Raw genomic sequence first — 72,089 nt, forward strand, 5'->3', positions numbered from 1 at the left:
CATGACAAAGTTATTAAGGCTCTATGCAGAAATAAAGGATTCTTCTAGTGCCCCTATGTCTGAGGGTCTTAAGGAGTTTTATTTTAGGTACTTGAGGAAGACACTATATTTTGGGGTCTCCATTTCTAATTTTAATTTGACACCTTTCATTGGAAGGTGGCTAAACATTTAGCTGAACTCTGGTAGGGTTTGGTCACAGATACGTAGACAATGCTTTTCATGAGGGTACTTCTTTATCCTCATGGATGGTCTACTGACTAGGCTCTGACCTATGGCCAGGTGTCCTCACAGGATAATTGAGTATTCCAGCAGGTGACCTGGGGACTCTTGTGTCACCTGCATCTAGTCTGTTCCTACTAAGACAGCTGCTATCTAGGACAATCCTGGCTAGGAAAAGAGTTGGATTTGTTAGTGCTTGCCAGAGAAGATGAAGGGGTTAAGGCTGTGAAACTGGTGGAGGACAAAGAAAGAAGGATGCTAACTTCAGGCAGGGGGCTTGGCTCAGTCAGCAGGTGGGATGTAAGAAAGGACCTGTCTCAGTTAGGGTTCCATCGTTGTGATGAACACCATGACTAAAAGCAACTTGGAGAGGTGAGGGCTGATTTCAGCTTACAACTCTCAGGCCACATTCTGTTGCTAGGAAAGTCAGGGCAGGAACCTGGAATCAGGAACTGACTCAGAGGCCACTGGAGGAGGTGCTGCTGACTATCTTGCTCTTTGTGACTTGCTCAACCTGCTTCTGTATAGCACCTAGGACTACCTGACCCTTCCACATCAATTGTCAATCAAGAAAATGCACCACAAAGCTTTCCTACAGGGCAATTGGCAGGGTATATTCTCCACTGATGTTCCCTCTTCCAAAATGACTCTAGCTTGTGTTAAGTTAACATAAAACCAGCCAGCACAGATTTATTTTTAATTATGTGTGCGCGCGCGTGTGTGTGTGTGTGTGTGTGTGTGTGTGTGTGTGTGTGTGTGCATGTGCACACTCACGTGGGGTGGGGAGTGGTGATGGGGTGTTACATGCATGTGAGTGCAGGTGCCAAAGAGACCAGAAGAGAGCATCAGATGCTCTGGGAGTTGTGAGCCTGATGTGGGTGTTGGGAACCAAACTTGGGTCTTCTGGAAGAGCAGTAAGCACATGCTCTTAATCACTGAGCCATCTCTCCAGTTCCTCCAAGCAGTTTTCTATTTGTTGGGGTTAAAGTTGGTGAGAACACATCCTGGGGTTGGGGCCACACTGTGACTGAAGAGTGCTCACATACCATATCATATGTCCACCATCTCTGTAAGGGTTGAAGTCAGCAGGATGAGTTTAGGAGGTTGTATCTACATGTTCCCTAGAGAAGCAGGTCCAGGAAGTCGTATAGAGTAGATTCTAGACTGACCACATGGAGGAAGAGGCAGTTAAGGGGAAACTATGTCAGACATGGCCTAACCTGGCTTCTTGGAAAAACCACTTAACCATATCCTCAAAAACAGAAGCAATATGAAATTACAAGTGCCCAGGGACATAAGCTTATTACACACAATATCACAAATATTCCTAATGGTGCATCATTGTATAGCAGATCTCTAGAACTTTCTCAGGTTGCTTGGGTGACTTTCTATACTCACTAATAACTCTCCGTTTTCACTTCTTCCCTGCCCCCGGAAGCCACCATTCCGGTCTCAGACTCTGATTTAACCGTCCACTACTTCATATAATCAGAGTCACACAGTGATGTCCTCCAATGACTGCCGTATTTCATTTAGCCTCAAATACTCAGGATCTATTCACACTCTAGTGTGTTTCAGACTTTATTCCTTTTTAAGGCCGAATTATATTTGATTATATGTCTACCCTGTACTTTTTCAAGGAAGTATGGGTTTATTGTGGGTCACAGTTTGAGAGTGTCCTGCCCATCATGGCAGAGAGGGCATGGTGGCAGAAATATGGGGTGAGGAGAGTCACCTTTCTTCCACATGAGAAACAGAAAGAGGATGCTGTACTCTGTTCTGCTTATTTTAGTTTCTTTTCTTTTTCCCTTTTATTCAGTTCAGATCCAGCCCATAGGAAGGTGCTGCTGGGCCTCCCTCCTCAGCTAAACCCTCCAGGAAGAGCCCTCACAGACATGCACAGAGGTGTGGCTTCTAGGTGATTCTCTCTCTCTCTCTCTCTCTCTCTCTCTCTCTCTCTCTCTCTCTCTCTCTCTCTCTCTCTCACACACACACACACACACACACACACACACAGAGCCAGGTGAATTTGAAGAGAGGTTTGAGAATCCAATTCCCTTTAGCTTCTGTGAATTTAAGAAACTTTCTAGAGCTAGATGTGTTTATACCGCATTTTGATGTTCATTGATCCGTAGGTGCACACCTGGGTGCTTCTGCCTCTCAGCTCATAGGAATAGTGCTGCTGTGGAGATTGGTACGTAAGTGTCTATTTTAATCCTTGATTGGATTCTGCCTCTTTGGCGATTATGCCTAGAAGTGGAATTGCTGGCTTATATGATTATTCTGCTTTTAATTTTTGAGGAGCCTACATGCTGTTTCCCATCGTGAGCACATTTTACATCCTCACTAAAACTGTGCAAGGGTTCTAACGTCTGGATACGCCCACTAAGTCCTGCTGTTTTCAGTTTTCTTTTGTGGCCATCTGTTGTGGCCATCTTAGCATATATTATATATTATACCGATTGTAGCCTCATCTTGCATTTCTCTGGTGATTAGTAATGCTGGGCATATTTCACTGACCTGTCAGCTACTTGTTCATCATCTATGGAGAAATGTCCAACCAAGTCCTCAGCCACTTTAATTGCACTTTTGTTTTTATTGCTATTGAATTATAAGAGTTCTTTGTACATTTTGGATAGGTGGTGTATAAATAAATGCTTTCTTTACTGGACAAGCAAGGTGGCTTAGCAGGTAAAAGGGGCTTGCCACCGAATTTGACTCCCTGTATTTGATCCTGGGGCCACACAATGGAAGGAAGGACCAGAACCAATTCTCACAAGTTGTTCTCTGACCTATGTATGTGTACAGTGACACGCACCCCCCCCCATGCAAACAAAGAATAAATAAAATGCAAATATTTTCTTAAACTCCACAGATGCTTTAAAACTCTGGTGATTGTTTCTTCTGCTGCATGAAAGCTTTTTATGTGATATGTTCTCACTTAATCTATTTTTCCTTCTGTTGTCTGTGATTTGGGGAAGGTTGGTTAGAAGTTGCTGTAAAGACTGATATTATTCTGATTTGCCTCTTTATTTTCTTTTAGGAATTTAATACTTGAGGACTTACATCTAAATCTTTAATTCAGTTTGAGTTAATTTGCATATGATGCAAGTGGGAGCTAGGATTCACTAGCTATCTGGGGTGTGGCCATTCAGTTCCCAGTGCTATTTATGTATTAAAGCGACTGTATCGGCATCTTTCTGAAATTTAGGTGGATATGCTTAGGCTTATTCTTTGTTTCCCCATTCTGTCCCATTGGTCTCTGTCTGTCCTTATAAAATCACCATACTGCTTTGATTGCTTTAGCTTTATAATATGCTTTGAAGTCAGTATACGTGATACCCTAGCCTAGCTCTTCTTCTCTAAGATTGTTTTAGCTAACCTTTTATGATTTCATATAAATTTTTGGACTTTAAATTTTTTCTGCAAACAAAAACAAAACAAAACAAAAGTGACTGAGAATTGAGTAGAGAGTTCATCAAATGTGTAGATCAGGTAATGTGGCTATTTTAACAATATGAAATCTTCCAATCAGTGAACATATGGTCTTCTAATTTACTTGTGTTATCTCGATTTTGTGCAATTCCATTCTTCTACTAGCTTGGTCTTAGTTTATTCTTAGTTTTTCTGATTTCTTGAGGGATCTAGTCAGATTCTTTATTTAAGACATGTGTTCACTTTGCCTGTAAGTCTGTACCCCTGTAGCCTTCCTTCTTAGTATTGATTTTGCTACATGTCATCAGTTTGGGGACATTTGTTTTTGTTTTACTTTGCCAAGATGTCTTTGAATTTTTTTTTTATTTCTTCCTTGACTTGGTTACTCAGGAATATGTTGTTCAATTTCTACATATTGTGATTTTTCTAAATTTTTCTTACACTATTGATTTCTGGTATCATCCATTCAGGTCAGAAAAAAATGTGTGGTGTAATGTCAATTTTTTTTTAACATATTTTGTGTGAACCAACACAGATGTCCATTCTGGATAAAGCTCTGTGGTATGTGCTTGAGAAGAATATGTGTTCTCTTGCTTCTCAGTGGAATGTTGTGGATATGTCTGTTAGGTTCATTGAGTCTATATTGTTGTTCATGTCCTCTGTTCTGATATTGGGTTATCGATCTGGAAGTTTTATCCCCTGTTGAGATCACATCATAGAAATTTTTTGTTCAATCTCCCCTTCCGGTGTTTACTTCACACAATGGATTCTCTGATGCTGGGTGCACACAGAGTTATGTCTTCCCATTGAGTTGATCTATTCATCATTTAATACTGCCTTTACTTCTTGTGAAGGGTTTCACACTACAGTCTATTCTGTCTGGTGTAAGTGTGGCCATCCCTACTGTCTTTGATTACTGTTGGCATGAAATACGTTCAGTCCTTTTCTTAGTCTGTGTGTCCTCAAGTCTGCAGCAAGTGTTTGTACATAGCATATAGTAGACCTTTGCTGTCTCCAAATCCACTCAGCCACTCTGTGCTTTTGTCTTGATGAGATTAATCTTTTACATGCAGAGTAATTACTGATAGGAACAAATTTACTACTGCCATTTGTTAGTAGTTTCTGTCTGTCTCCCAGGTTTTCTGTCTCTCTTTCCCTCTCTTATTATGTTTCTCTCTATTTTACTGAAGTTTTGTTGCAGTATGCTTTGACATCCTTCTCATTTTCTTCCTTCTTTTCTTTTTTCCTTCCTTCCTTTCTTTTTTTTGATACAGGGTCACACTACATAGCCATGGCTATTCACTAGAATTCACTATGTAGATAGACCAGGATAGCTTCAGATTCACAGAGCTCTGTCTGCCTCTCCCTCTTGAGTGTTGGCAGTAAAGACATACACACCATGCCTGGCCCTTGTGTATCCTTTATAGGTCTCTTCCTTGTGGTTATTGAAGGACTTGCATAAAACAACATACAATTCTGACAATCTGTTTTAAGACAGTGACAACTTCACTTGTATACAGAAACTCTCTTCTGTAACTACTTGCTGCACCACATTTTACCTACCGATGTCTCCAGTGGCATCTTTTACTATTGTACCTCCAGCAATGTGTTTTATAGTTACAGTGATTTTAATGCTTTTTTTATTTTTGTTACAAACCAGACTTAAAAACTCTTTCATTTCACCATTGCAGTTTTACATTGTTCTATGCTTGTGAGTATATTCACAGTTGCTATGGAACTTCACATTTTTATGTTGCTGTCTGGGTTTCTTTTGTCTCCACTTGAATGATTCCCTTTAGTGTTTCTTGTAGGGAAGATCTAGTGGTGATGGATTTTTCCCAGCTTGTGTTTTTCCAGGAAAGTCTTTATTTCTCCAGTTTTGAAGGGTCCCTCTGCTGTCTTCCTTAGTATTGCATATCTTTGTACACAATGAATCAGAGCTACTGTAGAAATTCTTTGTCTTCACTTTGGAGCAGTTTGTGTCTTTGCTGTGAGCATCATTAAATAGCCTAGTTGGAGTCCTTTGGGCCTCTGGAGTCTGAGTATGATTTATTTGGCCCAACTTGGGAATTTTCATTATTGATTGACTCATTGTGAGAGAGGGTCCCATGATGTACTATCGAGAGTGAGACTGACTTCAAACTCATGGTCCTCCTACTGCAGCGTTCTGAGCCCTGGGGTTGCATGCTTGCTGCCCTGTTTGGTTCATCATCTTTTTACAGAAGATGTCAGCTTCTTTCTCTTTGTCGTGCACATTTTGGCCCTCTTGATGAGATCCCATACGTTCCTCCCTCATTTCTCATTCTCTTTTGTTGCTCGCTTCTCTGACTCTACAGTTCCAAATGACTTACTTGCCTTTGAGTTGCTTCCTCTTTCCTTTGCCTCACACAGATTGCTGTTGAGCCTCTCAAGTGAAACTTTCAACATGTCACACTCCTCAGCTCCAGTGCTCGTGTGACTCTTTTTCATATTTTCTCTGTTGTTCCTCGCTTTATTTTGTTTTTGCAGTGTCTTCCTGTGCTCAGTGTGTACCTTTGAGGTGGTTATTCTGAATTCTCAGCCATCTTTTCAGGTGATTCAGTCTTCTGTTTCTTTACAGTGGGGCTCTGGCTACTTGGCCGTGTCCCCCTGTTTCTTCATGTCCCCTACAATGGCCCCATCTTCTTGAACTGACTTCAGCAGGCCTTTACGAGCAGGCTGGCTGGCTGTGGTGGTTTGAATAAAAATGGCCCTCATTGCCCCATAGGGAGTGGCACTATTAGGAGGTGTGGCCTTGTTGGAGTAGGTGTGGCGTTGTTGAAGGAAGTGTGTCACTGAAGTTGGGGCTTTGCAGTTTCAGGAGCTCATGCCAGGCCCAGTGTCACTCTCTCTTCTTGCTAGCTGCCTATCCAGCTGTAGAACTCCCAGATCTTCTCCAGCACCAGGTCTGCTTGTACATTGCCATACTTCCACCATGAAGATAATTAATTAAACCTCTGAACTGTAAGCCAGCCCCAATTAAATGCCTTCATTTATAAGACTTGCTGTGTCAGGGTGTCTCTTCACAGCAATAAAAACCCAAACTAAGACACTGGAGATTCTAGGATTTCTCAACCCCTGTGGCTAGATTTTTTTTCTCTGGCTCTGTGCATGTAAATTTCCAGTTACAGGGGTTTCCTGGTTTCTATTTTGTGAGGAGCATTATCTCTTGTTCCCAGTTTGGCTGTAGCCCTGTAGGTTCTCTGGATCTGAGTCAAGCATTCAAACTCTGTTCAACAGACTCCAGCTTTCTAAAACATGCCCAATCCTATTAAAGCTTCTGGTTAGAAAAGACAAGAACTCAGCCCCTTAAGAAGATGTCAGGATGCACACTCTCAATGTGAATTAGAGATTTTCTCTTGATTAGTCCCTGCTGAGGTTGGGGAGCGACCATGCCAACTGAATGTGTGCTAGTTGAAATTTCATCTTTCTTCTCCATGGCCTCCTAGCTCCCTCTTCTATGAAGAACACACACACACACACACACACACACACATACACACACACATCCTTGGAGCCAAGTCTTCATGTTAAAATATATGTTTCAGTCTCTCTTTTACTCCTCAGAGTGAAGACAAAGGTTATGGTGTTTCTCCCAGTCACACACACAGAACTGGGGGAAGGGACTGTATTGGGTGGCTGTCAAGAATCTTGATGCTGGTTTTGATGTGGATACCTGTGTCCTTTCCTAGGACTCACTCATCTTTTAACTGTTTTCTGGGTTTCTCCGCAGAAGGAATAGCTCTGTCCAGTGGTAAATCAGCATCTCTGTCAGATGAAGGGCATGCTGGGATTCCTTATCTGACATAGTGTTTGTCATAACTGCATCTTCAACATTTCTTATGAAATAAAAAAAAATGAAGCTGTAAATATATTCTAGCAGCCATGTGTACTGGGAAGGAATAATTGCACTGTTGTACTAATTTTTAAAAGATAATCTATTAATTTGATATATTCTCTTTTTTGTTGTTTTGTTTTGTTTTGTTTTGTTTTTTGAGACTGGGTTTCTCTGTGTAACAGCCCTGGCTATCCTGGAACTCATGCTGTAGACCAGGCTGGCCTCAAACTCAGAGATCTGCCTACTTCTGCCTCCTAAGTGCTGGAATTAAAAAGTGCCTGCCCAGCTTAATTTGATATATTCTTAATATTACTCCTTCAGTGTATAGTCATTGTGAAATTATTAACATTCTACAGTAATTATTTTATACTAAGGTTTTGAAACTCTAGGTCTCTTTTACACTTTATGGTACGTTGCAATTTGATCTCATCAACGTTCGGCTACCCAATAATCACTTTGACTTATAGCTACTGTAGTTGAGGGAGAGAGCTATGGAAAAGATATCTATAATATAGTTTGATCCCAAATGAATAAATCAAAATAATCAGAGTATTGGGGGGCAAGATAGAAAGGGGGAAATTAACAGGGCATGGGAAGAGAAGCGAGTCCCTCATCCCAGAGTGTATTAATATTGAAATCTCTGTCCAGCTGGGAGTCAAGAATTTGCTGTAGAGACTGGCTACATAGAGATAACATTCCTTTTTTGTCTGAAGATATTTCAAATGAGAATGTTAAAACTGCAATGAATCATGCCTAGGCATATGTGACCTTCCAACCTAGAACTTTCTGAGAATGTCACAAACAAGATCACGAAGTTTGTTTACAGCCAAAACATATGTCTTCCCTTCCTGGAACCTCTTGTAGGAAGAATTCCTGTGATGCTTTTGGCCCATGTTTTTATCTTATCAGCCTGTATGCCTGCCCAGTACCCCTTAAAATCAGCTTATGGTCTCATTTACAGAGGGTAAATAAATAAATGAAGGAAGGAAGGAAGGAAGGAAGGAAGGAAGGAAGGAAGGAAGGAAGGAAGGAAGGGCCGGGTGGTGGTGGCACACGCCTTTAATCCCAGAACTCAGAAGGCAGAGCCAGGTGGATCTCTGTGAGTTTGAGGACAGCCTGCACTACAGAGTAAGCTCCAGAACAGGCTCCAAAGCTACACAGAGAAACCCTGTCTCAAAAAACCAAAAAAAAAAAAAAAAAAAAAAAAAAAAAAGGAGAAAGGAAGAAGAGAAAAAAAGGAAAGAAAAAATTCCTTAGAAACCCTTTGAACAAGGCCCAAAGTAGCCAAAGTAAATAGTGATTGTTAAGGTACTCTGGCAAGACTCTTTCTTGAGTCTGCTCCCATGTCTTGGGTGTGTACTGTTTTTTCTGGAGTGCCATTCTCTCTTTCCTAACACAGGCTTTCATCTATGCTTCCTAATACACTCCAGCTTTGCTTTACCCTGGCTTACCCTGCAACTCTTTCCTGCAGAGAGGTTAAGAGGCCCCTGTTCACTGGAGCAGAGCTCCCTGAGAAACCCCCAGCCTGCTGTAGGCAGCATAGCAGAGCTCCAGCTGCCCTCCTCTCTGGCTGCTGTTGACCGCGTAACTTGGGGCCATTAACGGGGGAGAAATATAAATAAGGAAAATCAAAGGAAGTTTTTTTTCTTAAAGATAAACCCAAATTAGAAGAATGAGAACCACCCACCCTCTACTGTATAATCCTGGAGTTTAAGGGAAAGGAAAGCAAAGCTTCTACATGATTCTTCCATGGCTGCTTTTTCCCAGACAGGAGTATATGCTTTACTTTCCGAGGATAATGAGCTATTGGCACTCACGTCTTTGCTGGTAGGTAATGGTGAGATGGCCACATTGGCTTGCTTCTTGCTTTTGGAAATGAGTCTTACACTCGTTCTTCAAACTTTTTTTTTTTTCCAGAGTTTAGTTTGAAAACAAAAAATGGCTTCAGTTTCTTCATAGGATGTGTTATTTTTAGCCAAGGTTTTCATGACACTCAGACGTCCTGTTTACATTTCTGAGCAGTTTGAACTGTTGTGTTCTTCTGACGGCTGCCTTTGAATTTCTCCTGAAACCAAATTTTCTTTTCCACGGATCTTTCAATGACAGTGATTAATCTATAAGCGACTTCCTGCTGGATTCCGTTTCGAGAGGAATTCGTTTTTTGTTAAGGAGAACCGGTAAATGCTATTGAGCCTGTTTGCACGTTTGGAGTTTCTACAGAGCTAGTGTTTGGGGGAGAAAGGTTCATGTCTAATGAGGAAACTCTCAGGCCCCCAGCTCTAAGATCTGTCCATATATCTACCTGCGGTTAGTCTTAGTCAATCAGAGTCATTGATGACAACAAGAAGTCTTTTCTGTGGTGGAATAAAAGGACTAGCTGCTCTTAAAATAAAGACAGAAAAGAGAAAGGCAATGCTTTATTCCCTACCAGGTATTGCCATTTGAGAGGAGACCACAGCACAATGGCTCAGTTAAAGAATGGAAGTCATTGAAATGAGAAATCTGGGCCAACCCAGCCCAGGGCACAAGGAATTGTGGGGCTTCAACCATACTGAATCTCACTTTAAAGGGCTTTGCCAGGTGCACATACCTTAAAATGATGTTTCTAATTGTTCTTCCTTTTCTTCTTTGCTTTCATAAAGCACAAAGAAAAAGGGTGGGAGATTGAGCGCCACCAGGAGAGCTGGCTGCTGAGCTGGTTCTGAAAAGAATGAGCATGGCTATAATGTTCCTTCTCCATCATCATCTAATGCTCCATCAACATGTGGGTGAACAGGGAGTGGGTCATCGGGAGACAGACTGTCCGGTGTGGCCGTATTATGTAAATATCGCCACAAACAAGGGTAAGACACAAAAACAAATGACCTGATTTCCCTTTTCTGTCAGACAGTAGCTCACCAGCACACCAAGGAGAGCCAACAGGCTCTGCTCTCTTTGCCTGGAGACAATTCCAGTCAGCTTCCAGAACATGAGCAAATGAAAGAGAAGTTGAAATATGGGTTGTAGATACTTCTGGGAAAGAAAGCAGGCTTGAGCTCCACTTTCATCAACACCCAGAGCAAAAAGCCTTTGCATCAGTTAAGGCTTCTCTCAGTTTCCACAATCCTTCCCGCACCTACACCTGCCAACCTGCATCCTCCCCACAGATGCCCTGGGACACTACCGAGGACTCTTCCAAGCTCATGGATTCTGACCTGCCTCTTGTGGAACACAATTGCTGAGTTGAGGGAGAATGAGAACATGAGAATTTTTTTATTTCAAGGAGAGGTAGAGACTGTTTTTTGTGACCCATCAGTCTTCCCAGGTTGACTGAACTTTCAGCTGTGGTTTCCAGACAGAACCAATCAGGCCGTGTGCCTGACTTAACTAGGTCATATCAGTGCTGATTATTTTTGTCTGAAAATGATACCAGAAGGGCTGGCATCTCCTTTCTCATGCTCCAGACCTGTTACATGTGCTACCACTGTATTACACATCAGAAAATCATGTCATCTGCAAGGGGTTAAAAGTTACCGTGCTGGGGCTATCTCAGGAAATTTGAGTCCAGGTTTGCCCATGCGTCGTAATGCTTTAGTCTTGAGGCTCCTTTTTACCAATCAAATTTTCTGGCCCACGGAAGGGAGAAGGTATAGCTAGCCTCCACTTCTTTAGATCACCTACCCCTGGTCTTACCTTGTGTATGAGTCAGTCCTGATGGGATGGGATAAGTTCATTGCCTGAAGAGACAGACGACTCATCAGTGGGGTATAGGATTTGAACTTGTGAAGGTGCTGCCTGGCTAGGCTCTCTTGTGCATACCCGTTGAGTGGAAGACTTCATGTGTTTCCTGAGATATTACCTATTCTGTCATGGGAATCTTTTAGACTTGTTAAAAGTGCAGCTCCTTGGATCTGAATTTGTGGAGGTCTGAATGGAAATGGCACCCACAGACTCATAGGGAGTGGCATTATTGGAGGTGTGGCCTTGTTGGAGGAAGCGTGTGTGGGGGGGAGGGGCTTTGAGGTTTTAGAAGCTCAAGCCAGGCTCAGTGTTACTCTCTCTCTTCCTGCTGCCTGAGGATCCGGGTGTAGAACTCCCAGCTACTTCTCCAGCACCGAGTCTGTCTGCGTGCCACTGTGCTCTCCACCATGATGTTAATGAACAAAATAAACCTCTGAAGTGTAAGTTGGACCCAGTTAAATGTTTTCCTTTATAAGAGTTACTGTGGTCATGATGTCTCTTCACAGCGATAGAAATCTTACCTAAGACATACTCCAAACATTAAGTAAGGGCAGCCCTGGAAATCTTTACACTAGCAACAGAGGAATAGGCTGTAAGGAGGACTACAAAGCAATGATCAAGAACTGTAGAAGTAACCTTCTTATTAAATAAGAAACACAGAGCCAGTGTAAAGATGAAAGCCCAAGAGGTCAGAGCTAAGAGCCTTACCCTTCCTGCTTCAGCTATCCTCTCCAGCCAAGAGACCTACTTCCTGTGTTTTTGTCTTTATATAGACTTTCTGTTCTGCCTTCTTATTGGTTGTAAACCCAACCACATGACCGCCTCGTCACTGCCTGTCTGTACAGACCTCCAGGTCTTCTATGGTTGGTATTGAGATTAAAGGTGTGTGTCTCCAATGCTGGCTGTATACTTGAACACACAGAGATCTACTTAGCTCTGCCTACCAAGTGCTGGGATTAAAGGCATGCACCACCACCGCCTGGCTTCTGCTATGGCTCTAATAGCTCTGACCCCCGGGCAACTTTATTAACATACAAATAAAATCACATTTCAGTACAAATAAAATATCACCATAAAGAACAGCCAAGATTATCCCATCCCTCCCTTAATATTTGCATAATCTTGCTAAAATGAACTCATGTTCCTCTGTTTCATCTGTCATTTGGCGATAAAAACCTTAATGCCTGATGAATAGAGAGCATTGTGAGTAAACCCGCTTAAAATGGCTAGACTAGTGCAGGGTATTCAGTCAGATTAGTAGATACCAGTTGCTATCCTACACGTGTCAGAACACGCCCTCTGTGAAACTGACTACCTTACTTTCTCTGGACTGGTCCAGCACTGAATTCCTGGTGTCCCTCAGTCCTAGGTAAATCACAGCAGGAAAGACACTGAGCTCTGTCCTCCTGGATTGGATCTTTGGTAGAAGGAAGTAGAAATGCTAATTTTGTAGCCTATTAACTTATAAAAATACAATGGCTTTCCCTGCCAAGGAAGAGGTCATTGGACTCAGCTGAATAGACACAACTTCCTGAGAATAAAGTAAGCTGGGGCAGAGTGGCCTTCTGCCCAGGAAAAGACCAATTAAAAGGCCCTGCACCTAAATCTGTGTGTCTTTTGGCCTTTGCTTTATGGTTGTTGTTTGGTAAATTGTAAGACTACCACAGATACAGTGAAGAGAAACCAGTTTTTTTTCCCTTCTTGGTTTGCCCAAACTGTAAATAAACCCATTTTCCTTTACTGATTTCTGCTTCTTTGTTTCTTTTTTGGCCTACAGGGCACCTAAGATAGCAAGTTATGAATTTGAGTTTCTAGTTGACTCTCTGACTCGAGGCAGTGAGAAGCCTGAGGTCTGAGCTTAGCTGTATAAACTTTCGGGCCTGCAGGGTCCCTTGAGCCTATTGGTTTAAGAAAGCGTTAACAGCTGCTTGCAAGCTGCCAAGGAGTGGGGTTCTCCTGCACCCCTTACACTTCCTGTGTGTTGATAAGGATCTGTGGACTCTCACAATACGATGCTTTGTATAATGCACTCAGAATTTCTATTCTCCAACCTGCCATGTTTTCTGATGTGAATAGGAGAGCCATACATACTAATGCTTTCCCAGGGTCCAGAGATCTCCATTCCGATAGCATTTGTGTTGGAGAATGGTAGAAAGACTTGCTTTCCTATTTTCCCAGAAGGAGAGAATCAGGAGGGTGAAGACAAGCCTACAGATTTTATAGGGCTGTGGAAATCACAAATGTTGCCAAGGTAGTTAATCAACATCCAAAGACAATGGAAAAAGCTCATCTTTTGCCCCAGTATGCGTTCTGCTAATCCCGATAGGTGTGAGTAATAGTATTGAAATGAAGGAAATCGCTTGCTTGAAGGAAATTGCCTGAGTGGGACTGTTAGGCGAGGAGGGTAAGGCTTGCTTAATTAAAGCACAGTTTAATTATTGTTATAACTTAAGGCAATGGTGTGCTGTGCAATGAGATGGGAGTGTGAGAGGTCTGTGCCTTGTTGGGCAACAATTAATTTCAAATCGTTGGGTTGGGGTTGGTAAGGCGTGATTAAACACAGGAGTAGGCTGAGAAATGAACTGCTAGGGAAGTACATTTTTTTAAGCGAATGAAAACGAGTCTAGGAAGAATGGGGGAAAGCCGTTACTGTTGTCGTGCTGTGGCCTTGGTAGGGTGAGACAGGAAGATGTTCTGTGGGTCAGAATAAGAGTCAAGAGGCTCAGTTCCAGCTCTGCATCTTGGATGGAATCTCTGGTGCTCCTGGGTTCAGCTCAGCAGAAAGCCACTCAGGAGGATGGGAGGATCCTGAGCCTGATTTCTGCTTGGTTCTCACCCTCCTCTGAGTCACCAGGGTATCTCTGTGGTCCCTAGCCTGGCCACAGAGCCCCAGTCTATCCTGGGCCCCTTGCCCCCTTCTGCTTTCTGAGGATGTTCTCAAACCAGCACTTCAGTTTTCTGGTTCTGTTTTCATTTGTCAACTGAGAAGAAAACTTCTCGTTTCTTGCTCACTGCACAATAAAGCTCTAAGATAAAGCAACATACAAAGGTACCAGGAAGGGAAGGAAGAGATTGATCTAGGCAAAGTGACAAAGAGAACAGGAATACATCACTTTTTATTTAAGAGAAGTGTACAAAGCCACGGAGGAGGAGATGCCATTGACAAGTTCAGGAGGGAAAGGGTGTGTGTGTGTGTGTGTGTGTGTGTGTGTGTGTGTGTGTGTACATGTATGAATGTATGTATGTGTGCATGTGTGTGTATGTGTACATGTGTGAATGTATATGTGTGTGCATGTGCATGTGTGTGTGTATGTGTGTGTGGGGGCATATGTGTGTGCCCATGTGCAGGTGTGTATATTCACCCCATAGGATAATCCAGAGGATTCCTATATACCCTGACTCAAACTTATTAGTTGTTTTGACATGTTTTACAATTGGTTTGCTCCTTTCCTGCCTCTCTCCCCTTGCTTTCTCTTCCTCTCACACTAACCCATCACACACACACCCTCCCCACTCCCCATCACCACGAAAAGTTTTCTCCCTGGAAGAACTGTTTCTCAGTCTTTGTATTTTATAAGTTGGTATTTTTGAAAGAAATAAAACAGTCACCCCACAGAATATTTTTTTTCCTGATTTCTTCCTTACAGTTTCCTGTTATACATGGATGACCTTATTATTATAAAACTGATGTCCTGTCCAGGGGGCGATGTATCAGGAGTCACAAAGAACATCTCTACCCCGTGTTACCATTTGTTTAAAAAACCACCTTTGCTTGAATAATCTGAGTGTCCTTTTTCCTCTAGACTTCTGTGTATTGTTAGGGTCTATGTGGGGATGCTATTAATCCATCTCTATGGACAGCACCACCCTGTTTCAAGTATGCGGATGTTACAGTGAGTTTTACGACTAGGAGAACTGACCTCCTTTATGGCTTCCCCTTTTCACCATGCCCCTAGTTATTCTCGCATGCTTCTTTCTCTGTGGGAACGTTGATGTTACTTATCCACCCCTACAAAGAAAAGTCCTTTATATTTTATTGTGATTATATTCTATTTGAACCTAACCTAGAGAGAACTCATCTTTTAATGATGTAGACAAGTCCTGTGCCAAGGGAAAAACAAACAAACAAAAAACACCTCCAGTGAGGAATATTTTCATTTTCCCAACCCAACTGAACTAACCTGCTCTGATTGAGTATGTGTTACAGCAAGTGACAGGCAGCACGTGGACACCAGCCCATCTTCCTCTCTCAAATGCAAGCTTATGCGACCCACATACTCGTATTTCACTTGTGCAGAAAAGTGTGGGAGAACCTAACACTGCTCACCGAAGCATAAACCTTTAACTTTCTTTACAGAACAAAAGAAAAATAAATATGGGAAGCTTGGCAGTGCACAAGACGGTGATTTGGAAGCTCCTTAAAAATTCAGGATGTTATTCCGGTCCTGCAAGCATTGACCCCAGATGAGAAAAGAGAGTCCCAAGAAAGGACGGCGGGACAAGAGCTGAATTGCTGATGATTCTGTGCCGAATAGTTTTATTTCTGCATGTGGAGGTCAGCAACCCTGCATAAATTATTTCCGTGTATGAAAACTCACTGTTTCTCCGAGACGAGTAACTTCTTGCTCACAGAATCAGCAATGTGCTCTTGTGGTAGAACTCCTCAGAGGGAATTTTTTAAAGCTCTTATTTGTTTCAACTGACCTTTGAAATCACCACCACTCAGTATGAAGACACTATCATGCTTTGGGTCATTTGATGGATTACATGACACATTGTGACTTAGGGAGACCATGGAGATCTTCTGGTTGGCCAGAGACAGAGGCCACAAGATCAGTGACTGCTCTTGCTGTGGGCCATCAGGCAAAACAAGAACAAGCACAGAAAGTCATTGTTTCGTGATATGGGGTCCTCCACCCCAGGGAAGTGCGCCCTCAAAATGCCGTGCTCCCAACCACTGCAACAAAAGTCCAGGAATCTCGGATGCTGTGGACCCTTGGTGTGGGTTCAAATTCACTCTCTGGGCTAATTATTCCCCTTGGATATCATTTTCTTATCAATTGCCTTATCCACTCATTTTCCTCATGAGTCTCTGTTTGCTGTTCCCATTTCTTTCATTTCCTCTTTACACCTCAGCCTGGCAGTGTAAATGTTCTCCTCCAGGGTCAGGCACACGTAGATTTAAATTCTCTCTTTGCCATGGCCTGGTTGAGAAATTTCTACTCTTTGTGCCTCCGGCTTCTTACCTGTAAAATGGGGGGGAAACTGGCAGTGACTCCAGAGGGTCATTATGAAGATTAAATTAGATAGCATGTGGGAAGAGTCTAGTGCTTGACATAAGGACAGTGAAGCCCGACATAAATGTATATACTCATTGTTTGGAAAACAACCAACAAACAGTCCATTGGCCCAAGCGATTGCTTCCAGCATGATCACAGCTGTTTTGTGTGTTTGTTTGTATCTTTCTTTTAGCGTGTGTGTTTCGGTGTGTTCTGGGATGGCCCTTGTCAAACTGACACCCAAACATATCACTTTAAGCCATAATTTTTCATCTCTTGTTTCCAATGTCTTATGTATACCGTAGTGTAAATGCGATACAACTTAAAGAGTCTCACGGTCTTTAAAATTTCCAAGGCTTAGAATGGCTAAGATCTTTGAGGGTGGAGAGCCTGCTCAGCAGTTAGAATGTTTGCTGATCTAACAGATGAAGTCAGATTGGTTCCCAGCACCCGTGTTGGGTGGTTACAACTTCCTTGATACTCTAGCTTGCTGTGGGATGTTCTGTATGGCAAATGTGTTGCTGATTAGTCAATAAATAAAACACTGATTGGCCATTGGCTAGGCAGGAAGTGTAGGCGGGACAAGGAGGAGAATAAAGCTGGGAAGTGGAAGGCTGAGTCAGAGAGACACTGCCAGCCGCCATGATGACAAACAGCATGTGAAGATGCCGGTAAGCCACGAGCCACGTGGCAAGGTATAGATTAATGGAAATGGATTAATTTAAGCTGTAAGAACAGATAGCAAGAAGTCTGCCACGGCCATACAGTTTGTAACCAATATAAGTCTCTGTGTTTACTTGGTTGGGTCTGAGCGGCTGTGGGACTGGCGGGTGAGAGAGATTTGTCCTGACCGTGGGCCAGGCAGGAAAACTCTAGCTACACTAGCTCAAAGGGCTCCAAAGTCCTCTGTTGGCCTCCTCATCCACATGACATATACTCACACAGACATACACAAATACATAGAAATTTAAAAAAAAAATAAAGGAAAAAAGTTCCAAGGTCTCTTTTTTTATTAAAATTTTTAAAAATTCATTTTACATACCAACCACAGATTCCCCCTCTCATCCCTCCTCCAGCTCCTTCCACCCCCACCTAACACTCCTTGACCAACCCCCCCATCCCCTCCTCCAAAAGGGTACATTCTTCTGTGTGGGTACAGCAAAGCCTGGTACATTCACTTGAGACAGGACCCAGCCCCTCCCCGCTGCCTCAAGGGTAAGCAATGTGTCTAACCATAGATAATGGGATCCAGAAAGCCAGCTCATGCACCAGGGATAGATCCTGATCACACTGCCAAGGGCCCCTCAAACAGACCCAACTATACAACTGTCTCCTGTATGCAGAGGGTCTAATCTGGTCCCATGCAAATTCCACAGCTGTCGATCTAAAGTTTGTGAGTTCCTATGAGCTTGGTTCAGTTGTCTCTGTAGATTTCCCCATCATGATCTTGACCTCCCTTGCTCATATAGTCCCTCTTCCCTCTCTTTGACTGGACTCCTGGAGCTTGGCCTGGTGCTTGGCTGTGGATCTCTGCATCTGCTTCCGTCAGTTACTGGATGAAGGTTCTATGGTGACAGTTAGAGTAGTCACCAATCTGATTACCAGGGTAATCCATGAGTAAACTGGGGATGGGAGGTGGGTAATAGAGAGGAGGGGATGGGTGATGAGAACAGAAAGGAACAAGATGGTTGAGCTGGGGGAGGGATGGAGTGGGAGAACAATGAAAGAGATACCTTGACAGTGGGAGACATTAGAGGGTAAGAGAGAAACTTGGTGCTAGGGAAATTCCCAGGAATCCACAAGGATGACCCCAGATTAGACTACTAGCAATAGTGGAGAGGATGCCTGAACTGGCCTACCCTGATAATCAGATTGGTCTCTTTAAAAATCTAAAATCTCTTAACTGTGGGCTCCCATAAAATTAAAAAAAAAGTTACATACTTCTTATTTCAAAATATAAAAATCTAGGCTTAGAAACAATCAGATTAAAGTAAAATTAAAACCCAGTAATGTACATCCAGATCCTGTAGCTCAATGTCTAGCATTCAGGATTCCATCACTGTATATTCTTCTGGTTCCAAAGAGTATGGGCACCCCCACTTCTCCAGCTCTGCCATCCATACCATACCGCTTGTTACGTAGGCTTAGGCTGGCTCCACTTTGTACCTACCACTGTCCTTGTCAGATGTCTCACAATTCTGACCTCTCCAAGACACTGGGTTCTCCATTGTAACAGAGGTACCTTCACCAATGGTCTCTTTTGCCCTTATTTCAGGGACTCAGTCCTGCCACCCAATGGCAAACCTCATCTTCTTTCCCTGATCCCTTCAATCCAGCAGTTTTCATGCCTTCAAAAACTAGTACCAAATGGGTGACTCTTAGACATCCCTAAATTCAGCAGCCAGCTTAGAATGTAGCTTTGGCTTTCTTGTACCACAGCTTCTGTGTGCTGACCCTGAGAAAATACATTCCATGTGTCCTAATGAAACACAGAAATTCTCACCTTAGCAGTGCCAATCTTGTACGAATTACAACTGATTTTTCAGCCCTAACTGACCAGGATCCCATTGTCCCAGTAAAGTACAAAAGGTTTCACTTCAGTGGTGTTGATTTCTTGTTAATTACAACTGATTCTTCAGTCCCAGATTGGCCAGCAACTACTGATTCTTGATTAAAAATAAATTCACTAGTCAAGTACTTAATTAAATTTTTGCTCCCCTCGAAAACCTTATAAACAAGATCTCCACAGTTCATATTTCTCTCAGCATTACTATCCCCCCCCCCATTAAGCACTGGACATTCAGTGGTTTTTCCAGTTCAAAATTCCAAATACTTCCACAATCCTCCAACAAAACAACACACTCAGGTCCGTCATAGGAATACCCCACTCCTGGCACCAATTATTTTTACCTACTTTCATTCTACTGCTGTGATGAAAATTTCTAACCAAAATCAACTTAAAGGAGGGAAGGATTTATTTGGCTTTCACTTCCAGGTCACACATCATAATTGAAGGATGTCAGGGTAGGAACTCAAGCAGGAACTTGAAAACAGAAACCGTGATCGAATGTTTCTTGCTGGCTTGCTTAGGCTCATGTTCATATTGCTTCCTTGTACAGCTCAGAACCACCTGCCCAGGGAGTGATACCACCCATAGTGGGTTGAGTCCTCCTATATCAATTAGCAATAAGACAGTCCTTTGCAGATATGACACAGACCAACCTGATGAAGACCATTACTCAATTGAGACTTGTGTGTGTGGTGGTGGTGGGGGATGATTCAAGGCAATATCAAGTTGATAGTTAATTCTAAATAGGAAAGTATGTTGCATTTCAAGAGGAAGTGTGTGTTTGTGGTGTGGAGGCCAAAGGATAACTTCGGCTATCTTTCCTCAAGAGCTGTCTTATCTTGTTTTTAAGACGATCTTTCACGGGCCTAGAGCTTGCCAAGCAGGTTAAGCTAGGTAGCCTTCAGGAATGTCTTTGTTTTCATGTCCTCAGCAGTGGGCTTGCAAGCACACACCACCACATCCAGCTTTGTGTGTGTGTGTGTGTGTGTGTGTATGCTTCATGGTATGGGTGCAGAATTAAGACGATAACCTTTGATGTCCACCTTCAACTTCCTCCTTGAGATGGGGTCTCTCTTGCTGCTCACTGTTGGCTCTGCCAGGTTTCTTGCCAACACATTTCTGGAGCTTTTCCTGTCTCTGATTTCCATCTCTCAGAAGGGATACACTGGGGTTACTGATGTGTGTGCTGCTGTATCTGGCTTTTACATGGGTTCTGGGAATCTGAACTTGGGTCATCAACACCTCTTCAGCCCTTAACTTACTTTTTAATGGGTTCATGATGATTTTATGAGGTGGACTGGTATTTATTTATTGATTGGCCTATTGATGAATACTTGCATTTTTTCCTGTTTATATTTCTGTAATACTAGTACAGTATATACTGCACAATTTTAGTTGTATTCTCTTACATTTTGGATTCTTTCCTTAGCTTGCCCCTTGAGTGGAATTAGTGAGTCAAAGACTAGAAATTTTTCATGAATATTTATTCATATTAAAAATTGTTTTAACAAAATGATGCAATCATATATTGAATTTAGCAGAACAAGAAACATGGAGCTTGGGAAGCCTATAACACCTGGATTACTCTTTCCTCATATTTGGAGTTTCTGTCCTTCACAAAACCTAATTATTATAGACTCATTGTGTTGGTAATACTATATTTCTATAAAATTATTTTATTAGGCTTGTATTAGTTGTATGGATGTGTGTGTGTATGTGTGTGTGTGAGTGTGTGTGTGTGTGTGTGTGTGTGTTATATGTGTGTGTATGTTGATGTTGAATGGTCCTCTCCTATCACCTTTGTGAGACAGGGTCTCTTACTAAAGCTGAAGGTGGATATTTCAGGTATGCTGGCTGGCCAGCAACTCCTTGTCCCAGTCTGTCTCTCTGTCCCAGTGCTGGGGTTATCGGTACTTGCCTCTGTACAGGCACAATGTTTATGTGGACTCTGGAGGTCAAACTCTGGTCCTTCCATTTGCACAGCAAGCATGTTACCTGCCGAGCATTCTCCCCAGGCCCCCATATACTTTTATATGGCACTAACCTACATTTTAAAATCTGTGTATCTGGTATAGTACTGTGTTTACTGCCCTAGTTGGCGGTGAGAACCTGGAAGACGAGGGCCTAAAAATGAGACAGACTAAAGTCTCATGCAATAGCCAACTTTATTGAGAGCATCAGGCAATTTATACTCTGAGGTTTAAGAAGAGTCACCTGAGTAAAGTGTCCAATCACAAGGACAAGCCACATGTGGCAAAATATGTTTTTCCATAAAGTCATATGAATAACAACAGCTGAAGTAAACTCACTCTTATCTACTAAACACATTGTTCTGAGAACAATTCTATGTTTCCAAGAAACTGAGGTCATGTTTTCTTGGAGTTTTGTCACAAGCACTCAGAATTCTCACATGACTCCATTCTTGGACCATGTTCCAATAGTATGGTACGTATTATCATTTTTTATTCATTATAATGGTTTCCAAAATTTATCCACTATATATATTTCTTCAATGACCAGCTATTTGGTTTGTTTTGAACATATGTCTGAGTAAGTACAATATGATAGAAATCATACATTGACATGTAGCAGAAACAGAACAGTGATTAAAATCAGACAGACTTGCGCTCAGCTTCCATCTGCCATGTGAGTGCTGTGAAGATTTGGAGATGTTTCCCAGCTTCTCTGGTTCTTGGTGTCCTCATCCGCAAAATGGAACCATACTCAATTAAAAGTATTCTAAAGGGTAATAATCATGAGGCCTAGGCAGGGGGATCACAAGTTTGAGGGTGGTCTGGGATATATAGTAAGACTCCATCTAAAAAAAAATCTTTTAAAAAAGAGAGCTGGGCAGTGGTGGCACACACCTTTAATCCCAGCACTCGGGAGGCAGAGGCAGGAGGATCTTTGTGAGTTCGAGGCCAGCCTGGTCTCCAAAGCCAGTTCCAGGAAAGGCGCAAAGCTACACAGAGAAACCCTGTAAAAAAGAATGTTAATAGGGCTGGAGAGATGGCTCAGAGGTTAAGAGCACTGGCTGCTCTTCCTGAATCCTGAGTTCAATTCCCAGCAACCACATGGTGGTTCACAACCATCTATAGAGAGATCTGGTGCCCTCTTCTGGCATGCAGGCATACATACACTATATACATAATAAATAAATAAATCTTTTTAAAAAAAGATATTAGAGAATGCATATTAAAAAATGGGCAGGGGCTGGAGAGGTGTCTTAGTAGTTAAGAGCCCTGGTTGCTCTTCCAGAGGACCCAGGTTCTAACCCCAGCACACCCCCCCACAGGAGCTCACAACCATCTGTAACTCCAGGCCTAGGGGATCCAGTTCCCATGTGGGCACTGCACACATGTGGTGTGTAGTTATATATGAAGACAAAACATTCACATACAAATGAATAAAAATTTTTAAAAACTTAAAAAGTAAATGGGCACATACTAAATACCCATTATAAAGAAAATGCGATTATCTCTGCTCTCACTTTCATTAATTTCTTCCTGAAGACCCCCTCTTTCCCCTCTAAACCATGAATTTTTCAGAATAATGTCAACAGATAATTTACAATCATCAGTACAGCCTACTCCATTCCTGCTTTTGTGAATTCACTGAGTTCATTTCTGGTAACATAATTAATATTGGGCACATGTTCTATGGATCTCTCAGAATGAGAGGACTTATTTTCTGAAGAGGTAGAATTGGGGTATGCGTAGATTAATATTGAGGTTCAGTGAAGCCAGAGCTTGTAGACGACCAACACACCATGGTGGTGAGCCGTACACCAGACATGGGGAGAAGCTCCATGGTCAGGAGCTCGAAATCTGAGTAAACTGTGATTTAGGCACACTCAAGTCCGTGTGTGTGTGTGTGTGTGTGTGTGTGTGTGTGTGTGTGTGTGTGTGTGAGACAGAGAGAGAGAGACAGAGAGAGAGCACTAGGATGCTGAGGAGTTCATTTAGATTACTGGATGGAATTAAGCAACTGAGAAATACAAATTTTGTAAGAGAGAAGACTATGTAGTATGTAGGTTGCTGTAGGTTGCACTCAGCATTGAGCCTTGAGTAGGGAACTGAGCTGTGCCTCGAGGTGCAGAGGCCGGGGGTGCACCTTAGAATTGAACTCTTCCTTAGGAGATTCCTCTGTTGTTCTGTGGCCTTGGTAGTGCAGACAATAATACTGTTACTATAGCTGAGGTGCTGCTGTGTTCCTTCTCTTCATCTCTTACACACACACACACACACACACACACACACACACACACACACACACATGAGATCTATATCTGTATCTATATCTATATCTATATCTATATCTATATAGATATATATAGAGAGATGGCATGCTACCCAAGGGAGAATGGGTACAGCAGGCAGGGACTTTAGATATAGGAATCATTGAAGCCATGTGAGAATGGATTGACTGCAAGCCAACTTCTCTTCTATGTCAGGGGAGAGATCTGAACTTGTCAGCACCATAGAAAGCAACAACGTGGGGTATGGGAGGGGGGTAATGGAGGGGAGTGTGACAACATGTAGTGTGAACCTGAAATTCTCCCCCAGGCTCATGCTTTGAATTCTTGTTCCCTAACTGGTTGGTGCTGCTTTGAGGACTGTTGAACATTTAGGAGGTAGGGCCTAGCTGGCAGATGTACCTATCAAGGGTCATGTCTTTGAGGGTTATTAGCCTGGCCCCTAGTTCTGGTCATTCTGTCCCCTGGTCCACTGCCAGATAAATGTCCAGTGCCTCACGTTCCCACCACCGTGGATGGAGCTGTTCCTCCATGTCGTCTCTACATCTACAACCGAAATACCCTAGAACCAGGAGCCAAACAGATCTCTCCTCCCTAGTGCCATCTGTTGGGTATTTGGTCATGTTGGCACATAAGTAGGTGATCAGAGCTGGTGGTCCTCGAGGTCCTACATTGGAGCAGTCCTGTGCTGGCGACAGCTGTCTGTGCTATCCCACTTTCCCAACGAAGAAATTGATACTCAAAGAGCTGAGAGGCAGTTTCTCTTCTTGACTGAGTAGAAAACTGAGAGAGAAAAGAGCCTCTGTCTGTTTGATTCTGGGGCCATATTCTTTAGTTATGCTCTGTTGTTTTCCTCTCAAAGATACAACACCAGCTAGTGAAGGGCCGATCCAGCAGTCTAGTCTTGGAATTCTGCTGCTCGGATGCATTATCAAATGTTGGGGGCATCTGCTTCCTCTCTCCTTGACATAGCTTGTTAAAATTTCACGACCTCTTTTTCATTTTAGCCGTTTTTGCTTTGGGTCTTGTGTTGCTTTGTTCTGGAGACTTGCTATCACAGCTTTGATTTTTTTTTCTTTTTTATGAAAGTGTTGTTTTATATAGATTGTACGATATATTTTTGTAAGTCCACATGCACATGCGCATACAAACATATTTACACATGTTTATATGTGTGTACACAAACACACGCACATGTATACACAATCACAGACTTTCCCCACCCATTCTCTTCTCTTGGTACTTGATAATTGGTCCCAGTTGTGCTACTGTTGCCTAGCTATGAGTCAATCAAATGTCCCCTTGTACTCTGTGTCTAAAGCATAAATATTGTTCTCCCTTTCTAGAGCACGGGAGAGAAGAAGAATATTTCTCCACATAAACTCTGCTGCCTTTTAAAATATGAACACTAGTTTTCTTTAACTGCTGAGTCACTGGTGAATAGAAACTGATTTTAGTGTTTTCAAATGCACTCCAGTATTGTTCTGGGTAAGGGGTTATTGCCCATTTGCATGAAGGGACCGCTGGATAGAGGATTTTCAAGATGTGGTTTCATACTGTTCCAGAATATTCGTATGAAAACAGAGTTGCTATCTTTAGACTTTGAATCTATGCTCTAAAGCTCAGAAGAAATCTATCCAGGTAAGCTACTGGGTTGAGTCAAAATGTCTAAAATGCTACACCAGCTTCAAAACAAAACAAAAACCAAAAACTAGATGACAACTCACCAAGTCTGCAGCTGATGTATGACAACCTTGATTTTCCAACACGCTTTCAAGTTACTTCTACATTAAGATATAAATATGCAGTAGTGACAGTATATGGACTTGGGGGGGGGGTACCATCCTACCCTCGAAGGACTGGCGCTCACTAGGTGTGGTTGCACGTGTCTGTAATCTGAGCACTTGGGAGGCAGAGCCAGAAGGACTGTGAATTCAAAGCCAACCTGGGGTACACAACAAGTATGAGGCCAGCTTGGGTGACGTAGCAAGACTGTGAAAAAATCCCTAAGGATTGGGTTGTAACTCTGTGATCAACCACTTACCTCTCTGGGGTCAATTCCCAGCATCGAAACGAACAAAGAACTGCAACTCCAATAAAGAAGCTGTATTCGTCAACATTGTACTGCTGCATTGAAAAACCTGACGCAAATTTGGGTTCAAGACTTGGTAGCCACATGTAGCACATCATTAACAGAGTATGTGTTAGAGCTAGTGCTCATACCCCAAACTAGGAAGCAGAGAGATAATGGAGAGATCAGTGCCCACAGTCCCTTCAGAGAACATGCTCCCCAGACCTAAGGACCTCCCATAAGGCTCTATGTTCTTTCTTTTAAAATTTATTTTATATATATGAGTGCTTTCGTCCACATGTATGTCCGTGCATCATTTGTGTGCCTGGTGCCCTCAGAGGTCAGAGGCCTTGGCATTAGTTATAGATGGTTGTGAGCCACCATGTGGGTGCTGGGAATCAAACCAGGATCATCTGGAAGAGCAGCCTGTGTTCCTAGCTGCTAAGCCATATCTACATCCTCCTCTAGACAAGTCTATTTTCTTTTAATTATTAGATTTACCATTTGTGTGTGTGTGTGTGTGTGTGTGTGTGTGTGTGTGTGTATGTGTTTCTGTAAGCCACAGTGGGTTTGCGAAGGTTGCTTCTCTCCTTCTACCCCAAGTTCCACTTCCTAATGGTCCATAACACCTCTCAATGCTGCTACCCTGGGTACCAACACCTTAAGACACAGACTTTGGGGGACACTCCACCAATTCATAGTGGTGCCTATCTGACTGCTTGTAGGAGTTGGCATCTAGCCTCCAGAGCCTTCCTTATTCAAGATGCCATATGTTCTAATGCTTCTAGCTATGAGAAACACTGGCTATTTAGACATAGCTCTTCTTGATCTATATGCTGGCATCTGAATACTGTAGCCACATGCATTTTCCTGCAACTTGCATTTGCTATACTAATAAAATTTCCTGATTACAGAGATAATAGGTACAGAACAAATAGGCTGCGATGCAAGACTTCCTGGGAAAGGGAGGTGGAAAATGTGTGTTTTCTGTGGCTAAGTATGGCTTCCAAGAGTAACTCTAGGTTGTTTTAAATCCCTCATGTTCGCATTTAGAAAAACTGGGAAAACACACCACAAACACTGAGATGACTCTTCAGTGTCGTCCAGCCCGCTCTCCTCATCAAGGAAAACAACCACAGGGTCGATACAAAAGCAGCTTCAGCTGACAATTCTCATGGCACCATCTGGACTATATTTCTATTCACTTCTGTTAGAGAAGACGCCACTGTGATTTCCTTGGGGTGCTGGAGAATCTTCACTGTCAACTTGATTGGATTTAGAATTGTACACTGTCGGGCATGTCTGGGAGGGCATTTTTTAGGGAGGTATTAGTGGAGAAAGACTACCCACCCTGAATGTGGCACCACCCCACGGGCCTAACAAAAAGGAGAAGAGAAGGAGTGCCAGGCTCCATTTCTCTCAGCCTCCTGACTGTGGATGCAGGGTGACCCGTGGCCTCACACTTGCCCACAAATCCCTTTACCTGTTGAGCCGTATCACAGACCCCTTAGCAAGCTTTTCAGAGAAACTGAATTTTCGCAGTTCTGTTTTCTTAACTGCATGGTTTCTGCTAAAATAAGGTTCTTTTATATTTTGACACAATTAAAAAACAAACAAACAAACAAAACAAAACCGCAAGCATTTTGCATCATGGTACATATATGACTTTATTACAGGTGATTATGAATGACTTCTGCTACTCTGATGGGTTCAAACTTCTAGGGGCTGTCTCCCTTTTCTCATTGTCTTTACACTGTAGCTCAGACTCTGGCTGTGACTGTGTAGGGTGAGAGTTTGCACCTTGAGTCTGGATTGAGGTGCTGCATGCTATATCTGCATGCAGGCACATATTTACATGAGCAAATAGCATAACCTATTATTTCTAAGAAAAAAAATTTCTCAGTATACCCAAGACCAGGAGAAGGCACAGGAGATACTGAGAACCCTATGAATCTGTTCCCAAGTTCTAGGTTTGATCCCTCTCTTTCAGAGAGGGGCTAAAGCCCAAAATGAAAGAGCTCTCTTCTGGAGGAATTTTGTGGCATTCTGGACACAGGCGAAGCCATACAGGCCTGGGAGGACCGTATCACCTTTAGTACATTTTTGGACTATAATATAAATATGTGGCTCTGGGAGTGCAAATATAATATGTTATTTATTAGTCTTGTTGCAACTAAATACCTGACAGAAGCCACTTAAGGAAGGAAGGATTTATTTTGTATTGCAGTTCTGGGGGATAAAGTCCATCACAGCGAGAGAGCTATGGCAGCAAGAGCAGGAAGCAGACAGTCACATCGTTGTTGAAGTCAGGAAGCAGGAAGTGGCGAATGATTATAGTCAGTAAAAACTCACTTTCCCACCTCAGTGAGTTTGATCTAGATAATCCCTTATTAATGTCTGTGTTGTTGGTTGTTTTTTTACTTTTTGCTCTTTTGGTGAGGGCTGCCACCTAACTCCCAAATAAATCACACATGGAGGCTTATTCTTAATTATAAATGCCTAGCCTTAGCTTGGCTCGTTTCTTGCCATTTTTTTTAACTTTAAATTATCCCATCTATTGTTTGCCTCTGGGGTTTTACCTTTCTCTATTTCTGTATACCTTTTCTTTCCTTCTTACTCCATGTCTAGCTGTGTAGTTGGGTGGCTGGGTGGCTAGCCCCTGAAGTCCTCCTCTCCTTATTCTCTTGCTCTTTATTCTTTTTCCTCCCAGAGTTCTCCTTGTGTTTATTCTCTTTGCCTGCCAGCCCCACCTATCCTTTCTCCTGCCTCACCATTCAACTCTTTATTAGACCATCAGGGGTTTTAGACAGGCATAGTAACATGGCTTCACAGAGTTAAACAAATGCAACATAAAAGAATGCAACACATCTTTGCATCATTAAACAAATGTTCCACAGCATAAACAAATGCAACACATCTTAAAATAATATTCTACAACATGTCTGTTTCCATGATTATTCTAAACCTCATCAAGCTGACAGTCAAGGTTAATTAATCCCAGCACTCAGGAGGCAGAGGCAGGTGGATCTTTGTGAATTTGAGGCCAGCCTAGTCTACAGAGTGAGCTCCGGGAAAGACGCAAAGCTACACAGAGAAACCCTGTTTCGAAAAACCACCACCAACAACAACAAACAAACCAAAAAAGAAAAAGAAAAAAGAAAAACATTGGTTGGATAGCTCTGGATCCACACAAGTTCCCCATTCCCCAAGTCTGTCTCCATAGAATCAATCATTGAGTGAGCATCGAACACGGTGTTGACCTTGAAAGAAAAGGGCCAGGAGAAGACTGTCTGATTGAAAATAGAGGGAAGGCAGGCTGTCTGGCTGCCAGACGCTTCAAAATAGAATTTACCTTGGTGATTTAACTATAGGCCAGTGCCTGGCCCTGAATTTTTCGGGTTCAGAAACAGAGAAAATTGATTTTGTCAGCATAGTGAGGTAAGATCAGTTTCCCGGGCCCTCGGTCATGCTAACCAAGTTTGCGAGAGAGGGATGTGAAAATCAAAACGCCATTTTATTAATTTATATGGACAAGCAAAATCAGCCCAGAGATCAGACACACACTCTGCTTGGCGCACACTCTCTCCCTGTGGTGAAATCTAGGTGGGAAGTCAAATTATCATCAGAAGACAGCTGGGTGAGCTGGAATTAGAGCAAGCAGAGGCAGCTGGTTGGCTGCCTGACTGCAATACAAAATGAAGAAGGCGACGCTGCACTCGCCACCAAAGGGTAACACCTGGAGGGATCAATGGACTTGAATTCTGCAGCCAGGCTGCCACTCAAGCGCGGACCTGAGTGTACAGGACTCCTTCGTCCCTGTGGACACTGCTGTGTCCTGTGCTGACCACACTTATTGTGCTGGACATGTTATTTCTTCAGCTGGGTCGATTCCATTGATCAGTTACAGCCCAGTGGTCCCTTTGTGTGAGCCTTGCTTTCACCCTGTCCACCAAGTAAGGCTGGGACAATCGTCTCCGAGGGACCCTCACCTATCTTCGAGGTCAGCAGTGGCTGTCATTTGCTGCTGAGGTTGGGAGACCTCTGATTATACAAACCAAAAGCTCCACCACCCCCGCACAAAGCTTTGCTTGTCCCCGCTTTAGGCCAGGTCCAGCTGGGCAGAGGAGGCTAATGAATTGATAATGGGACTGATCGATAATGTTTATCTCAGGACAGGGGTTGCCTCATATTTCTGAACAATTTACTACCTAAGCTAAACCCAGAGGAAGCTGCTGTTGCCTCTGAGTTGCCAAGAGCCCTGCTGAAGGCCTCGAGCTATAGGCGTCTGCTCTCCATCAGTATTCAGATGTATTTTAAGAGCTCAAGATGTGAGCCGACACCTCCACGAACACGGAAGAAATGCCCCGAAGCTAGCAGCTCAGGTTTGATCTGTGGGGAGAGAAGCATTAACTGCTTTGGATGACGCCCCTTTATCCTAATGTGTCCCGTCTTCCCCAACTCATCTCTGCCCTAGACACCTCCCTTACAATTAGGATGACCGCATATAGTCTGGCATTGGGAGCTTGTCAAATACCCGACTCTTGGATTGATGAGTGCTCGTGTTGGTGTGACTAAACACTTGTCAGAAAGCAACCGAGAGGAGGAGAGGTATATTTTGCAGTCTGAGGTGATGCAGTGCGTCAGGGCAGCGGAGGCTTGGCAGTAGGCAGCCACATAGTGGCAAGGGCGCGTGGCAGCCGCCGGTTCACATCTCAGGGGACCAGGAAGCAGATGAAGAGGGATGCTGGTTTTCTACCGGCTTTCTCCTTTTCCCCATTTTATTTGATGCAAGACTCTAGGTCATGGGATGCTGCTGCCCACATGCATGTTAGTTAATCTTCTCTGGAAATGTTCTCCCAGACAAACTCAGAGGTGTGCCTCATTAATGCCCTAGGTTTTTATTAATCCAATCCAGCTGACAAGCTAAATTAACTGTCACAACTCTGTTCTAAGCATCTAAGTAATTTCTATTATAACCATTCTTTGAAATCTGTCACTATTATTAACTTCACGTTACAGAAGAAGAAACGAGACATAGAGAGGTTAAATAAGTTCCCCCGAAGTCACTAGCTCATGTGAAATAGATACCCGTTTTTGTACTCAGATGATAAAATTTGGGCTAAAGCTGCTTCCTTCATGTCTCGGATGACAACCTAACTTAGTGGGCAAACTAAGTTACTATACTACTGTTCTCAATCTCAGCAGTTGAGTTTCAGCCAATCAGAGACTACTACCTGATCAGACCATGTCCATATAAGGCAAGTACCTCATTACACTGTGCTCATACAAGGCTGACCACAGCCAATCAGATTGCTTCTGTATGCTTCTTTTCTCTGGTCATAAACATGGCTTGTACATGTGCCTGGGACTCTGGTTCTGAATGCTCTGGCTCTGTAAACTCTTCCTTGCTGAAATAAACTTTGTTAAATTTACCTCAAATTTTTCTTTAACACTATTTAGTGGCAACACCATATGCTAAACTTGTCTACCTACTGATCCATAGTGTTAAGTAGAGCTGGGAGATTTCTTTAAATGCATCTGAATCACTCCATATCAAGTCTTAAAAATTAGAGTTTATTAATAATAATATAAATTCTACTGGCCATATATCCTTAAGTCATTTACCTCTCTGAAACTCAGCTTGTTTAATCTGAGAGGATCCCCTCAGATCTCTACATTCCTGTCCAGTTTCAACTTTGTGAGTTTTATCTCATGAGTATTACCTTTGCCTTATTTTTTATGGACTTTTAAACAATCTGTCATTTTATTTGAGCCAATAAGTATTTTTTGCTCACCCTCATTTTTCTGGATGTTCTACTCATTGTGGTATTGAATATACATATATTGGTACTGCTCATATATATATTAACTTGAACTGATTGGCATCACCTCCCAGTAAGTGTTATGCCCAGATTGTGGAACCCCCAAAAGACCACCACAGAGACTGAATCACACATGTAAAAGCAAAGAGCCTTTATTATCTTCAAGCTCCGAGCTTGGTCTCTCTGTCCATCTGACACAGTGGTGAGAGCCCAGAGCCTAGGCAGGGTAGGTTTTTTTTTTTTTTTTTTAATCATAGCAAGGTTGGGGTGAGGAGATTTCCAGGGTTCAGGGCCCTGATTGACTGACATTTGTCTAGGGGTATAGGGAATGTTTGGAATGTCAGGTATTTCCTCTTAGATGCAGGCCCCACTGGGTGGGGTCTGCCAGAAGCTGTATCTGGGCCTCTTAACCTGTCATGGCAGCTGTGTGGTCAAGCTGTTTTGCCCCCCCCACACACACACACACATAAGGTGGCCAGCCAGGCACCATTACTGTCTCATTATACAGATTTAGCAATTTATGGGATCAGTAAGTGACCTAGACTCATGGAGTTCACATCTGTCATTCTTTGTCTCCATGCATCCATCCCTGGGTGGTATTTGGTATACCACCTTCTTAAGCAACCAGCTGCAGAGTGTGTCATTTAGGCACGTGCCTGCCAGAGACACAGGAAGAGTGTGCCTGGCATAAAGTTACTATTATAGCTACTCTTTAAGGCAAAAAATTGTCCTAAAATGTTTACACAGAACTGTGGGCCAGCTGAATATTGTGTGTACATGTCTTTTCTTAAATTAGGTAATTGGTCCCTAAAGATGAGTGTTTGGGTGTTTAACACATGAAAAATTCTCAATTCTAAACTATGGCTCATCAGCAGTCATCACCCAGGAGCTCAGAGACGTGAAAAGTTAGCTCAGGTGATTCAGACTCCAACACTGCACAGTGCAACAGCCTATGTGTGTATATATGTAGTGTGTGTGTGTGTGTGTGTGTGTGTCCTTGTCCTTGAGACAGGGGTCTTACTCTGTTGCCTAGGTTGGTCTTGAACTCTGGGGATCAAGCAATCCTCTTGTCTCAACCCCTGAATTAGCTGGGCCTACAAGGATGTATTGGTGCATCTGGCTATGACCTAGCTGGGACATCTTTTTTCTACGAAGTAAACAATCCTACTTTTTTTTTTTTTTTTTTTTTTTTTTTTACAGATGGCAAATCAAACAGAGATAAAAACAACACATCAAAATTAAATTCATTCAAAGCCAGTTTGAGCTATATAGTACCAGGCCAGCTAGAGTTACATAGTCAAGCTCTGTCAGAGAGAGAGAGAGAGAGAGAGAGAGAGAGAGAGAGAGAGAGAGAGAGAGAGAGAGAGAGAGAGAGAGATTAATTCATAGGAAGTTGGGGCACAAAGTCCTGCCCCTAGCTGAGGAGGTATTGGCTATTGTTAGCTGCTGGGAGAAGATGAGTCGGGTTTTTGTTTTTTGCTAACAATTCTTCCTTACTTTCATTTTTCTACAGGTTTATAGCCATTGGTAATTGGACCACATTTTAGTAGAAGGCCGCAGGTCCAAGGCTATTTGGGCAGCACAGATTGGTCTTAATGGGAGAAACAAAACAAAACTGGACTCTGGGTCCAAAGAGAGAGCTCAGTGGGTAAAGGTGCATTCTGCTACGCCTGACGACCTGAGTTTGATCCCGAAGACCTACTGGGTAGAAGGAGAGAACCGACTCCCACAAGTCCACCGTGGCGTGCATGAAAGAGCACATGCACACACACATACATACACGTACAGTAAACAAATAAATGTAACAAAAAATTAAGTATTAGTTTCCTACTTTGATCAGTAAAGGTGTTTATACAAGATCGCTAATGACTTGCTAGTGTAGTTTCCCCCAAATGCTGTTCTGCACACGACGCAGAGACCAGGCGTCTTAGGCTCATCTGTAGGCTTCACTCCACGCTTCTGTTCTCAGATCCCAAGAGCTCCCTCCAGCCTTGAGATTCTCCAGACTAGCAGAGGATTGATGCCGCCGAGGAGATGATCTCAGGGAAAACAGAGCCCCAACAGACACATCCACTCCAGTTATCGACATGAAAGATCCTTCGGGGAGAGACGCTAGCGGAGGCAGGGCTGGGGAAACACATGTCAGGATGACTGTGTGAGGACTGAGTGAAGAGCCAGGGTGATGGGCCGCCTGAATCCCCGGCTGATCAAAGAAAGCTCCGGCTCTCATGTTGCCCTTGCGCTTCTTCCTGAGATGGCGAGGCTTCTGCCCAACCGCTAGTGTTTTTCTGCAACGCCTCCGTGGGGAGCACGAAAATAAATGTGTAGGCAGCTGTAATAGATGAGGGGCTATTCTTTTTTTTTTCCTTTTTTAATATTTTTATTTTGCAGTACAATTCAGTTCTACATATCAGCCACGGATTCCCTTGTTCTCCCCCCTCCCGCCCCCTCACCTTCCCCCCAGCCCACCCCCCATTCCCACCTCCTGCAGGGCAAAGCCTTCCCCGCGGACTGGGATCAACCTGGTAGACTCAGTCCAGGTAGGTCAGTCGAGGGGCTATTCTTTATGCCATCTGCCCATGTAAAGTCTCAGATTCAAGGGATACACTAGGACCGTGAGGGTAGGGACATTTTGTTTCACAGTTCTAGCTCCCTCCTCTCCCCCCCCCCCCCATTCTCCCTAACATTGCTTCTGCTAAATTTTAAAAATTTTATTTATGTTTATTTGGTGTGTGTGTGTGTGTGTGTGTGTGTGTGTGTACATGCACATGGGTGCAAGTGTGTGTGTAGGCCAGAAGTTGATATCCAGTTTCTCTTTCTCATCCTCATTATCATGTAATTTTTTTTATATGCATGAGTGGTTTTGCCAGGTCCTCTGGAAGAGCAGTACACACTTAATCACTGAGCCCAGCCCTCCATCTTCTGTTTTGACACAGCTCCTCCCTGTCTAAGGTCTTATTATGCAACCTTGGATAGCTTCGAAGTCACTTTGTAGAGCAGGCTGGCCTTGAACTCACAGAGCTCTGCCTCCTGGGTGCTGGGATTAGAGGCGTGTGCCACCACCTCTACTGGGAGTTTTCTTATTGAAACTGGAGCTCACTGATTCAATGAAATTGGACTTCACTGATTCAACTCGATCGGCTGGCCAGAAATCTCGAAGACTCTCCTGTCTCCTCGTATCTAATATTAGGATTACAGGTAGGTGTCTGCCAAGCTTGCCTTTTTATGCATGTGCTGGGATCTGAATCCAGGTCTTTGTGTTTTGCATGGTAAACATTTTCCTAATTGAGCTATCTCCCCAGCCTTTATATTTTCTTTAAGGGACCTCTAAATAGGTCTTACTTTTTTTTTTTTTTTTTTTTTTTGATTAAAGAATTGGCTCCAGGGGTGGGGAGATGGATCCATCTGTAAAGCACCTGTGGACCCCAAATTGGGACCCTCAGAACCCACGGAAAAAGTGAGGTGTGCTTGTGTGTGGCTGGATCTCCAGCATAGGAAGCAGAGTCAAGCAGATACACCAAGCTCTCCAGCCAGATGAGCGGGTCAGTTGGTGAGCACTGGGTCCAGTGAGAGACTCTGTCTCCAAAGGTAAGGTGGGGAGTGACCTAGGAAGCCATTGGTATTGACCTTCAGCCTCCACATTCATGTGAACACACATATATACTCACCTGAATGCACATGTGCATACACACACACAATACTACACTTATGTACACACATACATCCACACTTATACCCACACCCACACCCACACACAAACCTGTCTTCTGTAACATAAAGTTTACAATCAAGGATCGAGATATTCTGAAGGACAATTAAAGGAATATTTTATGCCTTTTGTTGCCGGTGTGAATGAGTTTTCCCTCACAATGGAGCTTTTAAATTAGTTTTAAAATAATGAATTACATTAAGCAGGTATTTCGAAGACAGTCCTGCCTCACAAACTACCCCTAAAGGGTGAGAGACAGCAGCAATCCTGTGTCCTCACAGCCTGTGGGTCAGATGGCTTGTGCAGGCTGACTCAGTCCAGTGCCCGTGCTTTCAGATCAGACCCAGCTTGGGGAGGCTGCTGCTCTCCGAGTCTATTTGTTCCGGAGCCTGAGCTAAAAGATAGCAAGGTCCCTAGGGGACCTCTTCCTGGAGATGGCGTAAGTGCAGGAGGCCCAGGGGCAGAAATGAATGCTTGTGAAGGGCTCTTGTGGGTAGAATCGTGCCCTGCAAAGCTGTATTGAAGTCTGAGTCCCTGCCCACGTTTTACCAGTGAATGTGACCTCATTTGGTAATGGAGCCTATGCAGATGCAGTCACATTAGGGTGACGTCATAATGGATTAATGTGGGCCCTAATCCAGTGTCTGGTGTCCTCACAAAAGGAAAGAAACTTGGACACAGGTGCCCAGGAAGAAAGAATATCATGATGGTGAAGGCCGAAGTGGAGATTTGTTAACACAACCAAGAATCGACGACAGGGTGGGAAGGAACCGACCAGATTCCCTGAACTTACAGAAGGATGGATTGAGTCTGTTGCCCAAGCCTGGCCTCCAGGAGTCTGAGTGTGTGTGTGTGTGTGTGTGTGTGTGTGTGTGTGTGTGTGTGTTATGGTACCCTTGAGAAATGAATATAAGACGTAAGCCTATCCCTTTTGCCCATCTTCCGTCGGTCAGTGTAGGTTGCAGGTAGCAGAGTTGAAAGTTGAGGGTCATAAAGAGTGTGCTGAATCTCTGCTTGGCCAGGTGATGGGTGGAAGGAGGGAGGGAATTGGGGGTCAGAATTAGGCTACCGTATGGGAGGATTCGGATATGTGTTTGCTGAAGCATCTTCAGATGGGATGCTAGAATCTGTGCACCAATAGCATGGGTGCTGTACGAAGAGAGAGTTGAATTCTTGTTCTGAGACTTGAGGCTCCATGATCTTAGGAGAACGACATGACCTTGAAAACATCACTTCCTTCATTTGTGCGGTGAGAACAATAACAGTGCCCTCTCATAAGGCTCATTAATACTTACTGCTCGAGTGGGTGTGTGTGAAGTGTTCATCTCAGCTACCAACATTAAACAGTCCAAACGCCCCAATAAATAGTAGCTAGTGCCATATTATCACTGTGATAATAGAGCGGTAAGGACTTGGAAACTCAGGGAGGAGTGTTCCGTTAGCACTTTAGAACAGAAGTGGATGACTGGAAGACAGGTTACGCAAGGTGAACATTCAAATTTTCTTTTGTGGAGCATCACGTAAGATATGCTAATGACCCTTTGGGTAGGCATGGGTTTGTGTCTCAGGAAGAAAAGAAGAGCCTGTTTGCCTAGAGAATAGCCAGGTTCAGAGGACTTAAAGCTGTGTATAAAAGGATGTAGCCCCTAGCTACAGAGGCATAAGGGCATGACTCTATGCTATAGAGAAGTAGGATATGGAGAATTTGTATGGGAAAACACTAGGTGTGGGGATGGGAGGGTCATGAAGAAGCAAGATGAAGCTTTGGCATCTCTGTGGTAACATGCCTAGTCCTGGAATTGAGTGGACATGACATAGAGATGTCATCTCGAGGCTTGATTACCTCACCTACAGGGTGTAACACAGAATGTAAGTCTGAGGGGGGCAGAGGATGCTTCAGGCTACCTCTTTTTAAAAAGTTATATTTTTAATTATTGTTTTAATTGTACAAATTAGTGGAGCATGCTAGCTCTCTTGCTTTGATCATTACCCACTGCTGAATTATAGTGACTGTGCTGTAGCAAGAGGAGCCAGCTTGTGAGAAAGTACGATGTGGCCCTGAGCATCCAGAAATGTTTGGCCTGATGTGGTGGCCCGTGCCTTTAATTCCAGCACTGGAGAGGTAGAGGCAGGAGGATCTCTGTGAGTTTCAGGCCAGCCAGGGCTACATAGTGAGACCCTGTCTCCAACAAACAACAAACAAACAAACAAACATTCACCTTCTAAAGGAGCCACCACCCAAGGGAACAGAGTACCCGTGGATGAGGGGGAAGAGAGACTTGACTGGGTTTTTTCTTTCTTTCATTTTTAATGATGGGAATAAAAATATATCTAAAAGTGGAGCTTCTAGAAAAACCATTTGTTCTTCCCTGTCTTACATTGTTCCTCAGATTTGACCTTGGCCTCCCTCCTGGCCTTGTATTTTAGGGCTGGGTCACTAAAGACATCCTTGTTGACAACAGATATCTTCCGTTGTGGGAAGGAGGTTGTTGTCGTTTTGAACTTTCACAAAGGGCTTGATCTTAGATCTCTCGGTGATTTTCTTCTTGCCCATGGCAGCTGTCACTTTTCGGGGATAGCAGTCAATTCCAGCCACCAGGGCATGGCTAAGGGCAGTCTGAGGTGCCCTCATCAATATTCTTCACGATGATTGATTTGTGTCCAGAATAGCATCCAGCCACGACCCGCACCACTTTCCTAGGTTTCATTAATTTGCCCATTTCAGCAGCAAGCAGCCACCACCCAGCAGAAAGGAAAGAAGGACACTTCTGATAACCTTTCACCTTGCAGAGCAGAGGCTTCACTCTGGAATCAGTTTTTCTTTTCTTTTTCTTTCTTTCTTTCTTTTTTCTTTTTCTTTTTTTTCTTTTTTTTTTTTTTTTTTTTGAGACAGGGTTTCTCTGCGTAGTTTTGGTGTCTGTCCTGGAACTTGCTCTGTAGACCCGGCAGGCCTCGAACTCACAGAGATCCACCTGGCTCTGCCTCCAGAGTGCTGGGATTAAAGGCGTGCACCACCACTGCCCAGCTGGAGTCAGTTTTCCTTATTAAAGTTTCTGTATGCCGCATGATTAGATGAAATGAAACACTAACCTCTGCTTTTAGCAGCTAACAGATAGAAGTAATGGCGGGAGTGAATGCAGGCCAGGAGACACATGTCCTCTTCCCTGAGCTGGAAACAGCAGCCATTGTGAGCCTGTGACCTTCCTTGATGGCCAAAGCAAAGGGTGCAGCTGAAATATCTTATTTTTAAGGAAAACGAACAACGTATGTGTGTGTGTGTGTTGTGTGTGTATGTGTGTTGTGTGTGTGTGTGTGTGTGTGTGTGTGTGAGAGAGAGAGAGAGAGAGAGAGAGAGAGAGAGAGAGAGAGAGAGAGGAGGAGAGTCATAATCCCAAACTGTCAATAAAGTTAATCTTTCCATTTCAGTGGTAAAGAAATGGCTTGAACTCAGAGTAACTCACATGGCATACATTTATCTTAAATCATGGCCTGGCATGTTGCTTAGTAGTAGAGAGATTTCATAGCATGTATGAGGCCCTGGGTTTGACTCCATAACCCTGCCAAGGAAAATCACCGTAAATATCATCACATTAAACCCTGTAGACACTGCCCAGAGTTGGTATCTAGTATCTTATCCTCTTTATTGCATAGGTCAGAAAACAAGCAAACACGGCACAGTCTGTAGTCAGAAGTTTTCCTGTGTCCCACCCGGTCCCCCAGCTGCTCAGACCCAAGTAAACACACAGAGGCTTATATTAATTATGAGCTGTATGGCCATGGCCTATGGCTCAAGCTTCTTGCTAGCCAACTCTTATATCTTAAATTAACCCATTTCTATTAATCTATGTTTTGTCACATGTTCCGTGGCTTTACCAGCATGTTGTTCCTTGGGCAGTAGGCTGGCATCTCTCACTCTGCTTCTATCTTTCTTCTTCCTGTCTATCTCTTGGATTTCTTGCCTAGCTATATCCTGACTCACCATAGGCCAGAACAGCTTCGTTATTAGCCAGTCAAAGCAATACATATTCACAGCATACAGAAAGAAATTCTATGGCAACAGTCAGTCACTGGAGGTCACACAGTAGCTTGAAGAACTGACTTCAGGTCTCATGGTATTTGCCAGGTATTTTGCTTAATGATCAGGGAAAACATTTGCAAGGAACTGACTCTCCCATTCCTCCACCCTCCTATCCCTCTACCTCCCAAGCTGAATGGGTGGTGATTGGAGTTGGCAGCATTTGCTGAAGGGCAGGGAGACCTAGGCTTGAGTAGCTCCTGATGTAGGACTAAGGACTGAGCCAAGTGGTACAAAATAATTTATTCTTTTGCTCAAGGCATGACGATTGTCCTCTTGTTAGGTGTACCAGCTTCCTTCCCCCAGCCCATCCCTACAAATTTGCACCTGTGACTCTTTAAAGAGGATGTTCCGCCTCTTGGAAGATAATTTTATGTCTCTGCCTCTCTAAGGCTAAGTCAGGTGCCATCCACTCTCCTGTCTCCCTTCCTAGCTGTGAGTTTATTGGGAAGGCATGAGTCTTCTCGTCCTTTACCATCTCACCCTAGGACAGGAATCGCCACAGGTAGGAATCAGTTCACGTTGAATGGCTGATGGGCTATATCTCCATTGCTAGTGAGTAATCAAAATGAAATAAATACCATGCTGGGCTGTTTGTCTTGCATTTTGGAGAAATGCTTTTGCTTACTCTAATTGAAAAGCAAAAGTTAAAGATGCATGCAACCTATTTTCTTCTGAAGGGAAATTTGTCTTGCTGTTTTATGTGCATGGGTAAAATGTGCTCATAAAGCAATCTGTTTGGAGAATGGCAAAATGTTTCAGGGAATTTTCTGTGAAATATCTTCTTTGTGTTGTTATTGACTTGCTCTGTGAAGATGACTGGGAAGGCAAGAGCTACAGATGAAGAGAAAGGTTCCAAGTCTGTGCATGGAAGCAAAGTAGCCACACAAGAATGTATCACTAGGGAAGATGTATGCACATTTCAAGATCACCTTAAACTAGTTACTCTTAAATATCTACAGTAAGAGCAGGGGAGAAATGTTTTTCTGGGAAAGCAAATTTTAGCTAATAATTTAAAGGAAGACGACATATTCCTGTAATAATGATTTAGAACTTATGTTTAGCTAAAGTACTGGCAAAAAGTGCTTCTCTCTGCGTGTGTAAACAAGTGTACATGGGTATGCAGACACATATGCCTGTGTGCATGCTTGTGGTGGCCAGAAGAGCATGTCAGGTGTCCTCTATCTGTCTATCTATCTCGGCCTTATTCCTCTGAGACAGGGTATCTTACAGAACTCGAGTCCCTTGTAGGCTGGCTGGCAACAGGGCTCTAGGGTCTGCCTGTCTCTGCCCTCTAAACACTGGGGTTAGAGGCATGTACAAATGTGCCAGGAGTTTACATGAGTACTGTGGATTAGAACTCAGGTCCTCACTCTTATTCATTACCATCTTCCCCGCTGCAAAAGTGCTTTTTATTGACACTTCCTGCCTAATATGCTTTTGTGAGTTACTTGTGATTGTTCTTATGCCTGTTAAAATGCATTGATCACAGTGAATCATCCATATTACTTTTCAAGCAAAATGTTATTTTTCTCTTTTGGATTTTTGAGATAGGGTTTCTCTGTGTAGCCTTGGCTGCCCCAGAACTCTCTCTGTAGACCAGGCTGGCCTCGAACTCAGAGGTCTGCCTGCCTCTGCCTCCACAGTTCTGGGTTTAAAGGTGTGCACCACCACCACCCGGCCTATTATTTTCTTATATGTAAAAAGGAAACAACATCTGTTTTCTGGGGGATGAGTTGATTAAATGTTGAAGGGTCAGAGGTCAGAGGTCACAGACTTGGGGAGGAGGAGACACAAAGTTGAGACTGTGCATCTCTTTGGGATAAAACGGGGACTCTTAGAAGTTAATCTTGTTGCTTGTTAATTTGTACCTTTGTCTAATCAACCAAGGAGAAAATAAGCTGCCAACATCTGGAAGCTTTTGCATATTTACGTATCTCGTGGCTCCTTGGCTTGAAAGAGTGAGTAGTAGCTGTCAAGGCAATTCAGGCACATGGTGCCAAGCAAGTTTCCCCCCAAAGCTCACATGGCTCCATGGTATTGTCTCTTTCTTTCGTAGAACACTACTATGTAAACTTCGGGTGGAAAAAAAAAGTGGACTAAAGTCAAATTTCAGAATTAGAAGTGTTTTCAAGACAATTGTAAGAATTATTTCTTGGGTGCTTATGATGAGTCACTGGGAAACAGTTTACGTGGATTATCTTATTTATTCTCAGAAAAATCCTACGACCTCAACATTATTAATACCAGTCTTTGAGATAAAGAAATTGTGGGTTAAAGAAGCAAATGTTGCCAGGTGTGTTGGTGTACGCCTTTAATCCCAGCACTAGGGAGGCGGAAGCAGGTGGATCTCTTTGAGTTTGCTGCCAGCCTGGTTGACAGAGCAAGTTCTAGGCCAGCCAGGGCATCATAGTGAAGAAGAAGAGAAGGAGGAAAAAGAACGAAGAGGAAGAAGAAGAAGATGATGATGATGAAGAAGGAGGAGGAGGAGGAGAAGAAGAAGAAGAGGAAGAGGAAGAGGAGGAGGAGGAGGAGGAGGAGGAGGAAGAAGAAGAAGAAGAAGAAGAAGAAGAAGAAGAAGAAGAAGAAGAAGAAGTCAGGGCTGGAGAGATGGCCCAGTTGGTAAGGTACTTAAATGCACATGAAAAAGCAAGACATAGCTAAACATGGCGGTACACCCCTGAAACCCCAGTGCTGTGTGGAGACAAGTGGATCTCCGAGGCTCAGTGACACCCCCCCACCCCCCCACCCCCAGCTTAGCTGAATCAATGAGCTTGAGGTTCCCTGGGAGATTCTGTCTCAAAAACTAAAGATAGAGAGAGACTTGGGAAAGACACCCACATCTACCCCTAACCTCCACACATTCCTGCACACATATGCACCCCTCCATACAACACACACTTCTCTCCTTCCACCACCAAGAAAGCAGAGGAAATGATTCAAAGCTTTTGAGATATCAGGTAATATTGCTGAAATGAGATCTCAAGCTAGACTGACAGTCTATTCCCCTTGACCATGAATGTTGCATTACTAGACACTACTTTGCATTTGAATTTCTTCTACAAAAACCCCACCAGGTGATCTGGCTACATTTGAATCCTTTAATGATCTTGGGAGCCCTATATGAACAGAAGTGGTATGTATTTTTTCTGAAATTACCCTCGACATGTGTCTTAAGTGGGCTTTAATAGCTGTTCATTATTCATGGCCACTAGTACTTGTTGGATGAACAAACTCCCCTGAAAGAGCTTACAGGCACATTAAACTACTATTAGTATAGAGCCTGAGAGTGTCCATGTAACTATATGATTCTTCTGCCCCACTTAAAGACAGAGCTCTTAACACATAGAGACAAACTAAAAGGCTGGAAAGAGCCCAGTCCACACTGTGAAGCAGTCAGCGGCTTCTTTCAACTCGCCTCCCTCCCAGGTCTATGCTTGGTGCTAACACATGTCTGTCTACTCTGTCCCTCCTTTTCCGTCGGTCTGTCACTTCCCCCTTTCCATTACTTCCTCCGTCTTTCCCCCATGTCAGCAGAGAATTGGGGACTGCGGCGTTTCACAAGCCATGACAACCATGGCTGAATCCCAGAAGCCAGTTAGCTCCCAGACTCGTCAATGAGTCAATAACTAAAACATCTAGTTTTATCCCAAACATCTTTTTTTCTTTCTAGACATAAGAACATTCACTGCAACATAAACAGTTTTGCGTGCTGCGTTCCTTATTGGATAACATGGGTGGAGGAGGCACCGCCAAGAGTATGCCCTCTACTAGCTTCAAGCTTGCCGTTATTTATTTATTTTTAATCACTGAGAAATCTGTGTGAGCTATTTTGCTCCATTGTCTCTATGACCAGTAGCCCTAGTGTGGGGCTCAGGGCTTGGATTTTATATTCAGCCTTCTGCAGAGCCTCCAAAATGAGGAGCTGGGCACAGATGGAGAAGAAAAAAATATGGAGAAGTTCACCTTTTCCAAAAGCAGCTCACAGTCCTCTGCACATGGCTCTGCATCAGGCGGCATAATGAGATTTCCCCCAACACAAAGCGCGAGGCTTCCACTTTGTGAATATGCAAACCATGTGCAGGAGCAGGTGCAGGATGACTGATGGAATTCCAGCTCCAGGAAACTTCCTGCAGAGCTCAGGTTGAGCCCTCCTGCTCTTTGCTTCTCATTGCTCTTCAGACCAATTTCAGGCATGAATTTGGAAAAACGAAAGGCTAGCACCTTGCGGCATATGCCAATGGACTCATTTGCGGGATCCGGGGGTGGGGGGGGGTGGGGGTCCTTTTGGACCACCCTCTTGTTGTTGGAGGAATGAAATGGATAGAGTTCTCCCATGAATCCTGCTCAGCTTTGCACAGAAGTAGTTTTTTTCAGGCAGCATTAGACATCTGCTGTGAGCTAGCAATGCCAACATCTGCTACAGAGCTGGGAAAGGCAACCTAATGTTTCAGACTCCAAAAAAGTCTCCGAGCTACCCTACCTCAAAGGGAATCACAGAGAAGACATGTCTGGTGTCTTCATACCCTACCTGCCTAAAAAAATACCTGGGCTGGGGACGGACACACACACACACACACACACACACACACACACACACACACACACACACGTCAGTTTTGTCACAGGGCTTTTCTTTCTTAGACAGGAAGATTTTCCAACAACAAGAAAAGCACCAGCATTGTTCTTGGTTCCTAACATTTTATGTTGCCCCAAAGTAGGCAACTACAATGAATGAGCGAGAGAGAAACAAAACCACCCCGCTCACCCCGACAATGCAGCAGAAAGGATGGGAAGCAGGCGAGGCTAAGAGCCTGTGTCATCCACACTATTGGGAACAGTGTAGAAGGTGAACAAAGGTAAGGTGCTTCAATTGTCGCATTAAGACAGCCTGGGCGTTAACACCTTCATTTATCAGTTCTCTCTCAGCCCTCATTATGCTTGCCTCATTTGCCTGGGGAAGGCATAGTGACCCTGTTCTCCACAGCATTTCCAGATAATTCTGACCCTTGAGAAGATTCTCTGACTATTTCATAACTTTTAATGTTATTGTAAGTACGTTAAATATAGATCATTGCTGAGTCCATTACTGTGATTCATTTTTGTATTAAGCCATCTATTGCTGCAAACTAAATTTTACCGAAAGTTAACAACTTCAAATGATAATTACCATTTCTATGTCATGATCTGTGTGTCTTAGTATGTGAAGGGCTTTAGCTGGTTGGTTCTGGCTTAAGACTTCTTGTAAGGCTTCAGTCATAATGTCAACCTGTAGAGGTTAATTATGCTTTTATTTTTACCACAGGCTGGATGATTTATAAACGAAAGAGGTTTATTTATGGAGGCCCAAGAGCAGGACGCTGGCTTGTGCTTGTCTCCGTGAAGGCGTCAAGGAAGATGACGTCACAATGGTGGCAGCACACGCTGTGAGGAGACAGGAAGTCTGGACAGTTTAGGGGTCTTCTTTTCAGTTTGCTTTTTGAGACAGAGTCTCCTTGTTGGGCTTAGCCTGGTCTTGAATTTGATATACAGGCAAAGTTGAATGTATGTGTGTGTGTGTTCTTGTGTGTGCAGATGTGTGTGAGTGCAAGTGAGTGCATGGGTGTGTTTACGAAGACCATGGGTCAATATCAGATATCTCTGTAATCATTTTTACACTATTATTATTATTGTTGTTGTTATTTTGAGACAGTGTCTCTTATTAAACTCGGAGCTCACTAATTTGGCTGGACTGGCTATCCAGGAAGCCCCAGGAATCCTCCTGTCTACCTCCCCAGAGCTGGAATTACGGGCACATCCCACTGCACCTGGCTTTCTTGTGGAGGCTGGGGATGGAACTCAGGTCCTCACAATCATACAGCAAGCACTTTACCAGCTGAGCCTTCTCCAGCCCAGGCTTATTCACTGGGAGAAAGAACTCACAGGAGCTACCTTCATCTGTTATAATGATCTTCCATGATACCCTGCCTCTTAAAGGAACATCCTCCTCTTAATACCAGTGCGGAGATAAGGTTTCAACACTCCGTGGGAAAAACCACACTGAGTGATTGATGTCTCTCCCACACACGCATTCACTTACCATTTTGTGAAGGTTCATAAAAGGCTCCTGCCAAGGTAGTGTCGGCTCAAAGTTTACAATTTCACTGTCTAAATCAGGTCCAAGCAAAGATGGAGCTGACAGCCGACATTCTTTAAGATTCCTTCTCAATGTAAAGACCTGAAAACCGAAGAGACAACTTGTCTCTGGCCCACATACTCAGCATGCTTTGGTGAAGCAGGTGTGTGATAAATGCTAGAAACCCTCCTATGAAAAAGGAGAAGGGGAAGCCACACAGGAACCAGTGGTTCAGTGCAAGTATTAAATTTAATGGGACATGGGGACATGGGCTAGTGAGATGGCTTAGCAATTAGAAGAGCTTGCTGTCAATCTTGATGACCTGAGTTCAATCCTTGGGACTTATATAATGGAAAGAAAGAAATGACTCCTACAGTTTGTCCTCCACCGTACACTCATACACACACACACACACACACACACACACACACACACACGCACGCACGCACGCACGCACACACACACACACACAGAGTAAGTACATATGTTGTATTTGTTTTAATTTAATAAGACACAGTTGATACTTCTTGGTGAGGACTCAAGAGCTAGGAAGACTTCTCCCTGGTTCCTGGCTGTGCCCTCTGAGTGTTTTTATCTTCTGAGTCATTCTTCCATTTCCATGAATGGAAAGGAAAGTTCCTTTTTGGACGCATTCTTAATGTCAGGCATTCCATATAAACTGACCACTGACCTGTCCTGTCATCTCCCACCCCCCCACTCGTAAAGCTTGTGTTTGAAGCTCAGGCATTTTTTTTTTTTCATCCTGTTTTCTGCAGGTAAAAGTTTGAAAACCCCAAAACTCTCCTTCTAACTGGTTCTGCGTCTATTGCTTTCAGTACAACATGGAGATCATTTTGCCAATATAATTTTGTGGAGCCTTTATGTGTCTCCCGCAAACCTTCCTGGGGTTCATGCCGTTAGAACAAAGCTATACCCAGAGAGCTCTGAGACAAGCCCTTCTTCACTTGGGTTTCTGTTGAGAAGGCAATAGGACAATGTTCTTAACTTTCTTAGAAGTGTTGGCTTTCTCTTTTAGGTTTTAAGACAGAGTCTTACTTTGCAGCCTAGGGTGGCCTAGAACCCATGACAACACTGCTACCTCTGAAGCTCTGCGATTAGAGGCTTGAGGCACTGTGCCCAGCATAAGCCTTGATTGTTTCTAAAGTTTTAAGTCTTTCTTTCTCTTTTGAACCACCCCTTTGGCTTCCTTATGTGAAGGAATATTGCTCTACTTACACAGCATGGATCTGGTCTTTGCCCAGGAGCCACTTCTTAGTTTTAAAAAGCATTTTTCATATAAAAATGATGAAAAAGTTCCACTTGCTGTGTCTTATGTGCTTTTTATTTAATAGTCTTTCTTGCAGTGATTACCCACTCCCAAGTTAGATTACCACATGACTCTCAAGTTAGATTACCTAATAAATAGATATATTTCCTATTTTAAATTTATGATAGACAATAGTATTTCCAAACTTTCTACTACTGTGTAGCAAAAGCCCCCTATATTCTACTTTATGATAGGATTCCCCATTTCATTGATTTGAAATTCTCTCAAAAACCATCAGTCTTTACTAACAATATCTAGTTTTTGTTTATTTCATGCATGGTCTTGTTATGTAGTCCAGATTGGCCTTGAATTTGTTATCTTCAGTCTTCTGAGTGCTGGGATTATAGGCACGTGACACTACTATTCATAATATAAAACAAACACTCTGCCCAAAGTTCCCTATTTGATCCAGATCCATACCCACCCCTTAAGGTTTTTATTACAGCTACATCCAAGTTGACTCAGTGGCATAGAATAGAAATAAACATTGTTCTGTGCTTTCTGGGGGTCTAGATTTCAGGGGTGTTTGGGAAAGATGGTCTGGCTTGTAGTCAGAGTGTTGACTGGGGACCCATAGTATCTACAGTCTTGAGTTGGGTTCCTGGATAGCTCATTCACGTGACTGGCTGCTGGCTAGCTCCAGGTCCTAAGGCTACTGAGCGTTGTTGTATAGTGGAAGCTGGCTTCCTCCAGAGCAAACTGGTTTGAGAGATCAAGCTGAGAGTCTCCGTGCCTTTTGTAACCTAGCATTGAATCTCACAATCGTTTCTACAAAACTCACTTGTTGCATGGTCAGCCCTACTGAATATGGGAGGGAATTATACAAGGGCATGAAAACCTGGAAATGGGTAGTGTCTGGAACTATTTTAGAAGCTGGTTAGCAGCACAGTTTTCTTGTTAGTTTTTTCCTGTGACTGATAATTGCCATGGAGGAAGTTGGATCTCCTCCAACACTTCAGTATCTTTAAAAAATACTTAGGAATTCTTCCAACCACTGAAAAACATCAGATTATGCTCACTTGTGTTATTTTTATCCTGTGGGCGCTACTCTTCCATAGCCAAAGATCTTCCTGTTCCTTCTGGACTGGTTCCTTTCTAAGCTTTTAACCTGGTTTTCACTGTAGGACTTCCTTTCGCTGTTTCTCTGTATTCTAACTCTTGTTTTCTGTATTCCCCCTGATGGAGTTTGGTTGTATAGTGTCCCCGACAGGATCATGTATTGGAACCCTTGGTGCCCAGCTGGTGGATTGTTTTGGAAGATTGTGGAACCTTTAGGGGTGAGGCCTTGCTAGAGGAAGTGGATCACTGAGGTGAGCCTTGAGGTTTTATAACCCAGCCCCACTTCCTGTTTCCTGTCTGTTTTCCCACTTCCTGAGTGGTGTGACCATCTGCCTCCCTGTTCCTGAGGCTGTGCCCTCTCTGCCATAATGGGAGGTAGTCTCACGGAACTATAAGCTAAAATAAACCCTTTCCCCCCAAGTTGCGTTTGCCAGGTCGTTTTATCACAACAGAGGGATGTAACTAAAACAGTGCCTCTTTGTCGCGGCTGGATTTCTTCTCCCGCATCCTCATTCCAAGCTCTAGGAATCTGAGAACATGGGAGATGAGTGTGTTGAGTTCCATGTGTCTGAAAAACGTCTTCATTCCTTCTTCCTTGGCTCCTTGACTGCACACTCACACGACAGAAATAACAAAGATGTGCCGATGAGCTTGGTGAATGTGAGTGGAGTTGGCCAAGTTGTAGGCTCTCTTGTAGAGGATCAAGGAATGAACAAGCTTGACCCTTCCATTGGTAGATTCTCTGAAGATGAATCTTCCACTCTCCGCAGTCTCCAGAGTGGGAGGGAAGTGACAGACCCGAGGGCCTCAGAGTTCACAGCACTGCAGGTCTTGAATCACTCTGCACACAGCACCAAGCCTGCCTCCTGTGCTCTATGACACAGGGTTTCTCACTGCAGCCCAGGCTTGCCTGAAACCCACTCTGTAGCCCCAGCTGTTTTTGAACCCACAGAAATCCCCCTCCCTGCCTCTTGAGTTCTGGGATAATAGGCTCACGTGAGTCCTCACACCGGGACACCGAGTCTCTTTAGTCCCTAGCTGAGTCCTATGGCTCCAATTTGCATTCTGCTTTCTCCAGAAAACAAGAAACCGCTCCTGCTTCTCAGGCAGAAGAGGGCAGGGACTAGTTAACTGACTCCTTGGAGTTCGGGAGCTCAATACGGGGCCTTTCAAAGGGACACCCCTGTTTGTCATCGCCTAGCCCACCCTGAACTTTGCAATCTACCCTCCTCTTCTGGTCTAAATCAGTCATTTGTCATTCTTACTTCTCCCACCTATAGATACTTAGCTTCTTGTGGTGATATTGTGTTCCCCAAAACATTGTGCACCCTAATAAACTTATCTGGGGTCAGAGAACAGAACAGCCACTAGATATAGAGGCCAGAAAATGGTGCCACACACGCCTTTAATCCTAGCATTACAGAGGCAGAGATCCGCCTGGATCTCTGTGAGTTCAAAGCCACACTGGAAACAGCCAGGCAAGGTAACAAGAGCTTTTAATCCCAGGAAGTGATGGCAGAAAGCAGAAAGGTATATAAGGCGTGAAGACCAGAAACTAGAAGCTTTTGAGCTGTTTAAGCTTTTAGGCTTTTAGCAACAGTTCAGCTGAGATCCATTTGGATGAGAACTCAGAGACTTCCAGTCTGAGGAAACAGGATCAGCTGAGGAACTGGCAAGGTAAGGTTGGATGTGGCTTGTTCTGCTTCTCTGATCTTCCAGTGTTCACCCCAATACCTGGCTCCAGGTTTGTGTTTATTAATAAGACCTGTTAAGATTCGTGCTACAGCTTCTGATGTTCCCTTCTCCATTTCCATTTGCTTTGCCTGTGGGCTGGCACCCTTCTCAACATTTGTATTTTTACAACAAGGGCTTTGGAAGGGAAAAGGGAGAGAGAGATTTTTGTTGGTTTCCCTATGCATAATGGGTAGAGTCTAGGTGAAAGATTTGAACTTGCAAAACAAAGGAATAACATAAAGACTCAAAACCAAAGAAATTCACCCTCTCACCACTGCAGACAAAGAGGCCCAGAGTGAGCGTGCCCTTTGACCCCCAGTTGAAAGTGTATCCCTTCCCCGGCACCCAGCCCACATCCGGGCATCTGAGCAGTGCTGCCAGCTTGACTTCTGGAGCCAAGGGGAGCAGATGGCTTTCAAAACCTGATTAATCTTTCTTCCCTTGCTTAGGTTTCCAGCTGTGGTTCATGCTCCCCTTCCTGGCATGGAGCCATTTCTTCTGAGTCTTTTTGTCCCTGGCAAAATGTCAGAAACACGGCTATCTTTCGCTAAACCTCCCTGGTCACCAGCTTCACATTGATGGCCAGCATTGCTTCTTCTTTTTTTTTTTTTAAATAGCAAAGCCACTATTAGGTGGGGACCGTCACCCATGGTAGAGTGAAGCCGACTGCTTCATCTAGTGTCTTGACCCTCTTGTATGCCGAAAATCAGTTGGAGTCTCTCAAGATCCCAGAAGTCTCTCAAGGTAGTTGCTAGAGTTGGACCTGCCAGAGAAGCCACTTCTGGGGCTTTTAGAGCCCTGTTTCAAGGTCACATGGCATGGCATAAGACATAATGGAATTGTTGAGCATTAGGTACAGGAATCTTGCAAAGGGTTGGTCGACTTTGGTAGCCTTGAAGCAGTTCACCTTGACACTTGGTTTGGGGATGATTAACTTCTTCTAAGACCCGCTTTCCTCCAAGAGGGCATTCTGAATCTGAGATGTGCATTCGGATGTCCAGGGAGTATGGTCACATGACACACATCCAGACTCTACTCAAAGCAACGCTTACAGCCAAGGTGCTTGCATTTTGAAAGTTCTCCAGGAGGCTTTGGTTAAGAACTGTTCTAAAGAAAGTCTCTGAAGTAGAAGAGGCAGCCCAGTATCGTAACTATTAAAAAAAAAAAACAAAACTTCTGGACAACTGGGTGCAGGTCCTGGCCTTCAAGAAGTCACTTCTTTCTTTGGTAGGGAGGCCATCCATATTCTTTGCCATCCATAGTAGGACACATGTAATAGCAAAGTGGAGACTATTAATAATTACATCAGGACAAGAGGCATAAATTGAGACTGTCTGGAAAACTCGGTCACCTAACTCAGTAGTCAAATAAGAGAACGGAACAGAGAACTCTGAGGTCACTTCCTGACTTATGATTCCATAATGCATGATAATGGGACAAGTACGAAGCATGCTTTCATTCCAAGTGCAGCAGGGCAGAGTCAGTGAGACAAGGTCTCCAGGCAGGGAAGCTGAACCAAGAGCCATATCTAACTCAGAGGCTGAATGGGTGACACACAGGGAAAGAGAGTCCAAGGGATAGAGCCAACAGGATCATGTGACCCAAGTCCAAAGGCCTGGGCCAGCAGGGGCCAAATCACAGCGAGCGTTTGCCAGGGACAGCTGCTCTTGCCACCAGAGCCCCGAGGAGAGACATGGATGCTGTGTGAGGTCTGTTGACATTTACATATTTCTGGGTCATATTCCAATATGGCGGCCAGAGACATTTACACACGCTTCTGTAATCTTTCCAGCCTGCTATCCAAACAATCTGGGTGGCCATTTCCTAGGTGACTTTCTGCTACATGGTACAATTCAAAGAAAAAAAGTGGGGGACGGGATGTGAGGTTAATTCAATGCTCAGGTTAATGATAAATTAGTATATAAATCAAATCATATACAAATTACCAAATTTCTAAAAATCAAAGTGAATAAACCATCCATATTAAAATACCTCTAATTTTATATTTCATGTTTTAGAAAGTATTTCAGCATTCTGCATTGTCTTGTTGGGCTGTGAAAAGTCCGTCCTGTAAATCTATGGCACCAAGAACTTTTGATGAACGCAGAAGGTGTAAACTCAGGGCAGTTGGGCTTTGATGGCCTGTTTCTACTCTATTATATGTTGGTGAGATTTAGATCATATAAGAACGAAACATCACAAAACCAGCACTTTATAAACCTGGGGACAGAGACTGAAATCACTTGTTTGTGATGGTTTAGGTGTGAGGGGAGTTAGCAAAAAGTGTAAGGGGAAAGAGATTGGGAGAAGGGGGAAGGGAGGATCAAACCTATGGAGAGACAGCAGAGAGGAGGGGAGATGGGGCATGTGAGTGCATGTGTGTGCATATGAGTGTGTGTATGTGTGTGTTTGTGCATGTACACATGTGGGTGGGCATCCAGAGGAAAAAGGAAAAATTCTAGGATAGGCTTTTTAGTGAGATCTCAAAAAGTATTTGCACCGGAACACAGGATATAGGATGGCTCCCATCAGTGCTGAGCTATCTGGATGGGTACAGTTCGTACCACGTAGGTTTGAGTTCTTGCTGTTTGGTAGGAAATGACTCACTGTGGCTGTGCCTCGGGGGTGTCATTAGAAGGACTGTCATTGATGGAAAGGTTCCCACTACCGCCCTGGGATGAAGCTCGACTCTCACAGCTGCATCATCAATTCTCGGGACCTGTGCCTGGCGTGCAGTGGGATGCGCACATGCTTGGCTATGTCATGCATGTAGTGGAATGCGCACATGCTTAGCTATGTCATGCATGCAGTGGAATGCGCACATGATTAGCTCTATGGCTTGTGCGCACGGACTTAGCCCAGGTTTAGAAATCTCCTGGTTGCAAAATGGTTTCCCTGCTAACAGACTTTTTTATCTTTGACTAAGAGTGGCAGCAGGGCTAAGAAATTACTGTTGTCATTTCCAGGGAGCCTTGGACAGGGGCGCGTGTCCCTGAGGGGATGCAAGTGGAGAAGGAGCTGAGAGGTTATCATTTGGCTCATTAGGGAACTCCTCTCAGAGTGAGGGAGCCGGAATAGCATATGAGAGGCTGGAGTCTCCAGGGAAAGCTTTGGAAATAAACAGCAATCGCTTGCTTTTACCTGAGGAATGCTGAACGTGTGGACCTTTCCATATTTCTCTACTACGCTCTTCTTAGTGGACTGGCGAAGGCCGAGGAAGTACTTGATATTCAAATGCCATGTTGGGCCTTTCAGTCCAGAGCAATGAGACTGATGCAGAATGAAATGGACCTCTGAAACAAAAGACCAAGATAGCACACCTAAGACTTAAGAGTCCTGGAGATCATTCCCTAATGTCTTAGAAAGATGACATAAAGTACATGACTTTTTTTTATAGTGAGCAGTAAAGTTGGGAAACTTCTACATGATGGATTAATGCATTTAGAGATGACAGACACTAAGAAAATGTAAGTAGCCCGAAAGGGGTGGGCGATTTGATCCACAGTGTCATAGACTGCCTTCATGTACTCACAACTTTGGCTAAGGGGAAATGTAAACCCCGAGTCTTGATGTCTAACTAACCTGGCCTCCTTGTGCACCTCCCAGGACCATGGACAAGTGGACTAGAGCTGGATAAGGGATACCTAACCCAAGACCCGCCAACCATCACCTCAGTTGCTATTTCTTGGTTTGTTGTTCTCGCTTTTGTGCTTGTTTTAGACAGGGTTTCTCTTGGTAGCTCAGGCTTCCCGTGACTTCTATGCAGCCCTAGGATGGCCTCAAGTATGACTGAGACCCTCCTACATCTGCCTCTTGAGTGCTGATATTACAGGCTGGGGCCACCGTGCCTGACTATTTTGATTTCATGTAATCCTGGATGGTGCTGGCAGACCATTCTCCCTTAGATTCCAGTCTAAAAGAACCTTATGTCACTTGAAATCCAGAGAGAGCTATTCTAGACATAATCCAAGACAAGAAAAGAAGGAAAGAATTAAGTGAGAAAGGAAAAAAGCAAGAGAGAGAGAGAGAGAGAGAGAGAGAGAGAGAGAGAGAAAGAAAGAAAGAAAGAGAAAGAAAGAAAGAAAGATGTCTAGTTCCCAGGAGAGCAGAGGGTCCAGTCCTACTAAGAGTCTGCTCTGCCTCTGTGCCAGGGCCACTGCTGTGGCCTCTCAACGCCATGTCACATTTAACCTTTGAACTCATTCGGCAAGGCAGCAGGTATTCTTAATTTCATCCCACAGAAGAAGCTATTGAGTAGAGAGAGACGATAGTGAACAGACAGTTAGGTGAACCTCCGCCATTCCCGTGGCTTCCAGCATAACCGTGTCTCAACACGTGCTCCATAAAAATGATCTCTTTACTGCCATGACTTCTTTGTCTAGACAGTGAGCTCTGGGTCATTCATCCTTCAGTCTGTTGGATAAATGGACTGATTGTCACTGGTTCTTGGCTGTTAGTGGGTCCTCCACAGGTTTCACCTGCCTTTCCCAAGGCACTTTGATCCCTGGGGGGGGGGGGGCGCTCCTTTACATTTCTGTCCTCAGATAAATAAATGGTTTTTAGAGTCTTCTCCTTCTTCCCAAAAAATCTAGAATTTGTTACATAAATAATGAATGGTTCTGCACTCAGTGCCTCCATTGTCTTTCCTTTAACATGGTACATCATGAAGACAAGACAAAAAAAAAAAAAAAAATGAAGAACTTGGATTAGGTCTGCAGGTCTGCAGAGTCCAAGACAATTTGATGGAACTCTGTTGATTTTGACAGTGATATGAGGGACAGCCTTTTAGATCTAGAACCAGCACATTTCAGACATATGCCAACAAGTCGATTTCTATAAGCCCAGCAAATACTTTCCTGGAACCAACTAAGCTAACTGTAGGGTCAGAAATGTACCTAAAGAATCGGTAGACAAAGCCAGCATGCTGGGCAGCCTGTTTACTGTTGCATGAATCGGAATCTCTTTCTCCCTTTGGATGATTTCTGCATTCATGTCTCTCTGTCGAATTCCTGAAAGAAATCGTCTGTTCCTGATGCAGAGGGACTAAGCGGTCGCCTGCAATTTGGTAGTTGTGTTGCATGAATGACAACTGAGGAGTTAACCTTTGACAAGGAGGAGCAGCATCAAGCTCCCTTCCCCTCAGCCAATAAACAATGAAAAATACCCAGTACCGGCTGCATCCCAGAGTGGAAGGAGAGGGTGCTGTCTTCTTAAACAATGACTGTTGACTGGTGAGTGGGTTTCATCCACTCCATTTCTTACATGTTGACTCTTGGGAGCCATGTGTGATTGCTGATTCCACGCCATGCTCTCAATCCCATAGGCAGAGCATAGACTAGAAAGCCAAGCTGAGAGGGAGCAAGTGATTCTGCATTCAGACAGTGACCTATCACAGATCTGTGGAATGTGACAGTTTCAAACGCCACATGCCTGATTGATTTGTCCTTTTCCTGTCTGCAAGATTTCATGTGTAAATGTTTTAGAAGATTGCTAATGCCATGCCGATGAATCTCTTCAAGTGCTCTTCCTTTTGAGAATAAATAGCTCTAGTCTCTTCTTGCTTGGCTATTGCTCATCTTTTCTGTAGGCATTGTGAAGAATAAAACAGGGGCATCACTTCTGATTCCTTCATGTAGACACAGCCTTCCCTCTCCCCAGCAGCTTAGAATCTTTGGGTTCTTTGTTTCTCATTTGTTTTAAGGAGCCTCTCAACTATGAATGGACTGTAGCTCTTAAAACTTCACCTGTCTGTTAATTCTCCTCAAGGACATTTAAAACAAAACAAAACAAAACAAACAAACAAACAAAACTCACAAGGCTAGAAGCAGTGCTTTTGTCTTAGCTTGGTATTATGCATATACTATCAGTCTTTCACTTCCTTCCCCCTCCCCGGTCCGCCCCTTCTAGTCAGGTCCTGTGTCGCCTTCACCCTGCCTGGTCCCTAGCCTGATATACCCTCTGGAGAAGACTCTCCCTAAGCCAAGTGCAGTCAGGTGTCTTATTCCTACAGAGGAAGAGATAGCACAATGATTTGAAGAAGACTGTTAAGGTCTAGAAGTCAATTAATGGACAGAAGCCAAATGGGCCTTAAGCAGAAGGTGACTCATGTCTACCTCTGAAGTTTATCGACACTGTAACCTTGCCCAAGATGCCTAAACCTCTAAGACTCATGCATGCATCTGTAAAATAGAGATGATATGACAACTTAGCTTGCAGGGTTGGAATTCCGCGACAGTAGTATGTCAAGGCTTTAACACAAAGTTTGACATGCAGATCCCTTTCCGGAACTGAGACTAGCAAAGAGGACTTCTGATGTGCTGGAAAGATCATTGACTTAGGAGCTAGGAACCTAGGAACCTATTGTTTGGGCAGTAGCTTCCATCGCTGACTTCCCATTCGATTTCCGGTTCTCCAGTGTCACTTAAAAGGCAGGAGACTTACGGTCTTCTCTCCCCTCTTAGATTCAAGAAGTGAAAAGTGAAGGTTTGATGAAGACTCTCTCTGAGTGATTTATGGAGTAGGCTGACTTCACGAGTTTTTCTGAAAATGCTCTGGGCTAAGCTGGAGAAAAGATAATAGGAACATTTTTTTTTAAGAAAAAAAATGTTCAGCAAGCTGCGCTCAAAGTGATTGGACCATCTTTCTCCCTTGAAAAGCCTTTTGTGAGGAGCTGAAGACGAGCCACAACACAAGTAGATCCATCACTTTGGCAGGATGTTTTCCAAGAGCCCCCGAGCACTCGCTGTGACCCTAACTGACAATCTCTACTTGTCTGGGACAATCTCACTGAAGGAGGCAAGCAGAGGCACTTTTCATAGCTTCAGCTTCTTATTAGGTCTAGACTGAAATCTCAAGCAACTTTTGAGAGAACACTGCAACATTTCAGTTGCTTCCTTGATGATTTCCTTGTGTGGCTTATCATTATGCCCCTCGTTTTTACCCAGCATGCAACAACCATCAGGACAACGACTTCCAACCCGATTCTCCCGCTTCGCACTGCCTTATACGGTTTTCCTCACTTGCAACAGTCTACCTGTCCAACCGCTGTAATATCCTGCAGCTGTGGGCTTTTCTTTCAGGAATGTGGAAAGGCAAGCTGATGTGGGTGGAGAGATGTTAGGTGGTATGTCTAAATAAAACCAACCTTCGTCAAGTTCTTGCTGCACGCCAGGCAAGCTGTCCAGTGCTTTTTACGGCATATGCTTTCCTTTTATCCCCCCATTGATCCTGGGAGGGAGGTCTTACTAATCTTTCCCTTTTGCAGACGAAAAGACTGAGGCAAGAGAGGTAAATGATCAGAATCACACCCAGATTAGAATTAAATTTTAGGCCGCTAATTTCCAGCCGGCTCTCTCTGGTTATAATCTAGACAGAGCCTTAAACAAACGGCCCCAATGTGTATGGGATGCACCTGTCAAATGTCTCATCTCCTCTAATCAGATCTGGGAGTGTCTGTTTGTATCCCAGGGAGAGCGGTGGATTAAACCTCCTCTTAGCTTGTGGCACTGTTTGCTTACTCTCTGGATGAATTCATACTGAACAAAGACTCTGGAAGGATTGTTAATTAGCCCTGTAATCTAATTTATTGCTCCTGGCACCTGATCTGTCCTCTACCTTTGATAATGTTCATTTTATCCTTTTGTGAGCTGAGCCTGGTATTCACAGAAAGCTGTATGATGTAATTTATTTCTCCGCACTTGCCTTCTAAATATTAATTCTATTGAAAACTGATTAAATAGATTATGTAAAGCGTGGCCACTGCATCCATGTTAAAGGTTAATCCTGCCATCATGTAGCCAGATAATTAATTTGCATTTGTTCCCCGGCGTTAATTCTCAGGGAAGTTAAGGTGTAATGGGTCACAGTCCTTGATTGAGGAGGTCATTGTATGCCTGTCTACGATAAAACTCCCAGGTAACAAACCTCAAAGGTTTGAGAAGCCAAGTACCTTGAGGACATTGATGGGCTAAATGTATCATGGGAGCAGCACTATCTCTGTTCCAGAATTTTAGAAAGTAAGTTTTACTAATTGTTATAGTTTGGGGTAGTACTCCCCAAAGGTCCCTATGTAAAGGTTTGCTTCCCCAGGGTAGCACTCTGGGAGATGCTGTGGACCTTGGGCAGATGACCTTATGTGAGCCTTAGGTCATGCCCTGGCAGGGACCATGGGATCTCTCTTTTGGCCCCTCGCTCTGCTTCCCACCTCAAGATGTCAGTACTTTCTTCCACATAGCTCCCACCATGATATGCTGCCTTGGACGTCCAAACTAATAGGGGGGCTGCCTCATCTTGAACTTCCAAGCCTGTCACTCGGCGAAGTTAGCTGCCGCTGCTATTTCACTACAGTGGCGTGGACGTGACTAACTCCTTCAGTAGCTTTCTCTTCCCTCAGGTCTCTTGTGTTACTTCACTTGTTGGGAAGCCAGGCATGGTGTGGTTTCAGGGACTCTGGGACACCCTACTGCTTCAAACGGGAATGTTGCTCACCATTCAAAACTTACTGGCCAGGAGAGACCAAAACTTACTGGCCTGTGAGCTCTCTTCATGCTTTGCCCTCCTTGGCCAGGGGCAGGGACAGCTGGGGTGGAGCTTGAGGCTCCTGTTTATTTGGCTTAGTGAGCTTTCTCTAAGAAATGTTACATAAGAAGACAAGCCTGAAGTTTTATGCGACATAAATATGTATTCGGCTTGTAAGAAGAACTCACGTCCATAAATTTTTTAAAAGTGACTAATGCTATAAATATCCTAAAAGCCATAAAAATGACAATATTTTTACTTAAAGATACTTTTCTGCCCTGATTTTGTATAATACATTTTTCAGCATTTGGTCTGCCTACTCTGATCGTTTCTCCGTGCAGCAACAGTTTCGTAACATCACTTTCTCTGGGTGGAATAAGGAGATAATTTAGTGCTTTTCCTAGCATAGTGTCAGGATGTGTTTCCTATTGCGGGTAATTAGGTTGAAGAAAAGATTCCGACTCCCCAGGCTGACACTCTGTTTTCAGTACTGCTTCAAGGATGGCGCCTACAACGCAGGAACCTGATAAGTTCCACTTCGTACAATTGCTATCAAAAAGGGAAAAATAGACAGGAGGAGAATTTAAAGCTGACTATGTTGTTATGCAGTACATCCCCGACCAGAGAGAACTTTAATTCTGTCTTCAACCCCATCCTCTACTTTAGTTTTTCTCATGTGATAGAATGTTCTAGATGAGGTTGGATCCCAGCGTTTCAGAACTCATTTCTTCTCCACTGTTCAGACAGTTGTTGCCAGTCTCTGGAGAATTCACCTGTTTGTTGTTGTTGTTAGTTTTCATTCCTGTGTACATGCGCATGTGTTCACAATGAACACGTACTGTTGTAAGCATGTGAGGCCCAAAGGACAACCCCAGGTGCTGACTGTCATCCTCCACCTGGTTTCTTGATGTTTGATGCTGCCTACTCCTCATGCTTCCAGGGATCCTCCTGCCTCTGCTTCCCATCTCTCTGTAGAAGAGCCTGACATTACAGACACAGGCACGACATCCAGCCCTATGTGGGTTCTGGGGACCCAAACATAGGTCCTTATGCTTGTATGGGAAGCATCTTACCCATCGAGCCATCTCTCTGGTCCCAAGAATTCACTCTTATCTTGATGTGACCCGTGTCCTTGTTAGGAGGCTGTACAAGCCAGCAGTCAATGTAGGTATTCCCAGAAGGCACCCCTACATGGGGATTGCCTATATATATACAGATCCAGAACTTTAACAAAATATCTCACTTAACCAGTCTAAATGTATCCCCAACTCAAAATCCCCTCAGCTAGATACCTCAAAGATCGATGGACACTCCGGGGCCTCCTGCAACATGGCCAAGAAGGAAGGAGGGGGGAGTTGGAAGGCAAAAATCATCAAATTTAACTAATTAAGTTAAAACACGCTGTGTTGTCTATTTTGCGGGTATGCGGGTACCTCATCAGTGTGTGTCACAGGCCTTTGAAAAAGGGTCTTTAGAAATGAGGCCCTGCAACTTTACTTCACAGTATATCTGCCTCTGGAGACTTGGATCCTGAAAAAAAGTGTGATTGGGCAGTCAATCCTACCCATCACACTTTTTGTCGCTGAATTCTGTCTCCATATGTTTGTGGTAGTTTGAATGTCATTGGTCTCTATAAGTTCAGAGGGGGTGGCACTATTGGGAGGTGTGGCCTTGTTGAACTTGGTGTGGCTTTGTTGAAGGGAGTGTGTCACTGTGGGGGTGGTCATTGAAGTCTCTTTTGCTTAAGCTTTGCTCAATGTCATAGTCGACTTCCTGTTGCCTGCAAGATGTAGGACTCTCAGCTACTTCTCCAGCACCATGTCTGCCTGCATGCCGCCATGCTACCTGCCAGATGATAATGGACTGAACCTCTGAAACTATAAATGAGCTGCCCCAATTAAATGTTGTCATTTATAAGAGTTGTCGTGGTCATGGTGTCTCTTCACAGCAATAGTAACCCAAACTAAGACAATGCTTAACCTCATCCAAACAGCGTGGCTCCACTTCTGGCAAGGGTTCCTTATGGCATCATGTTATGGTAGACGATATGGCAGGAGGACATGCAAGGGGAAGAGATCACAGTGTAGAAAGCAACTCTTTCTTGCAAGAACTCACTCCAGAAGAACAGCATCAATTTGTTGATGACCTATTACCTTGCTCTCCGTTCCATCTCCTAAGGGTCTGCCGTGTGGCGTCTTATCATTGCCACACTAGCAACCACGTTTTCAATGAATAAATTGTTGAGGGATAGACACCATCGAAATGGTAGCAACAGGCAACCAGAGTTTTGAGATCTTTGCACAAAATATTCCAAACCTTCCGCTTGTATCTGCATCCTTCCTGGAAATGTCACTGCTTCCCATCTTCATTTTCTTACCTACAGATTCATTTCCTGTTCTATCAATCCCTTCTAAAATTGCTCTAAAGGCAGCTAAACAGAGCACTAAATCAATAAGGAAGTAAGTAAAAATAATTTAGGAATCAAGGAGACCTGAGAACCCCAGTCTCTCATGTATCGGCTATGTGTCCTTGGGTAAGTTATCCAGTATCTCTGAGCCTCAGCTTGACAATATCCTTAAAATAATTAGAGTTGTTCTGCAATACATGATGCATGTGCATTCACACAGCAGCACCTGGTGTTTTATTGTTGGTCACGGAAGTGACAAAGAAGATGATTGAAGTTTCCGAAGGTGATATTTAGTCTGTCTACGCAGTAAATCAGACCAGGCCAAATTAATAAGTCCAGGTTTAATCTGAGCAGAACACTCCTGAGTGATCCCAGGGGAAGAGGAAACACGCAAGGGAAAACCATGATGGGAAGTCTATGGGCCAATCTTAAATACCCTGGAGATGGGGAGGTGGAGTCTCTGCTTGGCGGGCTTTCTTAGGGGTGGGGTCTGGGGAGAGAGAGGTGGGGCCGAGGTGAGGCTTCCACCTAAACATCCCCATCTCTTTGGGTATATGGCCCCAGTATGGCTTCTACCTAAACAATGACAATACAAAAATCGCAGCGTTCCTTTGGAGCAAGCAATCTTTTCCTATCCCACCTTTCCACGCCCCACACTGCCCTTCCTTCTTCCAATTTCCATCTTTTGTGCAGAGCAGGACATGTGCCTCTGATCCTGTGTGCACAAAGACGGTACATTAGAGCCACAGGCTGGAGCTTCAAAGACGGGGTCTGGTGAGCAAGCAGTCCCGTCCGTTCAGCCGAGAAACGTACCGCAGAACCTGTCTGGGTGGAATACATAGTCACGTCCCATAGTTTTCAAAGTTGGTAATACTGTTAACAGGCGACTGGTGACAGCACAAACATCAGCACTGTCTGCTGGGCAAGGTGACAGAATGTTCCGCACGTCTTGTCTCACAGGAACTGTTCCGTGGATTCAGATGCAAATACGGATGAAGCCCGCCCGCCCGCCCGCCCTGATTTGCATTTGCTCTCCGTGAACCCGCTTTCCCTCCCAAGTTCATACTCTGTGCGTCTGCGATGCCGAAATGACTCTGCCAAAGCAATTTCTTTTTTTCTACTTTATCCATATTAATCTGTTTTAGAAAATCCTTCCCCCAGAGCCCAACTTTTACTCCATATTAATTTGGCTCTCGCTGCCCAGGCTCCCTTGCCTGGTACTCCTGCCAGCTCGCCCGCCCGCTCTGCATCCAGGTCGCTCCAAGCTGCCTTTTCTTCTGCAGACCTTGCAGCTAGCTCTCCTTTGTGTTGTTTCTCATCCTGACCTCATGTCCTGGTTCCACAAAAGGCATGCCGGGCCCCCCTGAAGGGCCGGGAGAGGGGCAACGCCCTGAATCAGCTTTCAGTGTGTGAGGGACTCAAGACCCTGCCAAAATAAACTTTAGTGAAACCTGACATATGTATCTGACCTTTAATCAACACAGGTTGCAACTTGGCAGGTCTTCATATTGTGAATTACAGGTTTTTTGTTCGTTTGTTTGTTCGTTTTTGAGAATTGTGACAATATAAACAAACCACGAAATTGTCTGCATAGCCTAGAAGTATGGATTTCAAGTTAAGAAAAATCCAGATGTGTCATTAACACATAAAATATATGGAGATGATTGTAATTATATTACTGACTAGCACAAGAGACATGAGAATATTGGAAAAAGCTAAGCTTGGTTACAGACTTAAACAGACAAACACAGATTATACACAGGGCCATTTGCAGTTGGGCGTTGCAGTCAGCTCTCTGTAACTGTTACAAAATACACGAGGTGCTCAACCCAAGGAAAGGGAAGTTTATTTAGACGGCTTTGTGTCCCTCCAAAATTTATAGGTTGAAACTGGAACCCAAACGCCAGTATGATTAGAGACGGGCCTTTTAGGAGGTACTTAAGGTTAAATTAAGTCACAGAGGTGGGTTCACACTCCAACAGAGAAAGAGAGCATCCCTTCTCTCCCCGGACACCCAGTGAGCAAAGGCCGGAGGAGGACACAGCACACAATTGGCCTTTGTCATCAGGTAGAGAGTCTGTAGCAGATACGAGGTTCCTTTCTCATCGCTTAAGACTCGATCTAGACTTCTCCTCACAGCTTTGGCAATGTGCTTACACAACTCAACTTGTGACTGTTACAGCGCCTCAGCAGACTTCAAAAACATTTTTGTTTGTTCGTTGCTGTTGCCAGAGAAATATCTTTGAAAAAAAAACCCACATACTTTTTACTGTTGTGAAATACAAATAAAACTTTTCATGTTAATCATTTCAAGCATACAGTCAGCTGTATTCACGGCATCCATGATGTTGTATCTAGCACCATAAATCCTTCCATCTGGGAACGCTGGGTCTCCATACCTATCAACCAATAACTCCTTGTTCCCCTCCCTCTGTGACCTAGAGCCCCTGTTCTGCTTTTGTTTTCTTTTTTCCTTTTTAAAATAGGGTTTCTTTGGGTAGCCTTGGCTGTCCTGGAACTAGCTCTGTAGACCAGCCTGGCCTCAAACGCAGAGATTCTCCTGCCTCTGCCTCCTGAGTGCTGGGATTAAAGGCACACACCACCACCGCCTGGTCACTGTTTTGCTTTCTGGCTCCACAGCTTTGACCACTTCAGTGCCTGTGAGTGGAATCAGACAGTATCGGCAGATACCTTCGTTTTGTGACTGACTTGTTTCATTTTGCATAATGGCCCCAAGATTCACCAAGGTTACAGAGTATATCAGAATTTCCTTCTTTTTAAGAATGAATAATAGGGCTGGAGAGATGGCTCAGAGGTTAAGAGCACTGGCTGCTCTTCCAGAGGTCCTGAGTTCAATTCCCAGCAACCACATGGTAGCTCACAACCATCTGTAATGAGATCTGGTGCCCTCTTCTGGCCTGCAGACATACATGCTGTATACATAGTAAATAAATAAATCTTAAAAAAAAAAAAAAAGAAAAAGAAAAATTTAAAAAAAAAGAATGAATAATAATGAATAGTATTCTAATGTACAAGTGTACTACATTGTGTTTATCCATTCTGCTGGTGTGTGTGTGTGTATGTGTGTGTGCATGTTGGGTTTTTGCTTGTTTGTTTTAGCTGTTGTTGTTTTGAGGCAGGGTCTCTCTGTGTAGCCCTGGCTGTCCTGGAACTCTTATGTAGACCAGACTGGGCTTGAATTTACAGAGGTCCACTTGCTTCTGCCTCCCAAGTGCTGGGATTAAGGGTGTGTGCCATTACACCCAGTTTATCCATTCAACTGTTGAATTGAAGGAGATGTTTCTACACTGGAGCTACAGTAAATAACGCTGTTAAGAACATAGTTATAGGGCTGGGTGGATGGCTCGATGGGCGAGAATTCAGGCCTGAGGACTGTTCAGATGCGTATTACCCACATGAGAGATAACTATGGCTGTATGCTCCCAGAACCCCAGTGCTAGGGGATGGAGACAGGCAGAACCCAGGCACTCCTATCAGTCAGTCTAACCCAAATAGCAAGCTTTGGGGTCATCAAGAGACCCTGACACAGACATCTTTCTCTGGCTTTTCTCTACCTAGATCTGTGCTTTATCGTGCTGACCACCGTAGACTGCATCTTTAAGGGCTGCTTGCTGGCTTGTTCACAAGGTGGACTCTTGCTTTGGAACACGGTTGGCAAGGTATCAGAGAGTAAAGGGAGCGGTAAATGGACAAATTCCTCTGTGACTTCAGCCCAGGTGTATGTGCGCACACACACACACACACACACACACACACACACACACACACACACTGACCTGTCCTCTTGGAACACTGGTATATTGATGTCCGTATAAATTTTGTTCAAAGCTGTCGACTCGGATTGCAGCCAATCACAGGGTGATATACATGATGTGTCCTCTGCAGCCGTTTCTGTCATCCCACCTTTTTGTCTGTGTTGTCTCCCCGTACTCCAAGGGAATTCTGGGTCCTGCCAGCAAAGTTTTCCCTGCCTCTGCCGTGGGGTGGTCACTCAACCCAGCTTGTCTGAGAAGATCTCTCCAGGCCTGGGAGTGGTCCATGGCCAGGCCTTGTGTGAATGCAGATGTTTGAGACAACAAAGCTGAGCAAGGTGAACATTGGAAAGAGACAAAATAGGGCCTGGAAATATCATTGCTCAGTCAGTAAAGTGCTTGCTGGACAAGCATGAAGACCCAAGTTCAAATCCCAGCACCCTCTTAAAAGCCGTGCATGGCTGTTCATGCCTGTAACTCCAGTGATGAGGGCGTGGAGGAGCTGATGGTGGAGACAGGTAGATTCCAGAAACTCCTCAGCCAGCAAGTCAAGCCTAGATCATGAGCTCCAGCCTCGGTGAGAGACCCTGTCTCAAAAAATAGGGTGGACAGTAATAGAAGGAAGACACTTGACACTGATTTCTGACCTCCACACATGCACACACATATGAACATGTCCATGTACAAATACAATAAAATAAAATAATAAAATTAAAGAGACAAAAGGCCCTTGGCTTTAATGCAAACCTGTGAATCCAGAGACGCCTGTGGTCTACACACCTTAGTCTTTAATTCACATGGACCAGTGTTTCCCCCTGTTTGAAAGAGAGTTCATTGTGTGCTGCTCTCACTGTAAACTCTTCATTAATTCTCCCCCTGAAGAAGGGCTAAGGATGCAGAGACCGTGTGTCTTTTATCTTAAAGCTTTAAAGAAGAGTGTCTTTGCTGTTCCTATAAAGTTCATACGCAGTTCTCCCCAAATCTCTCTCGTGGTATTTGGACTGAGTTTTCTTTGTTCTCTCTCTCTCTCTCTCTCTCTCTCTCTCTCTCTCTCTCTCTCTCTCTCTCTCTCTTCTTTCTCCTTTTTACTTTTCCTTACAAAATAGCCCCCATTGTCTTCCTTGAGTCAGCTCTCTGTGAAGTCTGTGAAAAACAATTGCAGACAATTACCCCACAGCCATTTCCTCCAGGCTAAGAATCCTGGTAACTTAAATCTTCCTCAAAGATGTTTTCTCAGCGCACCTCTCTGAATTGCAGCTTTTTGAACCTTCTCATTTCATCTGGAAAGGTGTTGGTGGCTCCAGAGTTTTGCACAGAAGGGCTTTGCTGGGAAAAATCTGTACTCTAATCATGGATTTATAATACTGAAAATTCTACATCAAAAAAAATATCATTTAAGTAAATAAGATGAGAGGGGGTGGAATCCGCCAGGAAATTACCCCCTCCCCAAACATGCTTATCTATAAGCCCCTTCTTGACTTGGTTTGAGGTAATTGACTGTTTTCTGGGGATGCAGTCTTGGTGTAGATTTTGTGGGCCCAGCAACATGTTGTTATGGGGGTGGGGGTGGGGGTTAGGGATCCTCTGGTCTTGAGGTAAGTGTTTTATGACTTTGTGGGACTCATCCTGCTGGGGCTTCCTGTTCTTAATAGAGGTGTGGCTGTTCCCAGGCTCTGAGAAAAGGAGCATTTAGGGAACCAAGCCAAAAGGGGAGACTTCCTGGGAGCAGCGCTCACAGCAGGAAGCTTTCACTGGGGAGGAGGAGGTCTCAGTTTTCTTAAAGAAAGACCTCCCTTAAAAGATCTATTTTTGCCTTTAATGAATATGCTATTACTTGGCGAGGACCCAAGGACTTAATGGGAGAGTGCCATCTCCCACATTCAACTTAGGAACATGATAGAAGGTGCCTTAAATAGAAACCTTAAATTTAAAGAGGAATCTTGTCTTGCTAAAATAATGTTCAGAATAATGAGCTTTCAATTGGCTTTAATTCTTTTTAAGCCTGCCTGCATTTTCAAGCACCCATATAACCCCATTTCAGGGAACTCTGGGAGTTGGGTACAGTTGGGGGCCAGTTCCTGAGATGAGCTCTGGGCATCCAATAACTGTCCTGCATTCATGTCCGCAGATAGACTTTTAAACAAAAACTCAACTCTTCATTTTTCCAGTTCTCCTCTGCTCTAACTTTTAAATATAATTCAATCACAGACTCAGGAAATTTAATGAATTAAATTACCACCATTAGTTTAAAGAAGAGAATCTATTCCTGGTTAGCTCAATTATTTTGAGGAAATTAACCATTTAGAAAAGTGGCTCCCATCTGTCTGCATGGTGGCATTACCCAGGGAGCTCTGGGTACGCTAATTCCAAATTCCAGGAGTTTCTGTTTGGATTGGGGCTGCAGGAAGAACAGCTACTATTCATATCTTTACAGACTGTACAATTTTCATCTGCAGTCAAGGTTAGAGTCATTTAAGGATGGAAACAAATCATACTTCCTAAGCAACTTACCAGGAAGCTGTTTTATGAGAAGAAACGTAGAATTCGGAGTGGAGGGTTTTGTCTTGTTCCTACTTTGTTGTTTGGACTAGATCAACGTGCTTGGTCTCTCTGTGTGTCATTTCCTTAGTCTCGTTGATAAAAAAAAATTTAAAAATAGATACAGAAAGGAACTTGAGGGCAATTCATTGGACTTAGAGGGAGAGTGGTCTAGGCTTCAGGACAGAAGTGTTTGAGAAAGGAGGGAGAAGGTAGGGAGACAGTCACACTTAGGCACATCTTACCACATTACGTTGAAGAAAAGGAGTGATAGATGCCAGGAGGAAAGAATGGGACTAAAAGGGCCCATCATCTGTCTGTTTCCCAGGCATTATTGACTATCAGCGTGGCAGCTTCCTCAGAGACAGACGGGGTGATGGGTGGTCATCAGTGCTCTGGAAGATAGAAAGGTAAACAAACAGACAAACAAACAAACAAGTAAATAAATGGAATATGTGAAAGGAAGGCAGATTTCAAACACGATAATAGATTTCCAAGCTGTGGTAACTTATTTTTAAGTTCTGGCCTTCTATAGCTACATTAAAAACAAACCATCCCCGACAGTCATCACTTGCCTAAGACTTGCACAAGGTTGGGTCCATCAACATCCTGTCACAGGGGGCAGGGGTAGGGGTTGGGGGCTCAAGAGTCTCTGTGGGGGATACAGTTGACATTTCCTTTGGTGGCGTAACCACTGGTAAGCTGCCTGTGCTCCTGTATGCAACCCTAATGCAACTCATCAGGTCACGAACAAATGAACAAACACAAGAGAGTAGAATGGGAAGCATTTGGGAGGTCAGTGAAAGTGGAGGAGATGACAAGAGGTGGGGTGAATAAAAATATCAATTGACCAACTAGAAAATTGCCCCCCATCTTAATTCCCAGGATCTGCAATTACAATGTTATATGTTAAAGGAGAATTAAGGTTGCAGATGGAATAGGATTGCCAATCAGTAGACCAGTAAATAATCCTGCAGTATCTGTGTTTATAATCTCAGTGTCCTTGAAAGTAGACATGGAGACAGAAGAATTCCGTGATTGTAGTGTGAATGGGTTGTAATGGGAACAGAAATCAACTTGCCCAGGTTTGTAGTAAGTCTTTCTCTGTCCCACCAGCCAACTCCCCAATAATGATATGGAGACTTATTATTAATTATAAATGCTCGGCTAATAGCTTAGGCTTGTTTTTTAACTAGCTCCTATAATTTAACCCATTTCTATTGATTTATGTGTTGCTGCATGGCTCATGGCTTCTTACCTCATCTCCTACATGTCATGTTTCCTCCGAGTCTCCTCGGGACTCCTCTTTCTTTTTCTCAGCATTCTGTCTGCCCTGAAAATCCTGCCTACCTATTGGTCATTTAGCTTTTTAACTAAACCAACCACATGGACATATCTTCACACAGTGTAAAGGAAGACTTCACAACACATGTTAGCTGTGTGTCAGAAGGAAAGGAGTCATGAGCAAAGTCATGTGGGAAGCTTCTAGATGAGAGACGAGAAAATGTATTCGACTCAGAGCCTAAGAGAAAATAATGAACCTCTGTCAGTGATGTAATAAGAGCCCAGCGAGACAGAGCTCCAAGATATATGAGGGCTGGGCAATAAGTCTGCACAATTAGAACATTAGAGTGAGTTTTTTAAAAAGTGTATCCATGGGGCTGGAGTGATGAGGGTTCAACAGTTAGGAGCACCCACGTTTGGTTCCCAGCGCCCATATGACAGTTCATAACTGCTGTGGGATGTTCTGTATGGCAAATGTGTTGCTCTGATTGGTCAATAAATAAAACACTGATTGGTCAGTGGCCAGGCAGGAAGTATAGGCGGGACAAGGAGGAGAATAAAGCTGGGAAGTGGAAGGCTGAGTGAGAGAGACACTGCCAGCCGCCACGATGACAAACAGCATGTGAAGATGCCGGTAAGCCACGAGCCACGTGGCAAGGTATAGATTTACAGACATGGATTAATTTAAGCTGTAAGAACAGATAGCAAGAAGCCTGCCACGGCCATACAGTTTGTAACCAATATAAGTCTCTGTGTTTACTTGGTTGGGTCTGAGAGGCTGTGGGACTGGCAGGTGAGAGAGATTTGCCCTGACTGTGGGCCAGGCAGGAAAACTCTAGCTACACATAACCATCTATAACTCCAGTTCCAGAGGATCTTAAGCCTTCTTCTGACCTCTGCAGGCACCGGGCACTCATGTGGTGGTGTACATACACACATGCAGGGAAAACACTCATACACCTAAGACAACAGAAAAATAATAAATCTTTTTTTTTTTAAAAGTGTGTTTGTTTTTGAACTCTCAAGATACACCACTTTAGCCCCAGCCTTTCAGTGAGTAGTGATAAAGAGCCACAGGCTGCTTACAACTAATTGCAGTATTGGAGATGAATCCATGGTGGGGACTTTAAACTGGTCCCAAAGCTAGAGGGCAAACTCGTGACAGGAAGTGTAGGTAGTAAGGATTCCTTCCTGCTTTGGATCCTAAGTATCAGACCGGAAAGAACAACTTTCAGCTAACTAACAGCGTTAAACCAAGCAACATTAAGGCTAAATATTTCTCCGTTGGTTGGCCTATAAAGGTGGTGCCTTGCTTTCCTTCCAAAGGCCCATTTACCAGTGGGAGGTGGCAATTCTTCTGCTCCTTCAGTAAAGCTGCCGGAACAAAACCCTGTGCACCCAGTTCGTCCTCTTTCTATTGTGCTTACTTCATTTTGTCAAGCTGTATCTTTTTTTTTTTTACTTTTATTCTATTAAAAATACAACTTTCTATTTCCCACTCTTCCATCTCCACCCCCCAATGCCTTTATCCTGACCATTAGACCACACTGTCTCTAATCACTATGTTCTGTCTTTGAGTTCCTTTCTGTTCCTGTTTGGAATTTTTTTTTTTTTATCAATGAGACTTTGATCATGCCAAGGGGACTCTGGTCCATGACAGGAACTCTTAGCATACAGAACAAGCTCTTCAGAGAGAGCTATTTTCCTGAAGCATGAACAGCCTGGAAATACTATTTTTTTTCCTCTTCCTCTTTTTGGTGCCTTGAATCCAAACCCATCCTGTTCCCAAATCCTTGAAATTCCTTGAGTACACATAGATGGTCATAAGGGCTGCATTGAAGTTACAGATTGCAGATTAAGATGCCAGGTACCTGCTAGCTCCATGCTTTGCTAAGAATACCTGAGGTAGTGTGACCCGGCCAAAAATACCCAAAGGTCCTCATCAAGCATTTGCACAAACTCATAGTTACCATGTCTGTTGCCATGGAGAAGTCATGAACTACCTCTGGACCGCAGTGTTTCTTAATTGGTGAAGTGAGATAAGACAAGTTGAACTCTCAATTCTTTGCCAACAGCATGAGTCTATGAGCTTTAAAGAGCACACAGGCCCATTCCAGAGAAGCCAGCAAGTATTCTTAACTATGAGCAGAAGAAAATTGTATCCATGAAGCTTCTGTAATGAGGAAGTTCCATAGAAAGCATATAAAATTTTCTTCTGGAAATCTGGTTGCTTTGCAGTTAAGAGTAAAAAGGTTTTCAATCCTTGCTGACTTGGCTTAAGAACGTGGATCTCTCTGTCAGTTTTGATGGAGAATAAGGTCTTCGAGTTGACTGGAGGATCAAAGCAAGATCACATCAGAGGCCCCAGAAGACTGGGCTGTGGGATTGCCAGGAAGGGCTCTTTATCGAATTCAGGGAACACATAGATTAGAAATGGTTATGCAAGAGGCAGAGGAATTGTCTATGCTCGTCAGAACTTTACAGTCTCTGGAGCTTTGTGGTTTTCAAACTGAGCATGCATCAGAACACAGGGAGAGCTTGCTATACCGCATATCCCTGGGCCCTACCCTGCATGCATCAGAACACAGGGAGAGCTTGCTATACTGCACATCCCTGAGCCCCACCGTGCATGCATCAGAACACAGGGAGAGCTTGCTATACTGCACATCCCTGGGCCCCACCCTGGGTGTATCAGAATACAGGGGGAGGTTGCTGTGCCCCACATCTCTAGACCCCACCCTGAGTTTCTGATTGAGGAGGTCTGTCTGGAGCTAGACATTTCTTGTACTCACAAGTTGCCACATGCTGTTGGTGTTGCTGCTTTGATGGCCTCGGAGTCCCAGTTGGGAATTGACTGCTTTAGGTCTCACTCTCCCAACTTCTTATATTTCCAAGACTCCTCAGGAGTGCTTGTTAAAAATGCTGGTTCCCAGTCTCTCCAGCAGAAAGTTTGACTTAAATTCACAATGGAAGTTGAGCTATTCTTATCATCAGGGGCCACGGCCATTGGGGGTTGGTGACTCGGCCAATTATCCATTGGTTGCACAAGAATCACCTGAAGGAACTTATTTAAAATGCTGTTTTCTGTTGGAGAGACTTCTCAGTGGTTAGGGGCACTAACCTGTCTTGCAGAAGAAGATCCAAATTTGGTTCCCAGCACCTACCTATCTGGCAGCTCACAACTACCTGTGTGTAACTCCAGTTCCAGGAGATACGAGGCGCTCAAATGGCCTCTACAGGCATCAGGCGCATTTGTGGTGCACAGACATACATGCAGGGCAAAACATCTGTATAAACTTCAAAAAACCAAACAAATCTGATTTTGTCTAGCTCTAAGCTGTCCAGTTTTGTAGGGCAGAGTCCTAGGGAAGGTAAGACAATATTCCAGAGTTAATGGAAGTCGTAGGACCACGTGGTCTGCCTCCCTGCTCCTTCTTGTTGGGTCAGTCGGAGGCAGCGTTTGTTTCTTCTGCCCTGGCTTTCCGCTGGAGAAGTCCAGGGAATTGGATACTGCACTGCGATCCAATACTACGTCAGACTCCAATTGGAGGTCCCTCAACACAAATTGGTTTTGACAGTAATGATCCAGAATTCACATCATAGGCTAAAAGAGCAAGATCTACCCCTTCCTTCTGATGCCAGTCACAGACCGGGTCTTCAGGGCATCCAAATAGCTGTTGGATGTGGCTACAAATGTAGAGCTTCTCACCCCCTGCCCCCAAATATAGTAATTGCTACAACTCCAGGAACACAGGAAAGCACTGTGTTCACTGTCACTATTTTGTTATGAAGGACACAAATGAATAGCCTGAAGAGACACACAGGACACAGTCTAGACTGTTCTCTTCTTCATAAGTGAAGCAGGTAAGCATAGGGCATAGCTTGGTGACCCGGGACTCCACTTGGTTTGGGCTATGCACTTGCCCCTCTTCTAGCCATGTACTTGGAAGCCTGATTTCCTTACTTGCAGGTACTATGCATACACACACACACACACACACACACACACACACACACACACACACACACACACCCCTTCTAATAATGCATCTGGCAACCTGGGATCCCCATAGGCATCAGGCTACATGTATATCTGCTTTAAACAATGGAAGTTATTACTCACCTTAGCAACCACCTGTCGTGTCTGTTTCATTTTAAATACATTCTCTAATGCATCTAGGAACTGTGGGCAATGGGCTGGTACAACCTAGACTGGTTTGTGGTACATACACAATAAGGCAAACAATGTCTCCCAAGTCCCCTACTTACTGTCTTCTGCCTATGCGTAGTTGAGTGTCCATGTGGTTAAAACCAGATACAGAGTG

At 43.8% G+C, this 72,089-nt stretch overlaps 2 long non-coding RNA genes and 1 pseudogene across 5 annotated transcripts; 1 reads left to right on the forward strand and 2 right to left on the reverse strand.

Moving 5' to 3' along the window:
* Positions 1-21,478: 21,478 nt before the first annotated feature.
* Positions 21,479-24,800, forward strand: LOC131894302 (uncharacterized). The gene is made up of 2 exons (XR_009374877.1): positions 21,479-21,523; positions 24,680-24,800. It is a non-coding gene; the product is annotated as an uncharacterized LOC131894302 (long non-coding RNA).
* Positions 24,801-37,266: 12,466 nt separating this feature from the next.
* LOC131894574 (large ribosomal subunit protein eL27-like) lies at positions 37,267-37,655 on the reverse strand (annotated as a pseudogene).
* A 24,382-nt stretch (positions 37,656-62,037) lies between these two features.
* LOC131894186 (uncharacterized) lies at positions 62,038-67,992 on the reverse strand. 4 transcript variants are annotated; one of them, XR_009374865.1, is made up of 7 exons: positions 67,739-67,992; positions 66,726-66,875; positions 66,454-66,572; positions 65,113-65,315; positions 64,690-64,757; positions 64,094-64,529; positions 62,038-62,409 (listed from the first exon to the last, which is right to left on the reverse strand). It is a non-coding gene; the product is annotated as an uncharacterized LOC131894186 (long non-coding RNA). The 4 variants fall into 4 exon arrangements; XR_009374864.1 differs by having other exon boundaries at positions 64,094-64,757; XR_009374863.1 differs by having other exon boundaries at positions 64,690-65,315.
* Positions 67,993-72,089: the final 4,097 nt, after the last annotated feature.

This window comes from Peromyscus eremicus, chromosome 17 (assembly GCF_949786415.1).
Source record: "Peromyscus eremicus chromosome 17, PerEre_H2_v1, whole genome shotgun sequence".
In the NCBI taxonomy this organism is placed as follows: domain Eukaryota; kingdom Metazoa; phylum Chordata; class Mammalia; order Rodentia; family Cricetidae; genus Peromyscus; species Peromyscus eremicus.